Consider the following 58,865-nt stretch of genomic DNA (forward strand, 5'->3'; position numbering starts at 1 on the left):
ATAATGAGGGTTTTTATGTAGAGGGTTTCATATATGCTCAAGGCTATATTTCAAGTCAATGAGGGAAAACTGGATTATTCAATACAAACAGCACAGGGATAACTGGCTACCCATAATTTACCAGAGATTTAAAGATCTAAATGGAAAAAATGAAACAATAAAACTGTTAAAAAAAAAAACAAAAACAACTAGGGACTTGCCTGGTGGCTAAGACTCTGTACTTCCAGTGCAGGGGGAGTCTGACTCTTTGTGACCCCATGGACTGCAGCATGCCAGGCTTCCCTGTCCTTCATCTCCTGGAGCTTGCTCAGACTCATGTCCATTGAGTCAGTGATGCCATCCAACCATCTCATCCTCTGTCGTCCCGTTCTCCTGCCTTCAATCTTTCCCAGCGTCAGGGTCTTTTCTAATGAGTTGGCTCTTCTCATCTTATGCTCCAGCAATTCTAAAATATGTCACTTGTAAACGTCCTTTTCCTGTTTGAGGCTCCAATTTCAGATACCACATCGCATTGAGTTGCCATGTTTCCTTAGCATCTTCTAATATATGGCAAGAATCTCCGTCTCGCCTTGTTTCTCAGAACATTGATACTTTTGAAGAGTACTGATCAGGTATTAATATTTTGTGAAATGTTCTTCCATTTGGGTTTGCCTGATGTGTTCTCATGATTAGACTATAAGATTGTCCCCTTCTGTCACCTGCTACATTAAGCTTGAGGATGCTGGAGATGGTGGTTGGACTCTGTCGTGTCCAACTGTTTTTGACCCCATGGCCTGTAGCCCACCAGGCTCATCTGTCCATGGGATTTCCCAGGCAAGAAATACTGGCATGGGTTGCCATTTCCTTCTCCAGAGGATCTTCCCAACCCAGGGATCAAACCCATGTCTCCTGCATTGCAGGCATACTCTTTACCACTGAGCCACTGGGGAAGAACCCTTGAGGATGCTATGCTAATTAAAACAGGCCGGTCACAAGGGGACAGTCACACTGTATGATTCCACTTATGTGAGGTTCCTAGAGAAGTCGCTTTCACAGAGGCAGGAAGTAGAACACTGGTTGGCAAGGGCTGGGGTGGAAAAGGAGAATGGGAATTTGCTGTTTAATGGGTACAGAATTTTGGTTTTGCAAGATTAAAAGAACTCTGGAGATGGATGGTGGTGATGGTTGCACAGCAATGTGAACACGCTTAACACTAACGAACTGGATGCTTTAAAAAGGTTAACATGATAAATTCTGTTATGTGGATTATTTCACAATTTTAAAAAAAGAACAAGGATGGCAATGGATTAAAACACTTCAGATAAATCTCACTTTGGATAAAATGTTAGAGATGCCTAATTAGAGTTGTATATTGCATTTGATCATGGCAATAAAGACAAGTACCAGCATGGGATGCAGTGATTTGGGAACCTGCATACATGGACAGGTCAACTCATGTTATTCTGGAGTGAGTGGAGGCTCTGGCTTGTTAGGGTAGAGAAATCTGACTCTCTTCATTGGAAAGATTTTTAAACTTTTTATACTTAGAAGTCACTGTGATTCTTACTGTCTGTCAGGCTGGTTTTCTCATATGTGCTGGCAAGCCTCACTGGTGATTCAGTATTCAGTAGTGATTAATAAAGGCAAGAGTTAAATTCTAAATCTACATTCTAGCTATTATGACTTTAGGCAAATTGCATAATCTCTTCAAGTTTGTTTCCTCATCTGTAAAGTGGACTGTTGTGAAGATTCAATTATCTACAGTAAGAAAAACAATTAGTATAGCTCCTGGCGTATAGCTGCTATTCAATAAATTACTGTAATTATATATAGCACTGTAAACTACTTCCCTTTAGGACTCTTGTGACTTACAACTCCTATTGCTCTTTTATGATTATAAAAAATCATTCCCAGACACTTGATGTATACATCAAGGTCTCAATAAACATTTGCTAAATAAATGGATGATGTTGAACAAACATCATGTTGAACCAACAATTGGTTCAACAATTGGTCCATTATAACTCCCAGAATATTATCTGTCAATGTTAATCTCATTGTTAGTATAGTTGGGTTTGGTTTAAGTTGCTTTTGCTACTTTACAACTAGTTGAATGGCAGGATGAGGAAGTATCAACATTTTCTACCATTAGAAGGCCAATTTAATTAAATAAACATTTACTGAGGTCTTACTAGAAGGACAGCTACGATCCCTGCTCTTAAGATATTTCAGTGGAGGGTATATATTTGTACATGGTAAGTATAGTACAAGGTAGGATATGATCCATCCAAAGAGCTATAGGAGCACAAAGAAGAGGGACTAATGATCAGCGGACTGTGGGAAAGACCATCCACTGCCCACCCAATTCATCCCAGACAGTATGTCAAGGCTCCAGCCTGGTTCTCCACACACATATCTCGTATATGGATCAAGAGAGGGCAGCAGAGGCCACAGTAGCTGTGTGGTTGAGGCTTCAAGGATCCTGATTTCCCAACTCTCTTTCATGTTAAAATAAGTAATCTAGGGACTTTCTTGGTGGTCCAGGAGTTAAAACTCCATACTTCCACCACAGGGGGTTGTAGGTTCAACCCCTGGTTTGGGAACTAGGATCCTCATGCTGCATGGTACAGGCAAAAAATGTGCCTCCCCCCAAAAAAACTAATATATACCCCTGTCAAATGGCTCCTAATTTAAGGCCTAATCTTTTAAGATCTAAAAGACACACCCAGAATTACCCAAGTTACACTTTAAACCCTGTTTCACTTATTATCCCTAAGTCCCTATAAATTAAGTAGGGTATGTCCGTTTTACACGAGAAAACTATTTTACAAGTTTTCTCTAGCATGTACTGTGGTAGGGCCAGGATCAGAATGTGTGAGACACATTCAATGAACAGATTACCTTTGTTTTACAGAAGTGAAATTATACCAAATAGTTTTCTAAAATACAAGATTTATGCGCAGTTTGGAATTGTAGCTATTCTTTGAATATTCAAACTACTAAATGATTCAAAATGATTAGTATAAGATGGATATATTTTTTAAAATCCTTTAAAATTTACAATAACATTCATGTACCTGTTGAAACAACAAAGCCAAAAGAACCAGTGATCTAACTCTAGTTATTGCAGGTAAGTTCTTGGCATCATTGACAACAGAAGCTAATTATAGTAAAGAAATCAAAAGTGAAGCTGACACTGAGGTGAAGAAAACATGCATTGTTTCGGCGCTGCTTTTTCTGTGCATCCTTAAATTGAAACCAAATGTGGTTTTCAGTGAGGCTACCTCCCCCGCAGGTGGCGCTAGTGGTAAAGAACTCACCTGCCGTTGCAGGAGACATAAGAGAGGCGGGTTCAATACCCGGGTTGGGAAAATCCCCTGGAGGAGGGCACGGCATCCCACTCCAGTGTTCTTGCCTGAAGAATCCATGGACAGAGGTGCCTGGTGGGCTACGGTCCATGGGGTCACAAAGAATCGGACACGGCTGAAACGACTTAGCATGCTGGCAGGATGCTACCTTCAGTTCAACTATTTTTAATTTTCTAACGTCTGAAGTAGAGAAGACTGAAGTTAGCAAACAGGCATTATCTTAATTGTTTTTAAGTGCTTCAAAAACGGTGCTATGTTTCAGATGCTGTTAATTTAGTAACAGTAGACAAATCACAGTGAGGAAACAGGTCAAGAACCTGAGAAGGCTGAATGATAAAATTAAAACATTCAGCACAAGCTCTCTTGTTTAACAGCCTGTGTATGCCTGCCAAGCGTGGTGAGTGTTTATGGTTCACTGGACTGGACTGTATGCCAAACACTTCAAAGAACGTTCCAGAGAGATGGGCTAACTTATTGGAAGTTGAAAGGCTCAAATTCCACAGTTTGTTCTTATTTTTACTTTTAACTTAAAGTTTTTATTATGAAATATTTAGACATTTTATAGGATAACTAATCCAGTTTCCACAAGTCAATGACATAAATTTTTAAAAAGGAGAAAAGAAAAAAGGAGGGAGGAAAAAAGCAATGCCCTGGATTAAAAGAGACTTAAAAGATCTGAGATCGAAATACATGGTGTGGACCAACTATGAAAAGATATTTTTGAGACATCAGAGAAATTTGGTTATATTAATAGAATTGATACTAGATGTTAGCAGTAAATTTTCATGTTTATATTTTATGCTTTGTGGTATGTAGGAAATGTTTATATTTTAGAGCTAGAGAAGATATGTGAAGGGATAAAATTACGTATTTGGGATTTGCTTTTAATTACTTTTAAGGGAGAAGGAAATGGCAACCCACTCCAGTACTCTTGCCTGGAAAATTCCATGGACTGAGGAGCCTGGCGGGCTACAGTCCATGGGGTCACAAAGAGTCAGACACGACTGAGCGACTTCACTTCACTCACTTTAATTACTTCAACAAAGGATGAAAAAAGTGATAGATTAAGTAAATGTCAGCAAACTTAATATTCATTGAGTAATTCCCAAGGTAATGGGAATTTATTATACTCTTCCTTTTCATGAAGTTTAAATCTTTCAAAATAAAATGTTTTTTTAAAAAAACCCTCTAAACTTTAAAGTGGGAAAGGGAGTTTTGGTTATCAATCTCGACCTTCCAGACTTATGAAGAGTCTATGATAGTTATTTGCAAACTGCATAAACAGTTCTTTATAGATGAAGTTACTGTAAGTCTGTTTTATTTGCCATTGTGGTTTTTAAACTCTCTGACAAGAGGGAAAAATAATCTGAGGTCACAAAAACTTTCTTTGTCAAAGATGCCCTGAATGATACCCCTGTATCATGTCTGACTTTCTCTACTCACTCTCCACCTACCAGCTGGAGTTATATTTAAAACTGTAAATACAGGCATCTCAGTCTCTGCTGAAACCCTTCAGTGGATTCCAGTTCCTGGAGTGAAATCAAATGCTCATGGCTCACTAGGCCCATGGGAGCTAGTCCCCGTGTGTCTCTCCTGCCTCCTCTGGGCCACTCACCTGCACTCACTGTACTCCTGCCCCCTTGGCTTCCGTCAGCCCTCCCAATGGCCGAGGTCTGTCCCAGCCCATGACCTTCCCTGAGCTTGTCGTTCCTCTTGGAACATCCTCCCCAACCCATTGTTATCTCCCTAATGGAAACAGTTCTTTCCTCTTTTATCGATTTTCACAGTTGTTTAGGGTTTATAGTTCTGTCTCTTTACCCTACTCTTCTCCATGTGTATTCTGTTTACCACTGTATAGCCAATGACATTCCATTTTTGTTGAATTAGCTAAGAATCATCTTTACTAAGCTTCTAGTCCTGTAACTACCATACGAATCTTGAAATTTAGAGTTGGAATTTTGGAAAAAGGGAGTATGGTGACTATCATCTGAAAAGTTAACTGAAGCTTTGGAGGAATTAGGGTTGAGGGAGCAGGGGGAATTTGAGAGGAAAAATATCAGAGCAGAGCAAGTGATGAGTAGGTTGCAGAGTGAACCTTGCGCAGGGAAGATGATGCCACTGTGGTTCCTGGTGTGTTTGAATTCATGAACTCACATTTCCCTGTGATATTTCTGCTGTTCAGCCAGTGTCCTAACTTCCATCTTAGGTCTCTGCTGTGCACTGAAGCACAGCCCTCACTAATGGGAGGGATCAGGGGCTGGGATTCGGGCAATGACTAGAATCTCTCACTTCTGTGCCAAGGAGGAAGAGTTGGAAGAATACAGGCAAAGATACACAGCTCTAAAATCACAGGGAGATTTCAACCCACTTCTCTAAAAATTGACAGCTTTTGTACACATACAATTTGAACAAGACAGTTAAAAAATATGAGCCAGAGGGGCAAGATAGGGGTAGGGGATTAAGAGGTACAAACTATTAAGTATAAAATACATCAGCTCCAAGGAAATAGTGTACACCACAGGGAATATAGCCAATATTTTATAATAAATTTAAGTGGAGTATAATCCATACAAATATTGAATCACTATGTTATACACCTGAAACTAATATAATTTTATAAATCAATTATACTTCAATAATAAAAATATGAGCTAGTGGGCTTTATTTATAACTGTACAACCAAATGGCTATTTATTAAAATTTTAACACTTTATGGTGCTTATGCTGTGCTAGCCACTGTTTGTAAGTGGTTTCCAGCTATTGGATCATTTGAAGAATTAGAGGGTACACATTCTTTCTCGGGTTATATAGAACATTCATAAAAGTGATCAAGTTCTGGATTACAAAACAAGTCTCAAAATAACAAAAATTCATCTCTAGGTCTAATCATATATAGTAAAATGTTCCCTGACAAAGGTGAGGGAAGGCAAGGAGAGAGGAAAGGAGATGGGTGAGGAATAGGGAGCTCAGCTCTACCTAAATGTTTTATTTGAGAGAAAGCAAGCAAGGAAGGAGAGCTTCCCTGGTGGCTCGGATGGTAAAGAATCTGCTTGCAATGCAGGAGACTTGAGTTCAATCCTTGAATTGGGAAGATCCCCTGGAGAAGAAAATGGCAACCCACTTCAGTATTCTTGCTTGGAGAATTCCACAGACAGAGGAACTTGGAGGGATGGGGTTGCCAAGAGTTGGACATGACTGAGTGACTAACACACACACAAGGAAGGAAAAAGAGGGAGGGAGGGAAATTTATCTTAAATGGCTCAGAAAAAAAAAAAAAAAAAACAACTGCCAATCTAACATAGAAAGACAAGGATAAGCAAATGTGGTAGATATTAACACTTGGGAAACTGTGAAAGGTGCATGGGAATTCTTTGTAATATTCTTCTGGCTTTTCTAAAAGTCTGAAATTAAGTTAAAAAATTTTTAAAAAGTTATAGCAAGTATGGCTATGTCAGTTTATGGGTAAAGGAGTTTCACATGATATCTTTCTTACATGAATTTATAATTAAAAGATAAAAAGAAAACATTTAAACTGGGCATAGCGAATTATTTATAAGAGGAACCCCTCATGTCAGAAGAGACACTGATAGGCCAGGGCAGGCTGTCATCTACCCATAGAAGGCTGCCTTCGAGCCAATGAAACATGGTGCTCTTTGGGGCTCTGTGAGTCCAGAGCCCAGAGCTTGGTTCCCATTCTCCTTTGGAGTTGGTGGCTCAATGCAGGAAACCATCGAGCTGATGCTTAGGCCCTGACTCCACATCCCATTTATCTACAGTTGGCAGATTTTCTCTATGATAGGATAAACTTATTAAATATTTAAACATACCTAGCAACAGCAGCAGCAGGTGAGTCCTCTGGTGGTCCAACGGTTAAGAAAGTGAAAGTTTCAGTCACTCAGTTGTGTCTGACTCTTTGCCACCCATGGACTGTAAAAGCCATGGCATACCAGACTCCTCTGTCCATGGAATTCTCCAGGCAAGAATACTGGAGTGGGTTGCCATTCTCTTCTCCAGGGGATCTTCCTGACCCAGGGACTGGACCCAGGTCTCCCACATTGCAGGCAGATTCTTTACCATCCGAGCCACCAGAGAAGCCCCAATGCAGGGGATGAGGGTTAGATCCCTGGAGAAGTAAGATCCTACATGCTGCAGGGCCACTAAGCCCATGGGGCCACCACTAAGATCCTGCATGCCCCAACTAAGTTCCCATGCAGCCAAATAAATATTAATAAATAAGTATTTTTTAAAAAACCCACACCTAAAATCTACCTACCCATGATTCAGTTTCTGCTCATGTATGCCAACACTGTTCAGCTGGTATCTATAGGACGCTGCTGTAAACAAAGCACTGTACTTTATATAGTAGAAAAGTGTAAAAATAAACACAAGACTTGGCAGATGCTTGCCCCCCAAACCACAATCTGAGAGCAGAAGGAAATGTCCAAGTGTCTATGTGTGCCAGGGCTGTAGGGTCCACTTTCATTTTTGCTGGCTCATTGCATGTTCATACCCAATTCTGTGAAGCAGACTTCATTATTCCTGTTTTACAGATGAGGTTGCCCAGAGAAGTTATTAACTAGCCCCAAGTTGCACAACTACTAAGTGTCAAAGCCAGGAGTTTACCTCAGGTCTGTCTGACTCCAAAGTCCATGCATGCGCTTTCCACACTGCCATGTTTATAAAAGTCACAAAAACATAAATACTGTAAAATTTCATTTACTCCACACTCTTGGGCATGAGTCATGCTGGACAGATGAGTAGGTGAAAATTCATCCTCTAGGAAAAAGGGCATTGCTCCAGACCTTCCTGGTTAGAGCAGAGAATGCTCCAGGAGTCTCTGGGGAAGAGGCTTTTTCTCCCTGTCCTCTTTGTCCTCTTGGGCCTCAGTGGCATTTGAAGCCCAGCACATGGTGTGTGCACGCATGCTAAGTCATTTCAGTTGTGTCCGACTCTTTGTGACCCCATGGACTGTAGCCCACCAGGCTCCTCTCTCCATGGGATTCTCTAGGCAAGAATACTGGAGTGGGTTGCCATTCCCGTTTCCAGGGGATCTTCCTGACCCAGGGATGGAACATGAGTCTCTACATCTCCTGCATTGGCAGTTCTTTACCACTACTGCCACCTGGGAAGCCCCTTAACATATGGTAGCTTAGTGGTAAAGAGTCTGCCTGCAATGCAGGAGAAGCAGGAGGCTGGGGTTAGATCCCTGAGTCAGGAAGATACCCCTGGAGGAGGAAATGGCCATTCACTCCAGTATTCTTGCCTGGAGAATCCCATGGACAGAGGAACCTGGTGGGCTACAGTCCACGGGGTCACAAAGAGTTGGAGACGACTGAAGCGACTTAGCATACATCCACAAAGGTAGATTCACTGGGGGAAGGAGAATGGGGGTGGGATGAGGGGGACAATACTAAGGTTAAGTAACTTCCAAAGTTAGGAAGAAGGAGTTGCATATAGGAGGGTGTGATTTTTTTGTTTGTTTGCTGTTTAAGGTCAGTTATACTGCATTGAAACAGTAACTTATAAGTAAAAAGTGAGTATTTTCCCCCATCATTAGGACACTGATTAAGAATGAGAGTTAGCAGACAGACATTGAAGTCCAGCAACACTACTTTACTAGCTGTTCGAACTTCTGTGTTTTCTCATCTGTAAATGGGAATGACAATACCTATCATCTAGGGGTATTGTTAGGCTTAGGTGAGACAGTATGATTAAGGTGCTTGGTACAGCGCCATATGTATCACCAGGAAGCAATAAAATACTTTTATTTTTACAACATCACTGTAATGGCTGAAGAGTATCCTGTCTCATGGCTGTGCCAGGATTCATTCAACCAGTCCCACATTGTTAAACATTTGGACCATTTTCAATATTATCCATAATATAAACAACAGCAAAAATTTCCTATACATTATGGTAATTTCTTTAGGATTAAATTCTGTAAGTGATGTGGTAAAGCAAAGAATGTCAACCCTGTAAACTTGTGACACACATTATCACATTATCGATCAATATATAGTTTTACCAAGTTAGTCTTTTCTATGTTGAAAGTATCTAGTCAGCTCTTACCAATAGTAAATATCGTCTTAAAAAGAAATATGCTGATGTTGTAGCCCCCCCAAATCATACTGTTATTTTACTCATTAGATGTTTCAATCTCTTCCTTTGTTATATTATAAAGCTCTTGGGTTCTAAATTAATTAAAGTATGAAATTGGCAGTAAAATAGAAAAAAAAATGAAATGGGTAGAAATTTTAACGTAGCATATTACAGACATGGTGTTTTAAAGTCATTTATGAGGGGATGAATTACTCCAATGATGTTCAAAATACTCCCTGGAGCCTCCCAGATAGGGAGGGTGGGAACAGGTATAGGGAGTGTTGACAGTTGGAATAACTCTCATCCTTCCTCATTTCATCCACATTTAACTATTTTACATATTGAACTTATTGGTAAGTTGATCTGAAGGATTCTGGACCTGAAAACAAAACCAAAATCACACTTAATGCAAGGTTTGGGGACAACTGATATTCTGTAATATAAAATAAAGAGATAAATAAAATAAGGTGAATCTTTTGCCCACATCTTATACAAAACCACATTTTTTTTTTTTTTAGGAAAGGAAGAAGTAAAACTTTATTTGCAGATGACATAGGTATACAAAAAATCCTAAGAAAACCACTTAAAAACTTAAAACTAATAAATAAGTTCAGTGAGGTTACATGATACAAGATTAATATATAAAAATCGTATTGAATAATACAAACAATTAAATTAAGAAAACAATTCTATATACAAGAATATCAAAAAGAACAAAATACTTAGGAATGATTAACAAAGAAGTGCAAGACTTGTACATTGAAACTAGAAAACATCACTGAAAGGAATTAAATGCAAAGGCATCTGTCTTTCTGTGTTAGAATATTTAACATTGTTAAGATGGCTCCTGCTGCTAAGTCACTTCGGTCGTGTCCGACTCTGTGTGACCCCATGGACTGCAGCCTACCAGACTCCTCCATCCATGGGATTCTCCAGGCAAGAGTACTGGAGTGGGGTGCCATTGCCTTCTCCGGTTAAGATGGCAGTACTCCCCAAATTGACCTACAGACTCAACATAAACTTGATCAGAATCTTAGCAGCTTTTTTTTTCCCAGCAGAAATTGACCAGCTGATTCTAAAATTCATATGAAAATTCAAGGTACACAGAATAACCAGAATAATTTTTAAAAAGAAGAAATAGAATTGAAAATATATAAATAAACTCTTACATTTATGTTCAGTTGGTTTTCAACAAGAACACCAAAGCAATTCAATAATGCAAGAAAAATGTTTTTAGCAAGTTATGCTAGGGCAACTGGATATCCACATATGAAAGAATGAAGTTGGACCCTTACCTTTTGTGAGATACAAATGAACTCAAGACGCTTCATAGACCTACATGTAAATGTGGCAACTACAAAACCTTTAGGACTTCCCTGTAGCTCAAGTGGTAAAGAATCTGCCTATGATGCAGGAGACCAGGGTTCAATCCCTGGGTCAGGAAGATCCTCTGGAGAAGGGCTTGGGAATCCACTCCAGTATTCTTGCCTGGAGAATTCCATGGACAGAGAAGCCTGGTGGGCTACATATAGTCCGTGGGATCGCAAAGAGTCAGACTTGACCGAGTGGCTAACACACACACACACACACAAGCTTTAGAAGAAAACATAGCAGTTAATCTTTACAACCCTGCATTAGACAAAGTTTTTTATATATGACAACAAAAGCATAAACACCAAAAGAAAATACAGATGAATTAAATTTTATCAAAATCTAAAAACTTTTGTGCTGCAAATAGTACCATCCAGAAAATGAAAAGACAATTCACAGACTGGGAGGAAATATTTGCAAGTCATATGTTTAATAAGGGTTCAGTATTTGCATATATAAAGAACACTTACAACTCAACAACAAAAAGATAAACAACTCAATTAAAAATAGGCAAAGGGTTTGAATAGCTGTTTCTCTAAAGAAGATAAACAAATGGCCAACAAGCACTGGAAGATGCTCGATGTCACCAGTCATTAGAGAAACACAAATTAAAATCCAGATGAGAGACTACTTCATACCCACTAAGATGGCTATAATAAAAAAAAAGAAAATAATAACATTGGTGAGGACGTGGAGAAATAGAAACCTTTATACACTGCTGGTGGAAATGTGAAATAGTGCTGTCATTGGAAAACAGTTTGGTGGTTTCTCACAAAGTTAAACATAGGATTACCAATTTCATACCTTAGTATACACACAAAATGACTAAAACTAAACTCAAAGAAATGCTTGTACCAGGATTTTCATAGCAGCAGTCTTTGTGGCAATCAAAAGATCAATCAACTGATGAATTAATAAATAAAATGTTGTACAAGCATCATTTTATCACCCCAAAAGAAACCACATGTACATCAGCTGTCACTCCCCATTCCATTTCCCTAACCCCCACCTTGGCCTCTGGCAACCACTAATCTACTTTCTGTCTCTACAAATTTGCCTATTCTAGGCATTTCATATAAATGAAATCATACAACATGTGACTGGCTTCTTTCACTTAGCATAATGTTTTTCAAGGTTCACCCACATTACGGTATGAATTAATTTCTTTAATTGCAAAACCACATATTAACTAGAGTATAACGTTAAATGGAAAAAGCCTCCATATCCTAGCAGAAAATATGGGCAAGCAGTTGACTCTTTTTCAAGCACCCAGATAAAGGTAGACCATAATGAGAGGCGAACTCTGTCTGTGTTGGTTTTTCCTAAAGAGTGTGCCTCTGACACAGATTCAAACTGGTTTTGCAGCCAAAGAAGTGTAGAAACACTCCATGTCAATAATAGGGTCTGGGTGGCTTAGGCCATTACTTCTTTCACCATCCCCAAAACACCCTTGAAATATACACTCTGAAGAAAACAAACCAAAAAAAGTAAATAAATAAAACTGCAAAGAAAGTAAGTGTAACTTAGGATCTTGGGCTGCCAGCAGACTCTGGTCACTAAGCCCTTCTCTCCCTAGGCGTTCAGAGCTGTCAGCACTGCTCTCTGGAAAGAGTAACGTTGTCATCAGCTTAGAAAGGCTCTGAGAAGTTCTTCAGCAGAAAAAAGACAGTTTACTCAACCTTTCCTCAACGTATCTGACCGTAGAACCCTTCCCTGGACAATACCTACTAATAGCCATAGAATTTGGGGAGCACACCTTAGCAAATGCCAGACTATTTGAAAATAAATGTTCAAATGGGAAAATGCTGGCTGAGGTGTCCTGTCAGGGATATGCTATCCACTTAATCACTGTCTCCACGTTGAGATTTGCTGACATCTAGTGCCGATGCTTTAATTTAGGACATGCACGTAATTTCTTCAATATACTGCTGCTCACTGACATAAAAGCCCCCTCCTGCAGACTGCCTTGGATTTAACTTCTTGCCCATCACCATTATGATGCATTTATATCTTGGAATATTATGAATTTACATACATGATTCACTGGGCTAAAAATGTGTATTGGCTTATACTTTGGCTCTTCCCTTGCCTTTTAAAATATGTCTTATGAACTATACATACAAAAACTGTGTCAAGTACTTCTTGCTCTAACTTTTTGTTCATGAACGGCACGACTGTGTTTAGGGCATAGAGCTAGAAGGTTCGGAGAGAGGTCTGACGATTCTAGAAAAACTCAAAATTATTCCCGGAATGAAGATACAAGTTTTTATTTTAGTAAATTCTTGAACTTTCTTTTACCCTTCAGGTTCTAAATTGAGGGAAAAGAAAAAGAAAGAAGAGGAAACCGTAATATAACCACAGTGATGAGTATTCTCCTGCCCCAGGACAATGGTTACTCGGTCCATCCATTTAAAATTAATGTCAATGAAAATTGTAAAATGTTAGGTTTGTGAGTATAAGACTCAACTTATGATCCACATTATATGTGTCTCTGTATGTTTAATAATGGCAGTGCAAATGATACCTGTTTACACAAAATATTAATAACTTCCAAGATTTTTGCTGTTAGTTCAAGATAATCAGATTTCATATTTTCATAAGAATTCTGGTACAAAATCCTGGAATGTCAATTTCAATTGAGTATCACTTAATAACTCTGTAAAGCAGTCTTATTCACTATAGATAGGGTTAGTATTTTTGAGTGTTTGTAATCTGGATTATGGAGAAGGCAATGGCACTCCACTCCAGTACTCTTGCCTGGAAAATTGGACACGACTGAGCGACTTCACTTTCACTTTTCACTTTCGAGCATTGGAGAAGGAAATGGCAACCCACCCAGTGTTCTTGCCTAGAGAATCCCAGGGACAGGGGAGCCTGGTGAGCTACCGTCTATGGGGTCGCACAGAGTCGGACACAACTGAAGTGACTTAGCAGCAGTAGCAGCAATCTGGATTAAATAATATTTAATCTAATTTTGAGGTTTCCCAGTTGGCGCAGTGGTAAAGAATCTGTCTGTCAATGTAGGACCACAAGGGTTAGATCCCTGGGTCGGAAAGAGCCCCTGGAGAAGGAAATGGCAACCCACTCCAGTATTCTTGCCTGGGAAATCCCATGGACAGAGCAGCCTGGAGAGCTACAGTAAATGGGATCACACAGAGTTGGGCACAATTTAGAGACTACCCAACACAATTTAATTATTGCTGGGAACCAAAGAGCAATTTCTGTGTGTTTAACTGGTTCACTCACAGCTAAAGTTTTTTTGAATATAAGCACGTTTGTGTGTTTTGTGCAATTTCTGCTTCTAACTGGACTATGGCATTGACAGTTAACATGCTGGTTCTTTTGTTGAGGTTTCTCTGTGACGTATGATGACTCAACTCTCAAAATTACATGAAATCTGTATTCACACACTTTGTCAGGATGTCCTTTGGTGTTCATCGGATCCAAACAAAACCCTAACTCAGTGTGAACTCAGCACTCGAAATTTCATGTTTTAAAGTGCTCATCTAGAAAAATCATAATATTACTTAGTATTGAAATGATAACACAAATTTTTTTAAATTTTGTAGAGAATTTGTGGGTTTTCTATGAACACATACTTGGATCTCAGGCTGAGAAAGTGCCATGGATGATAACCATTCATTCATTCAACAGTATTTATTGAGGCTATTGTGTGCCTGGTACTGGGAATCCAACAATCAACAAACTGCCGGCCCTTATGAACAGGCTTACAGTCTGATGGGGAAAGAGGACAATAGACAAGTAATTATATAATTTCAGATAGTGATTCGTGCTGTAAAGAAAGTGCAAGGGATAATGGAATGGACAGTGACAAGGACAGAAGTGCTGTTGAAGAGAGGTGGCACGAATGGCATCTTTTTGGAGCTGACATTTGAGCAGATACCTAAATGAATATTGTCTGGGAAGGTTTAGAAGAAGAGCAAATGTAAAAGCCTTGAGATAGGAATGCACTTGGAGTGTTTGTTGAGGATCAATAAGATGGCCGGTTGGGCTTCCCAGGTGGCTCAGTGATAAAGAATCTGCCTGGGACACGACTGAGCAACTTCACTTTCACTTTTCACCTTCATGCATTGGAGAAGGAAATGGCAACCCACTCCAGTGTTCTTGCCTGGAGAATCCCAGGGATGGGGGAGCCTGGTGGGCTGCCGTCTATGGGGTTGCACAGAGTTGGACACGACTGAAGCAACTTAGCAGCAGCAGCAGCAGCAGCAGCCAACGCAGGAGACACGGGTTCGATCCCTGGGTTGGGAAGATCCCCTGGAGAAGGAAATGGCAACCCACTCCAGTATTTTTGCCTGGGAAATCCCATGGATAGAGGAGCCTGGCGGGTTACAGTCCATGGGGTCACAAATGAGTCAGACACTACTTAGTGACTAAACAACAACAAAAATGGCCAGTGTGGCTGAATCACAAGCCAGGGAAATAACGTCAGAGAAGTAGCCAGGGGTCAGATCACACAAGGTCTTATTATGTCGCAGTAATGACTTTGGGGGCTGCTGGGGAAAGAACTGGGATTGCAGAAGGCATGCTTGAGATAGACAAGAGGTAGAACTCCTGTCTCAGAAAATCTTTTGTTTTCCCCCTTCTAAAAATCAACTTTATTGATTTACATACAACAAAATGTCCCCATGTTAAGGGCACAATCAGATAAGTTTTGGCAAATGTATATATCCATGCCACCATTACCATAATCAAGATGAAGACTATTTACAGTATCCCCCAAAGTTCCCTTGTTCTCTTTTGCAGTCAGGGCTCATCCCCTGACCCCCACCAGAGCCAAGAACTCACTGGCCTTGGGGGACTCATTATTTTTAGTGTGGGCTTTAAGGACCTAGATCTGGGCTGCCCAATATGGTAGCCACTAGCCGAATGTGCAGATGGTGACTGCAGCCATGAAATTAAGATGCTTGCTCCTTAGAAGAAAAGTTATGACCAACCTAGATAGCATATTCAAAAGCAGAGACATTACTTTGCCAACAAAGGTCCGTCTAGTCAAGGCTATGGTTTTTCCTGTGGTCATGTATGGATGTGAGAGTTGGACTGTGAAGAAGGCTGAGCGCCGAAGAATTGATGCTTTTGAACTGTGGTGTTGGAGAAGACTCTTGAGAGTCCCTTGGACTGCAAGGAGATCCAACCAGTCCATTCTAAAGGAGATCAGCCCTGGGATTTCTTTGGAAGGAATGATGCTAAAGCTGAAACTCCAATACTTTAGCCACCTCATGTAAAGAGTTGACTCACTGGAAAAGACTCTGATGCTGGGAGGGATTGGGGGCAGGAGGAGAAGGGGATGACAGAGGACGAGATGTCTGGATGGCATCACTGACTCAATGGACGTGAGTCTGAGTGAACTCCGGGAGTTGGTGATGGACAGGGAGGCCTGGCGTGCTGTGATTCATGGGGTTGCAAAGAGTCAGACACAACTGAGCGACTGAACTGAACTGAACTGAGCCAAATGTGGCGACTTTAATGTAAATCGAATTAAATGAACAATTCAGCACCTCAGTTGCACTAGCCTTGTTTCAAGTACCTAATAGCCACATGTGGCTAGTGGCTGCCATATTGGACAGGACGGGTAGGGACTTTTCCATTACTGCAGACAGTTCTATTGGGCAATACTGAGACGAAACCCTGGTGGAATGTGACCTTCACCACACAGAGATAGGCCAAGCAGCCTGTAAGCTGAATAAGCTGTACATTTTGCATCACCCAGCTGTATGTTACTGTGTTTATTACCTTTTTTATAAGTAGTCAATAAAGCCATACTTGGGCTAGGGTGTTTAAGGGGAATGGTATGGTTGTGCTATGATAATGGTAACAGTAACAATGGAGTTGCTCACTACACAGAAATTCTTCCTGCATTACTAAGTTTAAGGGATGTCCTATTTTTATTAAGTGGAATGATTTCCCTTATGACTTCTAAGGCACAATCTTAAGTAAAATCAAACCTAAAAATCATAGTCTTACTAAGTCTATGTGTGTATGTGTGTGTGTGTGTGTGTGTTTTGGAAGGGAGTATTCAGATGCAAATATTCTGCAATAGAAACATTTGTTAAACCTAGTAGTGGTTTTTATATTATTTTTCTGTACATCCTTGAAAGCTTGAAATATTTTTTTAAAAGGAGGTGTTCATTTTAAATGTTGGACAAGAATAGTTAATGTTATTAAGGTTGTTCATGACGTGAATGAATACAGGTTAAGAACTGTGTGCGTGGTACTATATATAGCACAATGGTCAGAACAGCCTAAGGGTCAGTATAGCACAACAGTTGAGTGTACTCTGGAGCTAGACTACTTGGGTGTTAATTATGCTACTTATTGGGCTTCCCTGGTGGCTCAGACAGTAAAGAATCCACCTGCCAATGCAGGAGACCTGGGTTGATCCCTAGTTTGGGAAGGTCTCCTGAAGAAGGGAATGGCTATCCACTCCAGTATTCTTGCCCGAAGAATCCCATAGACAGAGGAGCCTGGTGGGCTAATCTGTGGGGTAACAAACAGTCGGACATGACTGAGCGACTAACACTTTCACTTTCATGGCACTTATTAGCAGTGAGACATTGAGCAAGTTACTGAACTTCTCTGTGCCTCAGTTTCTTCATCTGTAATATAAAAAAGATAACAGTAGTACCTGGCTCATAAGGATGCTGTAAGGATTAACTAAATAAATGTGGATAGCCTGGCGCACAGTAAACGCTCAGTGTTAATAGCTATTACGATAAGGCTGAGAATGATACAATTTTGGCTTCTTAAAAAAGGATATCCTCCCTCCATCTTTTATTTTTTTTAAGAAATAAAGGACTTGAACAGTCCATCAAAAATGTTAACAACTGAGAAATCTAATTGATAACAGACTTAATTTTCTTCCTTTAAACATTAATTTTTATTGGAGTAGAATTGCTTTACAATGTTGTGTTAGTTTCTACTGTACAGCAAAATGAATCAGATATACATATTCATCCTCTCCCTTTTGGACTTCCTTCCCATTCAGGTCCCCCACAGGGCATTACATAGAGTTCCCTGTAATTTTCTTCTTTTTTACTTATTTTCTAGACATTCTATGTCAAGTGATTCTTTTTGGACTTAAAACAATAGAAATCAAGACACAAAATCTTGGCTTTGAAACCTTCCCTCAAAGCGCCCTGCAGTCAGGTAACCAGTGATTTTCCAAGTGTGATCTTTGGACGAGTAGCATCAGCAGTACCAGAGAACTTGCTAGAAATGTAAATTCTCAAGCTCCAGCCCAGATGTATTCATTCTGGAGTAGAGCCCAGCAATTCATATGTTAGCTTTATATTCAATTCTGAAGCTTGCTAAAAGTTTGAGAATGACTGTGCTAAGGCAAAACATGTGGCTCTATACTTGACCTCTCTCATGTTCATAGTGGTAAGTACTGCCAATCACTCTTCCTCAAATACTCTGCAGCTCTTGTGTACAATGTCTACCCTTGGACATACTTTCTTTGTGAGCCTCTCGAGAACTACTGCTTCTCCGGATCCTCAGTGACTGCCCAGTGATAGAAAATGCAAATGCTTCCTGGAGCCAGGCAGGTAATTTGTCTCAAGAGGGCCTGGTGCATGACCTTAAAGAGTGAAATGCTGGCCACTGCCCAAACACGTCTACATTTTTTGCAAAGTTAAACTGCCTCTGGCCGAACAAAAACACATCTAAGCCAAGTTTGGCTCCTGGCCACCATTTGCACTCTCATGTCTTGGCGAATTCTCTCTCAAATCACTAAGCAGCTATGATACAGTGGAAAGACTGAGTGTGGAACAAGGAAGAAAACCTTGATTTGAAGCCCAGCTCTGCTAATTGCTAGCTGGGTGGTAATAACGAAAATAATGTTAACTTCTCAGCTTTAAATCTTCTCATCTGTATAATAAAGACAACCCTACTTACCTCATAGGACTGTTTTAAAAATTAAGATAATATACTTAAAACACCTGCCCCTATAATAAGTCCTCAGTAAATTTTTCATAGCACTTGCAGTTTTTTTTTTATTTTTGAAATATAATTGATTTGCAATATTGTGCCAATTTGCTGTACAGCAAAGTAAATCAGTTATCCTATTTTGATTATATTCTTTATTCTGCTTGTATTTATGAACAATTTAGTTTAGCCTGCTTATTCTCAATGGACGAGTTTGAGCAAACTCTGGGAGATGGTGAAGGGCAGGGAAGCCTGGTGTACTGCAGTTCATGGGGTTACAAAGAATCGGACATGATTTAGCAGCTGAACAACAATTCATTCTATTGGGGAAGCCCATGGCTCAGCAGTAAAGAATTCACCTGCCAGCGCAGGAGATACGGTTTGATCCTGGGGCCTGGAAGATCCTCTGGAGAAGCAAATAGCAACCCACTCCAGTATTCTTGCTTGGGAAGTCCCATGGACAGAGGAGCCTGGTGGGCTATAGTCCATGGGGTAACAAAGAGTTAGACACGACTTAGCAATTAAACAATAACATTCATTCTATTAGACTTTGAGTTCCTTTGGGATGTTTCTTTGGGACAGGGATTAACTTCTGCAATCTTCTCCTTTTAAGTTCCTATAATACCTACTTCAGTAATTAAGTCCCTCTCACATCCACCCCAAACTTCAACGAAAGCTTGTCAATGTCCAGGGTAGGTATCTGAAGTGACATATTCAATTCTCAGTAGAGATGTACCTTTCATAGACGAAAACATGAGGCCCACTTCTAATAAGCCCCAAAGTTATGCTTCCCTTCTTTTTTCCACATAAAAAAGAACAAACAATGATGATTGTTCCATTGTCAAGTGGAGGCCTCTTGCTCCTTACATTGACCAGGTTTGTTAAAAGCAATACAGGAAGTTTAGAAGTGCCATACTAGAAATTATGAAAAGAAAAAAAAAGAGGGTTTCAAAAAAAAAGAGGTTGACAATTCAGATATAAGTGATGCTGGTAGAAGAGGTGGGTATTAGAACAGCTAACATTAGATCCCAGCTCATTTTTCCCATCTGGAATACTGAGGCAAGAATAAGAACTATTATGCATCCTATAATGCAGGTTATTATGCAATTAAGATCATGGCATTAGGGGAAGTGGAAGGACACACGTGTATTGCCTGCACATAAGCAGGTTAGGGGCTTTCTGCACTCCTATGATTTTATGTTTTGTCCTAACAATCTTCTTCTTACTTTATAGGTATCCATGCCTAAGTGCCTGTAAAGAATTCACATATTGGATTTGGCCTGGTTAATATAATTTAATACACAACATATAATAATTTTAATATATTATTTATGTTAGCTTTCTTTGCATAAATGATGAACTTTTGCGTCTATGCTGCTGCTGCTGCTAAGTCACTTCAGTCGTGGCCAACTCTGTGCGACCCCATAGACGGCAGCCCACCAGGCTCCCCCGTCCCTGGGATTCTCCAGGTAAGAACACTGAACTGCGTTGCCATTTCCTTCTCCAATGCATGAAAGTGAAAAGTGAAAGTGAAGTCGCTCAGTCGTGTCCGACTCTTAGCAATCCCATGGACTGCAGCCCACCAGGCTCCTCCGTCCATGGGATTTTCCAGGCAAGAGTACTGGAGTGGGGTGCCATTGCCTTCTCCATTGCATCTATAGACTCATTAAATAAATGACTTTCAGGTTAAATGATCTCATTTTAGAATTGCTTGAAAATTTACCTTCTCTCCCTCCCATTAACTATGCTTTAATCCAGGGTATTTCTATTCTTTTCTTTCAAAATTATAACCCTTAAACACAGGACAACTATGATAACAAATGGGTTTAGATATCAAATTTAGTTTTGGAAGTTTGTTTCTAACTAATCTAGGTTCCATATGGATAAAGAAACACTGGACCAGTCCAATGGATTATGATTGATAAGCCAGTTTTCAGTAGGGAAGAAGTAGTTATTTTGTGAAGGCACAATTTAGAATGAAATATTCAGATGCAATTTTTAAAAATTTCGTTTCACATCAACAAGGAAAATGCGACTTGGTGATGCTGACATGAAAGTACAGGACAATGTTAGAACTGCACACTGGCATTATCTTTCTTGTTCACCTAGGCTTTCATCATGTTGTTGCTGTTTAGTTGCTAAGTCATGTCCGACTCCTTGTGACGCCATGAACTGCAGCAGGCCAGGCTTCCCTGGCCTCCACTATCTCCTGAAGTTTGCTCAAACTCACGTCCATTGAGTCAGTGATGATATCCAACCATCTCATCCTCTGTTGTCCCCTTTTCCTCTTGCCCTCAATCTTTCCTGGCATCAGGGTCTTTTCTAATGAGCTGGCTCTTTGCATCAGGTGGCCAAAGTATTGGAGCTTCAGCATTGGTCATAAGAAAAATATAATTTCACCACAGGTGTAACTTCTCTGTCACAGGAGAAAATAATTTCCATTTAAAAGGCATATCTAATTTCTCACCTTAGAACTAAAATTCAGTTCCAAGAACTTTTGTGTAGTGTACCACCAAACTACTGTTAAAATAGAAATAAACAGTTTCCTGCATGAATCAATTCTTTAAGAAAAACTTTATTGAAGATTATTCCCTTTAAGTTAAGTAACATTATCTCTCTTATACAGAGATACCATTATTTTTGCACAGGCCAGGTAGAATTGAGCAAGAAAATAATTAACATTTAAAGGATTTCTAAAAAGCATTTCTTTAGAAGAAAATTGTAGATAATAATTAGTGAAAGTCAGTACTAATACCTTTTAGGAATGTCTAGTTTATAGACAATTCATTTCAAAGCATCAAATTTTATTTATTCAGAAAAACCTAATGTGGTAAATATAGCCTTGGCAGCTACAGAAAACTCGAATGGGGTCATGGACTGTACTGATCTATCTGTTTTGTGCCAAATGTTTCAGAAGTTTTGAGGTGGTGCACTTATCTAAGGTTTCAGAAAGCAAGAGTTTCCAGAATGATAAGGGAAAGGGGCTGACTGTACAATATTCAAAAAAATACTAGCTTTCAATTAATATATGAATGTGTTTTCCATGAGGAGACAGTTTCCTAGCACATAGTAAACATCCTTACAGCCCCTTGAGTCACTAAGAGGAGATCCTGAGGCCTAACAAAAGGTCTGGGCTTAAAAGTTTCTTTTTTCTCTTATAAGAAGTGGTATAAAAAGCACTCTCTGGATCTGAGAGATCCTGGTGATTTGACTTTGGACAAGTAACTTAATTCCTTCTAGTCTGTTTCTGTAAATGGAGTCAACAATATCTGGCAGAGGAGTTACAGGAGTGTGGGTGGGATGATCTGTGTGATCATGTTATGTAAATTATAAAGCCATAAGTGACTAAAAGGTAGTTACTATTTTGTACAAGACTGGCCTAACCTTTCCTGCCTATGTCCCTTGTCTGTAAAATGGGTACAGACCAAGGTCTGAGAGCTCCTGAACTTGAGCAAGTCACTTCCTTTTCGGAAGTGTTTCCTAGCAAGGTTATTATAACATTATGAAGATCAAATGTTATCGTGTATGTAAATGCTATGACAAACATATACCAAGAACGTAATAAATGATAGCTGTTATTACTTTCTGAGGGTAAGGAGCAAACAAAACTACTTAAAAGACTTTGGATATGTACTTAAATTCTGTACACATACTAAGGTATTTTTATTTGCACTGTAAACTGCAAAGACGTACATGGAACGAGGAAACAAATGGCGTCTGTGCTTCCCAATGAGGGGGGGAGGGAATGCAGAAAAGGGGACTCAAGAGCCTCAGCGGCTTGTAATAGAGGCGGGAATGAGAAGGAGTGTGACAGAAAAAAAATTAAGTAACACTCCGAGAATCAATTCACTATTCTCCCCCTTTTTCTCTTATGACCTCCAGCCTTGATTAGACCATTTCACTCAACTTCCCAGCCCGCCATGTCGCTGGACATTTATTTACTGTACCTTCTTCACTGAGAGCCTTTCATTCCCCTCCCCTTCTAGGAGCCGTGAACTTCAGACCCTCTGCTTCCGACACCCATTCCCTTTAACTCTGTTTTTAACCAGGCTTCCCTGCATCCTTCCCTCCGCCTAAGGGGGAAGTGAGCTTGATGGCACCGCACGGCATCCTAGGAAATGTGGTCTCTCATACTCATTTTGCTTGGGCCTTAGAATGGGGACGACGACAAAAGAGATTGAGCTAGAACTACAACTTCCGGAAGGCAACGTGAGTGAGTCTCTTCCGGTCTGCCCCCGTTCCTATTGCTTTCCTCTTCCTCCTCTCTGCGGGCACCGAACCGCTTTGCCTCACGGTACTTGTAGTTCTTTGTGGACCAAAGCTCCTAGTACTTGATGGTCAGGCGAGAGGCTGAAAGACTCTAATTCCCAGAGGGCAGAGCGAAAGCTGCGCCTGCGCAGTCTCAGAGAGGGCGTGTATGTCTGTGTGTCTGAGGGAGAGAGAGCGAGAGTGAGTGAGTGTGAGTGCGGGGTAGGGTGGTGGCCGTTACGTTCGGGGCAACGGCTACGGCAGTGGAGAAGTAAGAAGAGAAACAACGTCCGGCGCTTCCGCCTTCGCTTAGGAGGAGGAGGAGCTGGTAGGGAAAGGAAAGTGATTCGCCCTGGGCCTGGACGAGACCGAGTCGGGCCGGCGGGGGTCTGGGCTATGAGCCTTTGAGGGTCGCTTGGGACGCGGAGCGAGACTCGAGAGCCGAGAGCTATGTCTCAGCCGCCGCCGCCGCCTCCGCTGCCGCCGCCGCCGCCTCCCCCAGAGGCTCCGCAGACTCCGCCGTCTCTGGCAGCGGCGGCGGCGGCGACTCCGGGGGGGCTTTCGAAGCGGAGAGACCGGAGAATCCTCTCTGGGAGCTGCCCGGATCCGAAGTGCCAGGCGCGTCTGTTCTTCCCGGCCTCCGGTTCCGTCAGCATCGAGTGTACCGAGTGCGGACAGCGGCACGAGCAGCAACAGCTGCTGGGGGTGGAGGAGGTGACCGACCCGGACGTAGTGCTTCACAACCTGCTGCGGAACGCGCTGCTCGGGGTGACGGGGGCACCCAAGAAGAACACAGAACTGGTAAAGGTGATGGGCCTTTCAAACTACCACTGCAAACTGCTGTCGCCCATATTAGCTCGCTACGGAATGGACAAACAGACCGGCCGGGCTAAGCTGCTCCGGGACATGAACCAGGGCGAGCTGTTCGATTGCGCTTTGCTGGGTGACCGCGCCTTCCTCATCGAACCGGAGCATGTCAACACGGTGGGCTATGGCAAGGACCGCTCCGGAAGCCTCCTGTATTTGCATGACACCCTCGAGGACATCAAGCGGGCCAATAAAAGTCAGGAATGCCTCATTCCCGTGCATGTGGACGGGGATGGGCACTGCCTGGTGCATGCTGTGTCCCGGGCCCTAGTGGGCCGAGAGCTCTTCTGGCATGCCTTGAGAGAGAATCTTAAACAGCACTTCCAGCAGCACCTGGCCCGGTATCAAGCGCTGTTCCATGACTTCATTGATGCTGCTGAGTGGGAGGACATTATCAACGAGTGTGACCCTCTGTTTGTACCGCCTGAGGGGGTTCCCTTGGGCCTGCGGAACATCCACATATTTGGCCTCGCCAATGTGCTTCATCGCCCTATTATTTTGTTAGATTCGCTCAGTGGCATGAGAAGCTCTGGTGATTATTCAGCCACCTTTCTGCCAGGGCTCATCCCTGCAGAGAAGTGCACCGGCAGAGATGGTCATTTGAACAAACCAATCTGTATCGCTTGGAGTAGCTCTGGTAGAAACCATTATATCCCCTTGGTAGGCATAAAAGGGGCTGCTTTGCCCAAACTGCCTATGAATTTGCTTCCTAAAGCATGGGGTGTGCCTCAGGACCTCATTAAGAAGTACATCAAACTTGAGGAGGATGGTGGTTGCGTTATTGGAGGAGACAGAAGTTTGCAGGATAAATACTTACTTCGGCTTGTTGCTGCTATGGAAGAAGTCTTTATGGACAAGCATGGTATCCATCCTAGTTTGGTGGCTGATGTCCATCAGTATTTCTACAGGAGGACCGGGGTGATAGGAGTTCAGCCTGAAGAAGTCACAGCAGCTGCTAAAAAAGCAGTAATGGATAATCGCCTTCACAAATGTTTGCTCTGTGGTGCCCTTTCTGAACTTCATGTTCCTCCAGAGTGGTTGGCTCCGGGAGGGAAACTGTATAACTTGGCAAAAAGTACTCATGGACAGCTGAGGCCTGACAAAAATTATAGCTTTCCCTTGAACAATTTGGTTTGCTCATATGATTCAGTGAGAGATGTCCTGGTACCAGACTACGGCTTGAGTAACCTGACAGCTTGTAATTGGTGCCATGGCACATCTGTGCGAAGAGTTAGAGGAGATGGATCTATTGTGTATTTGGATGGGGACAGAACTAATTCCAGGTCCACTGGTGGCAAATGTGGTTGTGGATTCAAACATTTTTGGGATGGGAAAGAGTATGACAATCTACCAGAAGCTTTTCCTATTACTTTGGAATGGGGTGGAAGAGTGGTCAGAGAAACAGTGTATTGGTTCCAGTATGAAAGCGATGCATCTTTGAATAGCAATGTGTATGATGTTGCGATGAAACTTGTTACCAAGCACTTTCCAGGTGAATTTGGGAGTGAAATCTTAGTTCAGAAAGTTGTCCACACTATATTGCATCAGACTGCCAAAAAGAATCCTGATGATTATACTCCTGTAAATATAGATGGTGCTCATGCCCAAAGATTTGGAGATGTACAAGGACAAGAGTCGGAGTCCCCGCTCCCAACTAAAATTATTCTTACTGGACAGAAAGCGAAAACTTTGCACAAGGAGGAGTTAAACATGAGTAAAACTGAAAGAACTATTCAACAGAATATTACGGAACAGGCTTCTGTAATGCAGAAACGGAAAACAGAGAAGTTAAAACAAGAACAGAAGGGGCAGCCCAGGACTGTTTCTCCCAGTACTGTTCGTGATGGCCCATCCTCTGCACCTGCCACCCCTACCAAGGCTCCCTATTCGCCAACCACTTCTAAGGAGAAAAAGATCCGAATCACAACTAATGATGGACGGCAGTCCATGGTTACACTTAAGCCTTCAACAACCTTTTTTGAACTTCAGGAAAGCATAGCCAGAGAATTCAACATTCCGCCATATTTACAGTGTATTCGATATGGCTTTCCTCCTAAAGAGTTAATGCCACCCCAGGCAGGAATGGAAAAGGAGCCAGTTCCTTTACAGCATGGTGACAGAATCACAATCGAGATTCTGAAAAGTAAAGCCGAAGGGGGTCAGTCTGCTGCTGCCCACTCGGCCCACACTGTGAAACCAGAAGACAGTGCTGTCACCGGCAGACTGTCATCTAAGGAGCTTCAGGAGCAAGCTGACAAAGAAATGTACTCCTTGTGTCTTTTAGCAACGTTAATGGGTAAGATTGGCTTAACTCAGATGGTGTTTCGTAACTGTGAGTGTAATATACTTTTTCTCATGTCTTTGTAGAAAAAAATCTGGTCAACGTAAAAACTCATTATATATTTTAGAAGAAAATTCTTTTCTTTCGTTTTTTGACAGTGGATAGATGGTAGTATGATTCTCTATTGAGTAAATCCTGGGAAAACATAACTAAGAAAGTGAAAGTAGTCCCTTACTGTCACCAGATTATTTAAGTGTAATGTATTGCTTGTCATTTTTTAAAAATCATAGTGTGATTTTTACATTTACAGCCTTTTTCATTTTTTACCCCTTTGGCTCTTTTGAGCATGTACACCTTGTCCCTTGTCATTTATTTTTAAATTTCATTTTCTTGTATGTCATGTGATTTCAGGACTTCCTGTTTGATGAATTGCAGATTCTGGGTTACATGCTCACTGCACTCCCACCTAATAATCTCTCATCCATTTCCTGTTCTCCCTTTCCCAGTCCATCAGCTTTTTCTTATTTGTACATCGGGATTTGTGTTTTAAATAATTTGCTCAGTGACTCTTTGCCATCAGTTATAATGAACTATTACATTATAACTCGTGGAAAACATAATAAACAGAGGTAGATGTTAATGGGATTCCTTAAGAAGCATTTCTTTTTAATAATTCAACACAAAGGAAAATATATTGTCACCCAAATAGGTGATTTAAAGCTTTAAATGATTTGGGAAATGATCCAATGGTGTACTTTTTACATTATTTTTCTTGGCTAATCTTTGTTTTTAAATTACTGTTAGTATGCTTTATTGAGGCTTAAAGTAGAAGTAAAACTGAAATATATTACATATTAGAGGAGCCTTATTTTTGCTGAGATGAGATCTTTCAAGTAAAAAAGTGATCTGGGTGTTTTTTGTCTTTTCTAAGAGAACTAAGTATCAGTGAATTGGGCCTTGACCTTCCAAAATGAAGATAATTTATTTCTGGCTTAAGTTTGGGGGCCTAGTTAATAGGGGATCTATTAATAGGGGATCTCTCTACGCAAATTTATAACAATATTGCTGACTTTATTTTGTCAGACGTAATTATTGAATTGGGGGATATGTCAAGAAATGTACTTACTAGGGGCACTTTACGTTTTTCTGTCTTTTAAGAGTTTTTAGTTTATTGGAGACCGTGTGGAGTAAAGGAAAGTAAAGGAAAGAGAGTAAAGATTGTGATTTCTGGAGTCAGAAAGTCCTACAATTTGAATTCTGGCTTCAGTACTTGTTAACTTAGTGGTTTTAGGCAAGCTGCTTAACTGCTCAGGTCTTCAGTTGCCTCCTGTACACAGGATTACCTCTTGTAGTTGATACTTAGGTAACAGTTGTGTACTCCCAGAACTCTGTAAATTAAATAATACCAGCACAGAATGGGTAAACTTAGATGTATGCATGTTTTAAAAAAACCGTAATCTCCAGGTCAGAGACTGGTCAGGAAAAGAGGTCTTTCTCAGTAGAAGAGGATGTGGCTCATGTCCAGCCTTGGATGCTCAGCACCTTGTATAGTGCCCGGCAGGTAGTAGGCAGTTTGGAAGGTTTTTTGATTGAATTAAATAGATGACATTAACATAGCTAAAGAAAGGCTGTGTCAGCAGAAATGGAATGGATGGTCAGCATTGAACATTGAAAAACAGTTGAAAAGCAGAATTTGGCACTGTTTATACAGTGCTGTACAAAGGAGAAAGATGTGTCAACTGGGGCTCATGAAAATTCTGGTAACTGAAAGGTAATCTCTGTTGAGGGGCAGGACTATTTGATCAGTCCTTACCCTGGCCTGGCTGAAAAATCTGTATTCCTTTACCGATTCCATAGTCATCAAGCTTCTAGTCTAATCACTCATTTAGCTTCCTGATGTAAGTATTGATGTGGAGGTGACAGTGAGGTGAGGCTTGTATTCATTTGGAGGTTATGTTCTCCATGGAGATTAAAAATGCAGTGGCACCGGTGAGATTATGATCAGTAGTCTAAAATTCTGGTCAGCATAATAATATATTACTATTTCATAATGAAAATTAGTAAAATATAATTCTTGTTTACGATTAGTCACTTTTTGAGTTTGAATTGAGGTTTCTGGACCTTAATGTCTGAGTACTGGACTGTGGACCGCAAGGAATTGACCAAGATGATGTCTTCTTGTTAATGATCTCTTCTCTTTCCACCTTTGGCATTTATGTTGCTGACCTTAAAAACCCACACATTTCATAAACTCTCCCACTTCTACTCCTGACATAGAATTTAAGCAGAGTGCTTTGCTAATTTTATGGTGGTGTCACTTGACTTTCTGCTTTAAAGTACGAAAACAGTGCCTGGCCCATATATTAGTCCCTCTGTAAGCGTTAGTTTTCTACCTCTAATTCTCTCATAACTGTATTTGAATTATGTAGAAGATACTCTCTTTATTTGGTCATGCTGTGGGACTTGTGGAATCTTAGTTCCCCAACCAGGGATTGAACTTATGCCCTCTACAGTGGAAGCACGGAGTCCTAACCACATTACTGCCAGGGAATTCCTGGGAAGATTTTCTTAAAAGTGCTAGTTTGTAAAAAATCTCAATATGGGGATAGCTAAGTAAGTACGCACAACCTTATGTGAATGAGTGCCGGGAACTCTTGATGTTTAGATTGGAGAGAGCTGGAAAATGGGAAATGACAGGGTTTACTAAGAAAATTGTAAATTTCAAAGTGCAGAAATTGTGAATTACCATGTGTTAGTTTAGCAAATAGCTCATCAAGTTTTCTGCTGTTCGAATAGCTGGCTCCTTCTCATTTAGGTAAGGCTTTGATACCACTTTCTTAAAAGAGGTTTCCTCCTGACCACCTTACCCAAGGGTAAGGGTTTCAGAGACCTTTGCTAAGCCACTCCAAGTAGGTTCCCTCTGTTATGGCACCCTGTTCATTTCCCTCATAGCACCTGTTACAAGTTTTCCTGATTTTATATGTTGGTTTACTTACTACCCTATCACCTAGTACTGGCCCTCCACTTTCTAGGTGCTAAGTACATGCTTGTTGAATGAATGAATGCAGATCCTTTCAGCAAAATGTCTGCTATGAGCGAGACTGTGCTGTAGATACAAAGATAAATCAGACATGATCCTTGCCTTCCATAAATTTACTTGTAGGGTCTCAACTGAGGACTTCCCATACTTTTGTAGCTTTCATTTATAATTTTTATATATAAAGAAAAAGGAAGCTGGAGACCTGTTGATGAAAGCCATAAAGATATAAATGTGTGTATGTATGTATAATGATTGTGTATCCTTATTAAATAGGCTGACTTCTTGATAGCCAGAGACATGTGGTTTTTCTATTGTTTTTTTAAGTAGGATATTTATTAAATAGAATTTATATTTCTTGTTTGTATCAAGACAGTGAGTGCATCAATCTTTTGCTCAGTTCATGGAACTTGTCACTTTGAATCTAATGATGTTAGTTAAAAATGAAATAACAGTGTTCTTACCTGTAATATTTCACAGATTTTAATCTTCTTTATCCAGACCACTTGGACGTTATTAAACAATTTTTACACTGTTCTCTTCATTATTTATACAATATGTGAGTAACTCTAACTCTGGCTTTGCAAAGGCCAGCTTTTTGTGGTAGATATGACAGACAGTACATCATCCACTGTAAAGACTAGGCTAATTTCTTTTTTCTTAGTATTATATTCCACAAAACTTTTCATTAATTTTCTTTTTCAAGAGATAAAGAGATTTGTGAAAAACAGTTGGTCAGTTTTATACATATGTTGTCAGAGTTGCTTTGATGGAATTAAGCTACTTGTTATATTTACTCCACTTTACTGCGAAGGTTAGCATCCTTTCAGGAGTTGAGAAACTACTTTCTATCTTCCTGAAAGAATGGCATGAGTTTTTAATATACAAGTTTAAATTACACAGCTTTTTTTTTTTACACAGTTTTTCATAATTTCATAGTACTTCTTGATGTTGTAGTTGCCTTGGGTATTTTCAGAATTGCACCTGGTATTTAGACACTTATTTTTAAGATGACTTGGAGTCTGAATATCATTATTGCTTCTTGAATTTTTTCTTCAAATATTGGGTGAAGGACACTTTCAAATCTAGATAGTACTTAATGCATCTATTATGCTTAACATACTATCAGATAACTTTTCTAATTGATTTATAAACATCATATTTCTAATGGGGGAACAGTTATAAAATTGAATAAAAGGAATGTATATAGATGTATCTTAAGGTAAATATGTATATTATAAATGGTGATTTTTATAATATACTTTGAAGATTAAGTTAAACATGATTCTGTTTCTTTTTTTCTTCATATTTTTTCAATTATAATATTACTTTTAAAAATTCAAAGAACTCAAGTATGTAGGGAGTAGAATACAGTAGTTCTCTTAAACACTTGTACTCCCCAGAGACTCAGACTCTGTATGTTTGTGTACACACTTCCACACAGTTAGGTTTGTGTGCATGTATGTGTGTGATAAATATAGCTTTTAATGCTGATGATTACACTGAGAAGACGATAAGGGATTGAGTACAAGGAGAGAAATAAGCATACCTTTCTTAGAAATGATTTTGACAGTTAGTAAAGTAGATGGTGGCTCAGGTGGTAAAGCATCTGCTTACAATGCGAGAGACCCAGGTTTGATCCCTGGGTCAGAAAGATCCCCTGGAGAAGGAAATGGTAACCCCCTCCAGTATTCTTGCCTGGAAAATCCCATGGATGGAGGAACCTGGTGGGCTACAGTCCATGGGGCTGCAAAGAGTGGGACAGGACTGAGCAACTTCACTTCCACTTTTCTTTCAAGGTAGATACAATTTTAGATGGCAGAATCTGGAGGAAGGGTAGAGAGATGGCAACAACTTTTTCAGCTAATGAACACCTTTAGAATTTTTTCTAGTAGAAACAGCCCCATGTTCCTAGTTTAAATGTATATTTTGGTCAGTTTACTTTATGGTAATAGGTATTTGAGTTCAGAATTAACTTAGATATTTGGGGAGGGGGGACTCTAAATAGTATTTCAAAATTGATTTTGTTTTTCTTTTTATAATAACTATATTTCACATATATGTTAGATTTTAAAATCTTACTTGCTTTATAAATTGCCAAGTAGAAACTTCAAATTGCCTTTTTAAATATCTAAAGTTAGAAAATTGGAATGATGACCTTTTAAACTCACTTTTAGCCTCATTATTTTGTTGTTAGTGATTAACTGATTTTTTTCTAAAATCTAGAAAAAATCATTTAAAAATAATTTAACATATTTTTAAAATTTTATTTCTTTTTTTAAAGAGGAAGAAAATTAGACAACCAAAGGGAAAATCATCCATACTATCACTGCCATATATAATAACTGTTGTCAGGTAGGAGAATTAAAGATTATTAGGAAAGATTTGAGGAAGACAGCGTATGAACAGAGGTTTTCTATGGTTGTGTTATAGACTTTTTTGTACAGTTATGCACAGTATGTTCAATGTAAGTATTTTACTGTTGTACTATGAAGAAGCAGCTGAATTAAAATAAAATAAGTGGAGGCTATCAGAAGAATGTGAATTAACATTTGGTAGATGCTTTACCAGACTAGTCCTCTTCTCTAAGAATTTGCATTCCAGTGAAATAGTAGAAAGTAATTCTACCTGCCCCCCGCTTTTTTTTTAAAATTACTCTTTTAGCAGTTTTCAAATACAGTATTATTAACTATGGTCACCATGATATACGTTACATTACTGTGATTTATTTATTTTTTAACTCCAAATTTGTACCTAAAAGTCTTTAGCTTTGTTTTTGCTATGATTTTATTAAATTCATGAAGAGGTATACAGATAGTACCATTAGTTAACATTTTATCCATATAGCATTATAGAACAGTTGTCATTATAGTGCTTAAGCTAAGTTTTTTCATGGACTCCTCTCAGGCATTATTAATACTATTTATTCATTACATGAATTCTAAGTGCTCCTGTCTCTGCAGCATTGTGCCAGGCCCTGAAAGTAGAAAGTCGAATGGGCCACTGACCTTTTCCTGACTCTGAAAAGCTTCTGATATAGAAAGGGAAACAGAAAAGTTAACTGAGTCAACCTGCCTTGTGATCAAGGGCTGTGGTGTTCATAACATAGGAGCAGCAAGAAAGGAACTTCCCTACCCACCACTGAAGAATCCTACAGGAAGTGACACCTAAGTTGAGTTTTAAAGAATGCATAGCTATTATTGGCCTTTGGGGAAATACAGCAGTTTAGTGGTTTGCTTTGTAGAAATCAAGATTTAATGAGAGATGTGAGGGAGAGTGAGGACAAGGAATCTTAGGCTGACTTATATGCCATGAAAAGGAACTAGACCTTTTGCCTTATTATATGGGGGAACCATTAAAGGTTTCTGAAGGCTGTGTGGAGGAGGGACTTGGGGAGAAGATTAGAGTGGAAACCAAGGATGAGGCAGTGGCAGCCCTTCAGGCAGGAGACAGGCCTAAACCAGGGTAGTTCTAGAAGGGATGCGAACTGTCTGTGACTGATGGGAGACTTATGCTGTGTCACAGTTCCTGCTTTCTGATCTCTGATCCCTTTCCTTGGTTCTTACAAACATGACTTCAGTGGAAGTGTATATATTAACACCAAAGGAAATAATTTGCCTTTTTTTTTTCTTCCAATCAGTCGTTGATGCTGTGGGTTTCTATAAGGAGAGTGTTGATGGTTATGCCAAATTTGTTCTAACATGATTTGACCTTTAGTAGCGGTTTAGTTCTGAGAAGGCAATGGCGACCCACTCCAGTACTCTTCCCTGGCAAATCCCATGAACCAAGGAGCCTGGTAGGCTGCAGTCCATGGGGTCGCTAGGAGTCGGACATGACGAGGCAACTTCACTTTCACTTTTCACTTTCATGCATTGGAGAAGGAAATGGCAACCCACTCCAGTGTCCTTGCCTGGAGAATCCCAGGGACGGAGGAGCCCAGTGGGCTGCCGTCTATGGGGTAGCCCAGAGTTGGACACGACTGAAGTGACTTAGCAGCAGCAACGGTTTAGTAACTGTGGAAAGAGTATAAGCTGTAGAATGTACCCAGGATTCAAATCCAGGCTTTGCCACTTAATGGCTATTTGATCTTGGGAGAATGATTTACATTCTCTTAGCTTGTCTCTTCTGTGAAATAGGGCTCAGTTGTGAGGAGAAAATGAAGCCATGTGAGGTGCCTGCTCAGAGCTGAGTGGTGGTGGTGGTTTAGTCGCTAAGTCGTGTCCGACTCTTGTGCCCCCATGGACTGTAGCCCACCAGGCTTCTCGGTCAGTGGAATTTTCCAGGCAAGAATACTGAAGCAGGTTGCCATTTCCTCCTCCAGGGGATCTTCCTGACGCAGGGATTGAACCAGCAGCTCCTGAGGCTCCTGCATTTCAGGGAGATTCTTTACTACTTGAGCCATCTGGGAGGAATTTAGATGGTATCTGCCCTTTCCTTAAAGCAATAGAGTATGCATACTGACTGGGGCCATATAGTCTGAAGGGGGTGAAACTTGGTTCTTGGGGGAGGGTAAAATAAATCTTACTCTATTTAATGAAACAAGTGTAAGATATATACGTAATACATAACCAGATAAACAGTGTGTCTGTAGTATTCAGATGTCATTAGGAAGGCAGATTAGGAAAATAATGTCTAAAAAGAATCCTTAGGGACATGACGAAAACACAGGGTTGATAAGCACTTCAGTAGAATTCTTTCTTTTTAGAGTTCTGCCTGCTAAGTAAGGAATCATTGGGTTTATAAAGTAGTATTAAGACACATCATTTTTCTTACTAGTATTTGGGTGGTCAGTTCTGAGCAGTTTATTATTTTGGCACCTGTTTAGTTTCCGACCCTGGGTCGGGAAGATCCCCTGGAGAAGGAAATGACAACCCACTCCAGTACTCTTGCCTGGAAAAATCCCTGGACAGAGGAGCCTTGTAGGCTACAGTCCATGGGGTCGCAAAGAGTTGGACATGACTCTGAGCGACTCATGAGCGACTTCACTTCACTTCTAGATTCGGACCAAATAATTAAGTGCTACCATATAATTTTTGATACGTTTTGATATTCTAGAATATTTGACAATTGATATCCTAGAGTATTTTATAAAATACTAAGTACATTTAAGATAATGTTGATAATAACTAAATGAAAGGTTACCACCGGAGAAGTAATCCAAGTAAAGTTCAATGATAAATTCAGCAGTCAGAACTTCTGACAGAGTTGTTAACATTCTGTATTTGGGGTTTCTTATTAATATTCAAAATTTTAAATTAAACTTCTGTGTTCACCCTTAAATATTGCCATATTCCGGTTGCACTGTATCATTAGTGAATGAAGTGTTTATGTGTAAGTAAATGTTCTAATTAACTGAAACGCTAAGTGGCTGAGGCTTTTTATATATTTTAGGCTTTGTTGTACACTTTAAACTTTATACTTTCACCAACTCCCTTGCAGATTCATATTCCTGTTTATGAATGTGGAAAGGGGTTAGAGCTCTGAGAGATTGTAGGTACAGAATGCTTAACTCACATTATCATAACCTCCATTCAAAGCTCAGATCCAACAGTATTGTCTTCTAGTAGAAATCAACTTTATAAAGTCTTGAGTATAAAAGCAGTACATATACCTTATCAAATTAGAAAATAATGAAACCACACACACAGAAAAACCATATTCCACAAACCAAAATAACTTTTATGTTCCTTCCATTCTTTGTTAACTTCCTGGATAGTGGTTATCATTCTTAACTTTTTATTTGAAACTTCTTATTGATAATAGGCACTTCAAAGGGTGTTCTTGAAAAATATGTTTCTGTGAAATGGTGGTTTGCTTGTGGCTATTTTGTGGGCTTCTGATATTTATTCTAAATCTCATCATTCCCCCCCAGCAAATTTCTGTTTTAAAAAGTCAACTTTGGAACAACAAAATACATTAATTACTTATCTTCAGTCTGCCTATTTACTTTACTCCCTAGCCCTTTCCATCTGCTTTTATTAGTTTTTACATAAATATAGAATATATTTTTATATTCTACTTTAAAAACATAAATATCTTTCAGTAACCATTTCTGTCGTTCTAGTCCATAGTTGCGTACTAGTTTACTTTAAACTGGATTGAGTCTTCATGTATATTTTGTTTAATATGCCCAGTATTGACTCATGCAGTTTTAAAGTCATTTTTGAATCAGTTCCTGTGTTTAAAAACTGGGAGAATTGACATTAGAAATTTGGATTTCTGGCTTCTCTTAAAATGCCATTTGTTCTTGAACCATTGGACCTATATTCTTCTGTGACAGCACTTGGCAATGGCTGTCGCATTTAGAGGGGCCATAGTCCCTCATTCCACATTGCTCCCTAAATGGTATATTATACTAGACTGCATTGCTTATTTAGAATATCTGCCTTACAATCTCTGTTTGAGGCTCATCCATATTAAAGCAAGCCTGGGTTGAACTCTCTGGTTTTCTGCTAATACTGTATCTTTTTATTTTACAGGAGAAGATGTATGGTCTTATGCAAAAGGTCTTCCTCACATGTTCCAGCAGGGTGGCGTATTCTACAATATTATGAAGAAAACCATGGGTATAGTTGCTTTCTGACTTTATTCTTGGATAATATCTCCACTCAAGCTATTATAAGGTTTTAAGAAAGTTCAGATAATATTCTTCTAAAATGATTTCCAATGTTACGGTATATATTCTTCTGTATCAGTCTGCCTAGTTAGAATGAATTATTATCCTGATATGATCAACTATGTTTTCTGCTATAATATTACTAAAAAATCTCCTATCACTTTCTTTTTCATATTTTCTCATTTAAATTGTAGAATTAGAGGCCAGTTTATTTATAGTGCTAGTGTCCATCCCAGAATCAGATAATGCAGCATTTTGTTGTTGTTGTTGTGTTGGACTGTGATACTATATACCTCAGTATTTTCTGAAGTCTAGGAAATAATTCACTTTACATTTAACTTCTTTTCACATTGTGTATGTATTGTTTATAAAGATATGTGCAAGTGTGTAACTTATCTTCAGAGTTTTAAGGTGTTAAGAGAGAGATTGCTAGTGTGTATGTTTAGACACCATACGTTTTTTCAAAGATTTAATGTGAATGCTTTTGGCTTCTGACTTTTATCAGTCTGGCTTTCTCACTTTGTTACCTACCTGACCTCTTTAGACCAAGTGCATAATCTCTATTTTATGTTTTTTCTTTCTCATGTACTTTTTTTTCCTTGTTAAAAAAACAAAACCCAATTTGGCTGTTGTAGAAATGTTCACACATATAAAAGTAGTAAGAATAATGTAATGAACCCCTATTTACCTACCACCCAGGTTCAGTAATTATCAGTACATTTTTATCCATCCCCTCTCAAATGGACTGTTTTAGAATAAATCTCAGACATAATTTCATCTGTAAGACTTCAGTATGTATTTCTAAAAGTAAGAACTCATTTTTTTTTTAACCTTAATACCATTATCACATCTAAAAGATATGAACAATAGTTTTTAAAATATCACCAGGCAGTATTTAAATTTCCTTGATTTTTGATTGTTTGAAAAAAAATGTTTTTTTTCTTTTGATTTATTGAATCAGGGACCAGAAAATGGCCAGTTGGCTTGCTTCTTTCCTCCCTCGCTCCCTCCCTTTCTTTGACAAGATAATTGAAACATAATTTGCATATAATAAAATTCATCCTTTTTAGGTATATGGGCATGTGAATTTTGACAAACATATGCAGTCATATAATCACTACTACACTTAATATATAGAATATTTCCACCATTCCAAAAAGTTGCCTTGTGCCCTTCTAATTAATCCCTTACCTCTATCCCTAGCCCTGACAGCCACTGATTTGATTTCTGTCCCTATTTGTTTTCCTTTTTCATATCACCATATAAATAGGGCCATATAGTTTAATCTTTTGTGTCTGGCTTTTTGATTGAACATGGGGGTTGGCAGGCTACTGCCTGTGGGCTATTTCAGGCTCACTGCCTGTTGTATATAAAGTTTATTAAAACACAGCCACTCTTATGCTTACATAGGACTGCTTTCACAGTGCACTGGCAGAGTTGAATAGTTGTGACAAAGACTATATGGTCTACAAAACCTAAAATATTTATCATCTTGCCTCTTTACAAAAAATTTTTGTTAATTTCAATTTTTAATGTAATGCTTGAGATCCATCTGTCTGGGTGCATGTATTAATAGGTTATTCATTTTTGTTTGTTTTTTTATTGCTGAGTAGTATTCCACTGTGTGTATATATCACATTTTAAAAATCCTATGACCAGTTGAAGGACATTTAGTTTGTTTTTAGTTTTGGGCTTCTGTGAAGAAAGCCACTAAAAACATTTGTGTACAGGTCTTTGTGTGAACAGATGTTTTCAGTTTTCTTTGATAAATACTAAATACCTAGGAGTGGGATTGCTGAGTCATGTGGTAAGTATATGCTCATCTTTATAAGAAATTTCCAGATCATTTTCCAAAGTGACTGGGTCATTTTGTATTCCTTCAGCACTTGGTAGTATTAGTGTTTATTTTTAAAACTATTCTAAAAGATTTATATTATTCTCTCATAATGGTTTTAATTTGCATTTCTCTAATAACTGATGATACTGAGCATCTTTTTGTGTACTTATTTGTACTGTGCTGTGCTTAGTCACTCTGTCATGTCCCACTCTTTGCAACCCCATGGGGATTATTCTCCAGGCAAGAATACTGGAGTAGGTTGCCATGCCGTCCTTCAGGGGATCTTCCAAACCCAGGTCTTCCACATTGCAGGTGGATTCTTTACTGTCTGAGCCACCAGGGAAGCCTGTGCTTATTTGCATCTTGTTATTTTTTGGCCTATTTTAAAATTGGTTTAAAATTTTTTTTAATTGAGTTTTGAGAGTTCTTTAGATATTCTGGGCACACATCATTTATCAGATAAGTATTTTGGATATATTTTCTCCCAGTTTATAACCTGTCTTTTCATTCTTTCAGCATTATCTTTTGAATATCAAAGGTTTATAATTTTGATAACCAATTTAACAGTCTTTTGTGATTCATACTTTTTGTGTCCTATCCAAGAGTCTTTGCCTAATCCAAAGTCACAGAAATTTTCTTCTGTATTTTCTTATCTAAGTTTTATAGTTTTAATTTATATGTAGGTATATGATCCATTTTGAATTGATTTTTTTAATATGTTGTAAGGTATGAGATGAGGTTCATTTTGTGTGTGTGTGTGTGTGTACATATCCAGTAGTTGCTCCAGCACCATTTATTGGAAAAGGTATACTTTATACATTGAATTATTGGAGGCTTGTATTCAAAAATCAATCGACCATGAATTAGACACTTGAAAAATCAATTGACCATGAATTAGACACTTGAAAAAGGTGAATTATATACAGCATATAATCAGTAAAGTTACTTTTAAAGCAATCAGTTGACCTTATTCATGTGAGTCTATTTCTACGATCTCTTTTCTATTTTGTTGATCTGTATGTCTCTCCTTCCACCAATACCACAGTCTTGATTACTGTATTTTGGGTTGAGAATGGATATTCTTGCCTTGTTTCTGGTCTAAGGGGGAAAGCATTCAAACCTGTAGGTGAAATGCCCTGATAAGTTTATTGATGATTTTATAGTATTGTAAATGGATGTTGAATATTATCGGATGCTCTTTCCCTGCATCTGTTGAAATAATATTTTAAGGCTTTTCTCTTTAGTTTGGTGGTAGTGTGAATTACATTGATTTATTTTTGAATGTTGAACCAACATCACATTCTGGATTCCAACTGCTAGTATTTTGTTGAGTGTTTTTGTGAGCATATTCATGAGGCATACTGGTATGTGGTTTTCTTGTCAGTTCAGTTCAGTTGCTCAGTTGTGTCCAACTCTTTGCAACCCCATGGACTGCAGCACGCCAGGCTTCCCTGTCCATCACCAGCTCCTGGGGCTTGCTTAAACTCAAGTCCATCGAGTTGGTGATGCCATCTAACCATCTCGTTTTCTTATTTTCTTGTAATGACTGTTTAATCAGGGTAATTTTGGCTTCAGAAAATAGAGTTGGGAAGTGTTATAGCTTTGATATTATTTTTTTCTTAAATGGTAGAATTCACCAGTGAAGCCATCTGTTCTTGGAATTTTCTTTATAGGATAGTTTTTAACTGTGAATTTAATTTTTTTAATAAAGTGCTCTTAAGGTTAATCCCTTTCTTGAGTAAGCTTTGTTAGTTTTGCCTGTAAGAAATCTGTCCATTTCATCTAAGTTAGTAGTCTTATTGGCATGAAGTTGTTTATAATACTGCCTTACTGTCTTTTTAATGTCTGTAAGGCCTATAGCTCTGTCATTTCTGATATTGGCAGTTTCTGCCTTTCTTCTTTTGCTGACCAGTCCAGCTAGTGATTTATCAGTTTATTGATCTTTTCAAAGAAACAACTTTGGTTTCATAGGTTTTCTCTGTATTTTCCTGATTTCATTTTCATTGATTTCTGCTGTTATGTATACCTTTTCCTTCCTTATGCTTGCTTTGGATTTAATTTGTACTTCCAAGCTTATTTAGATAGAAGCTTAGATTATTGATTATAAAATTTTTTTTCTACTATAAGCATTTAAAGCATTTTTTTTCTGCTATAAGCATTTAAAGCTATAGATTTCTCTTTCAGCATCCCCCTGCCTCCCCGCTTTTTTTCTGGCATCCTTTTCTTTTTAACTTTTCATCTGTCACTTCTTTCTACCTTTTGAAATATATTGATACCAGTTCATGTTTTTTTTAAGTTATTATTTAATTGTAACTGATCATAAGGCCCCCAGTAATTGGGGTCCTTATGCAGTGTCTTTCACAGAACTGAAAATAACTTCCCTCAGTTGGTTTTTGTGTAGGAGGGTTGTGGTGGGTGGTATAAGGATGATTATTCTCTTGATGGTTTTCTAAATAGTTTTTTGTTTTCAGTTTGAAATTATTTTTAAAATGTTAGCTGTGATGCTAAGACAATTTAATGAGGGAAAGAATAGTTTTATCAATAAATGGTGCTGAGACAGCTGAATATCCACATGTAAAGTAATGAAGTTTGACCTCTGCCTCACACCAAATACAAAATTAACTCAAAATGTGTAAAAAACTTGAGTATAAGTGCTAAAATTAGAAAGCTCTTAGAAGACAGAGGCATAAAACATCTTGCTTTTGGATTAGGCAAAATCTTAGATATGACACCAAAAATACAAGCAACAAAAGAAAAAAGTAGATAAAAAGCAAAGTTTTGTGCTGCAAAGAACACCAACAGGAAAGTGAAATAACCCACAGAGTGAGAGAAGATTTTGAATATTGTCTATCAGGTAATAGATTTGTATCCAAAATATAAAGAACTGAGCAGTAAAAAGACAGACAACCTGATTAAAAATGGGCAAAGACTCTGAATAGACATTATTCAGAGAAAATATATAAATGGCCAATAAGCACATGAACTGATGCTCAACATCATTAACCATAGGGAATTGCAAATCAAAGACACAATGAGCTAGTACTTTACACTCACTAGTAAGGCTGTGGACAAAAAGACAGATAATAAGATCTATTGGCAAGGAAATTGTGGTGAAAATGTAAAATGGTATAGTTGCTTGGGGAGAAAGTCTGGCAGTTTCTTCAAAAGATTTAAGATGGAGTTACTGTACAACCCAGCAATTCACTTTCACATGTGTACCAGAAAGAAATGAACACTGTCCACACAAAACTGGTACACAAATGTTTGTAATAGCATTATTCATAATAGTCAGAAGTGGAAAGCATGCAAATGTCTATCGGCTGATGACTAGATGAGTAAAATGTGGCATATATATACAATGAAATATTACTTGGCAATAGAAAGAATGAAGTATTGGTACAGTCTACATGGATGAACCTTAAAAATATGCTACATGAAACAAGCCAGAAACAAAAGGCCGTATACTGTATTATTTCACTTACACGAAAAGTCATATAAATGACAGAATAGGCCCACCTAGAGAACATACCAGTGGTTGCCTGGAGCCAGGAACGGGATGGGGGAAGGAAATGGGAGGCACTGCTAATGCGCTCAGGGTTTCTTTCTGGGATGATGAAAATATTCTAAAAGTGACTGTGGTGATGGTTACACAACTCTGAATATACTGAAAAAAAAAACATTCAACTGTACACTGCTGCTGCTGCTAAGTCGCTTCAGTCGTGTCCGACTCTGTGCGACCCCATAGACGGCAGCCCACCAGGCTCCTCCGTCTCTGGGATTCTCCAGGCAAGAACACTGGAGTGGGTTGCCATTTCCTTCTTCAATGCATGAAAGTGAAAAGTGAAAGTGAAGTCGCTCAGTCATGTCCGACTCTTAGCGACCCCTAAGACCTCTTAGGACTGCAGCCTACCAGGCTCCTCCATCCATGGGATTTTCCAGGCAAGAGTACTGGAGTGGGGTGCCATTGCCTTCTCCGCAACTGTACACTTAAAAATGGGTGAATTGTGTGTGGGTTAGATGTCAGCAGACTCATTATATTTTTCAAATCTTACCTGTGGTGGTTATTCTTATTAGGAGATAGTTTAGAGCTCTGGAGTAAGAACATCTAACGTCAAATTTTGGCTCTACTGCTTAGTCCAGTGTGATTTCTAAGCCTCAGTGTCTTTGTTTGTATAGTAGGTGTGATAATCTTTGGATTGTTACTAGGATAAAATGAGGTTGTGCACATAAAGCAGTTAGCCAACGGCCTGGTACCTAATAATTACTTAGCTAATCCCAGTTGTAATTTGCAGAATTATTTTTTGACCATCACATAGCCATTTGAAATGGGCCACCATCAGAAAATTATTTTACCTTTCAAATATAATTTCATCTGATATTTGTGGTAAAATGTTATCTGTATTTTTAGGACAGATTCATTTGGCAGATCATTTTCCTCATCCCGTGAACAAAGACTCAAAAGTGTAACATGCCCCCTCCTCACCCCCTACACATACACCCCCTACCCTCCAAAAACTAGAAAAGAGCATAATTTTCTTACTTTCAAATCCACTCTTAACAGATAGATGGTTATATTTATGTTTGAACAGACATATTGCCTAATATAACAAATCAGCTTTTAATATTCCTGGTGTTTATGTTTGGAAAGGTGTTTTTAAATTAATTTGCTTAAACCATAGTAAGTTTCCTTAAAGATGTTTATACAGAGATAAATGCAGAGATGAATGGCAAATTTAGTTTTAATACTTTTTTAGGTATCTAACCTTACAATGTTTAGTGCTTTGTTTGGATTTTATAAAAATGCAATTATGCTGTGTACATTCTCTCTGTGACTTTCTCTTATGCAGCTCTTTTTTCAGATTCATTCAAATTCATGGGCTCAACTAGTTTGTTCATTTTCACTGCTGCACAGTATTCTATTATCATTTTAATATAATTCATCCATTGTTCTGATTCACTTTACGTAGTCTCCAGTTTTTTGATGTAAGAAAGAATGTAGCTATAAATATACATGTCTGTTGGTATATATGTCCAGTGGAAATGTGGATATTATATATATATATATAGAAATTTTAATATACCTTGATTCTTAAAATTCAGAGGACTGTGTAAGTTATGTACAGCTTAAATGATTATGTTTAATCACAACACAGTATTTGCATTGATTTTTTGATATATATTTTAAAGTTTTTAAACAGTTTAAGAAGGCTAGAAATATAAAAATGGGGAACATGACGTAAAACTGCTAAATATTCCTCTTATACATTTTTGGGCATGATTGTAATTACAGTACTTTCCTTTTTTACCATCATGCATGTTTTATTGTCTATCTGAGGCATCATAGGTTACTTATTTATATCAGTATTAGTAGCTGCATATTACTTTTGTTAGGTAGATAGACTGCAGTTCTCTTAACCCCTCTCTTCTTGTTGAAAGCTTAGATTGTTTCCATTGTTTCATTGTTAAGTAATACTGTGATAAATGTGTTGGTGCTATGATTCTCTCCAGGAATAGCCAAGGGAAAGCTTCACAGTAGAAACCTGGAAGCAATTACAAAACCTTTTGATCTAAGAGAAATTAAAACTGTTGACTGCCTGATGTATATTATATTAGGCACTGTGGTATGTGCTTTGCATGAGTTATATAATCCTCAAGTAATTAGTGAATTAACTACTGTCAGAGGAAAACAACAGAATGGGAAAGACTAGAGATCTCTTCAAGAAAATTAGAGATACCAAGGGAACATTTCATGCAAAGATGGGCTCGATAAAGGACAGAAATGCTATGGACCTAACAGAAGCAGAAGATATTAAGAAGAGGTGGCAAGAATATACAGAAGAACTGTACAAAAAAGATCTTCCCGACCAAGATAATCATGATGGTGTGATCACTCGCCTAGAGCCAGACATCCTGGAGTGTGAAGTCAAGTGGGCCTTAGAAAGCATCACTATGAACAAAGCTAGTGGAGGTGATGGAATTCCAGTTGAGCTATTCCAAATCCTGAAAGATGATGCTGTGAAAGTGCTGCACTCAATATGCCAGCAAATTTGGAAAACTCAGCAGTGGCCACAGGACTGGAAAAGGTCAGTTTTCATTCCAATCCCAAAGAAAGGCAATGCCAAAGAATGCTCAAACTACTGCACAATTGCACTCATCTCGCACGCTAGTAAAGTAATGCTCAAAATTCTCCAAGCCAGGCTTCAGCAGTACATGAACCATGAACTTCCAGATGTTCACGCTGATTTTAGAAAAGGCAGAGGAACCAGAGATCAAATTGCCAGCATCTGCTGGATCATGGAAAAAAGCAAGAGAGTTCCAGAAAACCATCTATTTCTGCTTTATTGACTATGGCAAAGCCTTTGACTGTGTGGATCACAATAAACTGTGGAAAATTCTTCAAGAGATGGGCATACCAGACCACCTGACCTGCCTCTTGAGAAACCTATATGCAGGTCAGGAAGCAACAGTTAGAACTGGACATGGAACAACAGACTGGTTGCAAATAGGCAAAGGAGTACGTCAAGGCTGTATATTGTCACCCTGCTTATTTAACTTATATGCAGAGTATATCATGAGAAACGCTGGGCTGGAAGAAGCACAAGCTGGAATCAAGATTGCCAGGAGAAATATCAATAACCTCAGATATGCAGATGACACCGCCCTTATAGCAGAAAGTGAAGAGGAACTAAAGAGCCTCTTGATGAAGGTGAAAGAGGAGAGTGAAGAAGTTGACTTAAAGCTCAACATTCAGAAAACGAAGATCATGGCATCTGGTCCCATCACTTCATGGGAAATAGATGGGGAAACAGTGTCAGACTTTATTTTGGGGGGCTCCAAAATCAGTGCAGATGGTGACTGCAGCCATGAAATTAAAAGACACTTACTCCTTGGAAGGAAAGTTATGACCAACCTAGACAGCATATTAAAAAGCAGAGACATTACTTTGCCAACAAAATTCCATCTAGTCAAGGCCATGGTTTTTCCAGTGGTCATGTATGGCTGTGAGAGTTGGACTGTGAAGAAAGGTGAGCGCTGAAGAATTGATGCTTTTGAACTGTGGTGTTGGAGAAGACTCTTGAGAGTCCCTTGGACTACAAGGAGATCCAACCAGTCCATTCTAAAGGAGATCAGCCCTGGGTTTTCTTTGGAAGGAATGATGCTAAAGCTGAAACTCTAATACTTTGGCCACCTCATGCGAAGAGTTGACTCACTGGAAAAGACTCTGATGCTGGGGAGGATTGAGGGCAGGAGGAGAAGGGGACCACACAGGATGAGATGGCTGGATGGCATCACCGACTCGATGGACGTGAGTCTGAGTGAACTCTGGGAGTTGGTGATGGACAGGGAGGCCTGGCGTGCTGCGATTCATGGGGTCGAAAAGAGTCGGACACGACTGAGCAACTGAACTGAAGTACTGTCATTGTTACACTTACCTGATTGTGTTATAATTATCTATTTATATCCATCTCCTAAGAATTATATTTTATTTTTTAATCTTCGGGTCTACTTTAGTTCCTGGCACATAGTGAGACTCAGTAGCTGTTCTCTGTTGAAATAACTGTGTAAAACCTTTGCCCCGGGGAATCCCTGGCCTTACCATTTCAAAGTCTGTCTTCTTTGCTACCTTTGTTTCCTAGGCCATGGTTTACAGATCTCTGAGGTAGGGGATTGGTAGAAGGTAAAACTCATTTCAGGGTTGTACTCTGAAAGGTACGATTTAGACATCTCTGATTTTAAAGTTTGTCCATCTATTTTTGTCAGTTCTTTCTGCCAAAAATGTTGTACTGCTAAGAGGAAATCCGCGTTGGATCTTTAACTTACCGCCAAAATGAATGTTTATTTGAACTTACTCTCATTCTGTAGCTTTTTTCAGAAAGGAAGAAACTATTCTTAATACTTCTAAGACTACCTAATGCCCACAAAGCATTCCAGATATCACTCATCCTTCCCCTCTCTGAATTTCCATAGTACTTGCTAACAGTCCTTCATTTTAAACTAGTTTGCTTTTGGCTTTATATTTTGCTATAAACATACCCATATGTTATTATAAATTCTCTTTCATTTTTTTAAACATAGAAAAATCTATGGTTTCATAAAATTTGAAAAGTCTGATTTTTGCATATTTGGAGTAAACTTACAGTGTACAAACTTAACATGTAAAAAGATATTGGATAGCTTAAAACACACATGCAGTTTTTTTATGCCCAGGCTGGAAAAAGTGTAAACATTTGAAGTACCACTTAGTGAGACCAAACTCTTCAGCTGGAAAATGAAGGGAAGCCTGCTTTAAAGTTCTTACCCTCTACTGCTGCATCAGTTGACTATGAGAAAGCATATCACACTGGGCCATTTGAGGTGTATTGACAACTCACTCTTATTTTGGTGGTTCTCATCTGCCAGAGAAGAATAAGAGTTGTAACATGAATACAAAGAAGATATTATTAATTTATTGTGACCAGATGTCAGTTCTTGCAGTTATACTTAAGTCTTTGCAATTATACTTAAGCCTTAATGTTAACTTTCCTAAATGTGCCCCCATATTGACTACTTTAATTATGGAATATCTTATTTTGAAAGTTCATACTTTTTATATTTGTGAAAAACACATATATACACACAGTTTTTATCCTGGTATTCTGTAATTTAATAAAATTACTATGATTTTTAATTCAGTATTATGCAACATGTGTATGTATACAACACTTTGCCCTTACAGGAATTTTTAAAGTTTATAATTTGAATTTTATTAAATGAAAGTCCATTTTCTTACTGCTTTACTCTAAGCAAATGCTTTACTAACACTAGTGCTAGTTTTTTTTTTTTTAATTAAACTCAGCTGTTTGTTTCAAGACTAACTTTCCTAACTTTGTAATAGGTTAATGATATATATATTTCAAACCCTCTGGGGAACTACTTTAAGGTTTATGGTGGTATTTCTTTTTTTTTTTGTAATGTATTAAATTATGTTAATAAGTATAATAAATTATTTGCTAATTAATTTTGTTTTGACAGCTGTTACCTGTAAATTATTATTGGAGGTTTACTCTTTCAATTATAATTGTCTTTACTCCACCTTTAAAGTAAGATTTTAATGTGTTAAATTCTTTTTCCTTTCTTAAGGTATGGCTGATGGCAAGCATTGTACTTTCCCACATCTGCCTGGCAAAACCTTTGTCTATAATGCTTCTGAAGATAGACTGGAGTTGTGTGTGGACGCTGCAGGACATTTTCCCATCGGTCCTGATGTTGAAGATTTAGTTAAAGAGGCTGTAAGTCAGGTTCGAGCAGAGGCTACTACAAGAAGTAGGGAATCAAGCCCCTCACATGGGTTATTAAAACTAGGTAGTGGTGGAGTAGTGAAAAAGAAATCTGAGCAACTTCACAATGTAACGGCCTTTCAGGGGAAAGGGCATTCTCTAGGAACTGCATCCAGTACCCCACATCTTGACCCAAGAGCCAGGGAGACTCCAGTTGTAAGGAAGCATACGACAGGGACAGACTTTAGTAGTAGTTCCATTAAAACAGAGCCTTCTGTATTCACTGCTGCTCCTAGTAACAGTGAGCTTATTCGAATAGCTCCTGGAGTAGTTACAACGAGAGACAGCAGGCAGCTTGATCCTGATATGGTTGAGGCCCAGCGGAAAAAATTGCAGGAAATGGTGTCTTCTATTCAGGCGTCGATGGACAAGCACTTGCGGGATCAAAGTACAGAGCAGTCACCATCTGATCCTCCTCAAAGGAAAGTGGAAGCTGTGAGTTCTTCTGTGAAGTCTGGGAGTCTTCAGACTGGCTCACCTGAATCTTTTTCTCCAACTGGTGACACTGAAAATCTGAATATAGAAACAGCCGATGGCTGTGTGGCAGAGGCACTGGAAGCAGCATTTGCTGAAAGGTCAGAAGCACAAAAGGGAAGTTCCGTGGAGGAGCCCGAAGAGATGGATAGTCAAGATGCTGAGATGACAAACACAACTGAGCCAATGGATCACTCTTGATTTAATTAGAGGCTAATAAAGGCAGAATGTTTATTGTGAATATGTAATATTTGTTGGCTGGGCCACATAACTTGATTAGTCATTACAAAATCTTGTACGTATATAATTCAAAGATTATATCTAGTTATTCAGTGCATGATAGCAAGTGTGTGATTGGCAATAGCTTTTAATATACTGCTGCCCAGGCTGGCTCTGAATTCCTGTAAAATAGTTATTAGATCTGCTAAAATGAGTTACTTCCATATATGTGGTTCATTGGAAGTTCTTTGTAATTTTAATTCCATGAAAGTCTTAATGTTGCAAACATGAAGATTCTCTTGCTATATCTGTTTGATTTCTCAAAAGGCTAGAACTGGGGGAAGATAAGATTTTGCTAATGTTGATGTCATCAGGATAACCATTCCACATACTTACTAGCGTGTCAAAGGATTTATGTAAATTTGAAGGTTATCTGAACTAAATTGTATCTTGAAATTCATAAAGGATATGTTAGACACTGGGATCCTGACATTTCTGTGAACGTAAACACATTCATAGAGATATGTATTCTTCGTGAAAATATCTTGAGAATATAGTGTAATGATATATAACATTTTGCTGATTTGAGCAAGCTTGGGGTAAAGTATCTATTCTAGAATGATAAAGTCAATGTGATTCAGTAATGTTGCTGTCTGAGCCAACACAGCCAATTGTGTGCTCTGGTGTTGATAATATGTTACCATTATTTTGAATCCTGGCCTGGTCAAGTACCACCAAATTTTTGTTCTTTAATCTTGCAGAAAAGTTGATTGCAAAGTGTGGTAGAAAAATAATTAAAAAAATAATGGTAGCAGTAGTTAATCTCTAATTTTCAGAGTTTGTCAGATTCACAGAGAATTTATAAATAAGAATTTATCTTTATGAATGGGTTACATTGTTCTACAATTTTGATCAATGGTATTTAAGTTTGTATATGCTAAATGTCTTTGAGCCCCTCTGAACCAAAAATGTTTCCTTTTTTTTTTCTTAGAATCCATTATATTTTCTTCATTTGTTAGCTTCACTTGGATTTGGATGCAAACTTCACTGCATCATACCCTGATCAACTGGGCATTTGCTTAAATAGTGTATTCATCAAACCTTTAGTGCCTGTTTCCTCAAGAAGCAGCTTTCATGTTTACTCCTTAAAGAATGTTTATCCTGAGATTGGCATCACACTATTTTAACCTATTCTGCAAATCTGTATTCTGAAATGTACACGTTAATCCATCTTTTTCCTCTGTTCACTGAAATTAAGTTGAATTTGAATGGATGAAAGACAAAATGTATGTTAATACAATCTCTTATCTAGAGCATTCAAAGCCTGGCTGTCTCTGTTTGCTCGTGTGATAGATGCAGGACCGTTTGCATTTTAAGAAAATGTACATCAGAAAGTATGTTATCGGGTGTTTAAAAATCTCAGCAAATTGACTCATAAGGAATATAGACAGTACTTGTGTTTCCAAATAAGGGAGGTTTTGGTTTCTTTCTATGAAAGTGTCTCTGCCTGAATCACTTATTAAACAAACTACTCCGTTTTGAATAGGGAAAGAATGGAAACCTTAGACATTTTGCAGGTGATATCTGAGCAAGATACACATTTGGGTTTTATCACATTATCACCTGTTTAAAATCACATTTTATCTCCATTCTTCTAAATTTACTTTCAAATACCTTTCTCTATGTCTATAAATAGAAGGAAATTTTAGAACTTTTATATTGTGTATTAGTTTTACAGTAAGAACTGTGGCTCCCAAATAGTATTTCCCATTTAGTTAATTCAGGTGACTTCTCTGTATTAAATTTAAAAATTACAGATATCACTAACCACTATAATTATTTTTGGCTTTTTCAGCCACTGAACACCCCCCCCCCCTTTTTTTTAGTTTAAATACAGGAAAACTTTCACAAACAAATGCATTGCTTCCAGGTAAACGATATAATCACCTTTTCTTTAACAAATATTTTCTTCACCTGTGGCTCAGTATGTTTGATAACTGACAAATACATTTCATAGCTTAAAGTAAAAACATCAGCTACACATTTTATCTCCCTATTAAGTCTCCCTTTAGTCAAGTTAGAATGTACCTGTGGATAGTAGAAGGCAGGCTCAATCTCTGACAACAGTATTAATTTCTCTTGCTACGGCAGTGCTGTTTAGAAGCTGGTTTAGGTGTGAATATTTTAATAATAGTTTGGGTTCTCCCTTGATAAAGAATAAAAGGCTTGATGCTGAGAATGGTCAGGTTTCTTGACATTATTTTAAATCAACTGAAATACGGTTGCAGGAATTAATGGATTTGAGAAGTGGGCCAGGAATCTTCACAAAAAAGTCTTAGAATTTCTTTAAGTTCTAGACTATCATTATTTGTCCTTCCATATGGTTACCATCATCAAATACATAAATTACAGGAATGATTTTTAGAACTACCTTTTGTGATTGCCACAACTTTGAGTCTAAACTGGGGATCATAAATTAGTTAAAATATTTTCTTAGCTCTCCATTAAACATAATAACTCTAATTCAGTCCTATAGTTAAATTACATTTGCAGTGTTTAACTGAAAGTTGAAGCGTAGTTAGTCATACCAAGATTGCATTGATGACCCGCGGTCCAGGTAGAGTTGAAGATGATGTGTCTCTAGAATACTGGTGTTAGAAACTGGTTGAAATCGAAGAAAACAAGATACTGTCAAATATTATGAGCTAGAATATAATGAACACCCAGGGAAGGGCTACTCAGGAACTAAAGAGCAAGTCTAAGGCCCATTTCCCCTCCTTTCACTGTATTTAAGGTATTTTATTGGAAAAGTTAAGCTAAAGATCTGAGACATTTAGCAAGTGCTATTGACTGAAATTTGCTTTAAATCTTCTGATGAGTTTTAGTTTGGTTTTTTGCAATCAAGTCTACTGCTTGCAATTAAGATGTCAATCTGAAATGCATCTATGGTTCCTAGCCACACAGGTCCTCGTTGCCATTATTTTTAAGAATCTAACTTTATTGGAAATTAGCAAACTTTTGCATATGATCTATTACCTCAGGGAAGATCACTTGCTAGCAACTCACTACTAATGACAGGTTTTTGAGAATTGTACTGACATCACTTGTTAGCTACTAAATGCAGAATTTATAACAGTATTATTTTATGTAGTTAACTACTAACTGGCTGCTAGTGAACATTTCTCTAAAAAATTTAGACCTCACTAATAACTAACCTTTAGGTATGAAATAAACTTGTAATTTCTGTCTTTAAGCTTTGGTCAATACAGTGACAATATAAAATGTTTATTTCAGAATATCAGTACCATTTTATTTTTCAACAAGAATTTTAATTGGGTCCATACATAAAATACCACAGAGCAGACTTTTAAGATTCATGGTTCTCAGAACAAAGTTTCCATATTAAGATTTTCATAAAAGCTTTTGCAGAACTGAATTAAACTCCATTCATCATTTAATATGACTTTAAAATCACCTTTTATAAGAGTAACAGATACATACTCTAAGCTGGGGTATAGATATATCCTACATGTCAAGGTTATCATGTAATTTAACAAAATCGCACAACCTCAGGCTCTTCACAATATAATTTTTCAAACCAGAAGTATTCATTTGAAAACACCACAGTAGAATGTTTACTTAACAAAAGGGGAGCTATATTACCAATGTAAGATTTATAGTTAATTGTAAGTTCTGCCATTCTTAATAATTCTTTGAGATGCTAAGTGTTTCAATTCATATTTAATGATACTTAAATCGTGGGAATTTTAACATTTGTTCCAAAATAGCAGAAATTGTAAAAATTGTGAATTATTGGAGAAAATGCCATTACTTGTATATCTGACATTTAATTTTTTTAAATTATGGAATCTACATGCTTTTGTAGTATAATATTAATACGATGATTATTCTCTTGTAAAAGAAAAGGAAAACTAGTAAAAAGTTTTAGTTGATGTTATGTGCTTGTGAGTATCAATTACTTAGTATTTGAAATTTTAAGGTATTGCATACTTTTCTTTAGAATGCACAAGTCCCTTCCTGAGCTTTTATGCCTGTGGTAGAGCAGTAAAAGCCTGAAAAGGTTGTCAGTATTTTTAGGTTCATTTGACTTTGAGAATTAGTGCCAAGAGCTGGAGGATCTGCTTTTTGGAGGGAAATGTTATTTAGAATATGTAAAAATAAGTGTAATAGTGTAAATATTTAGAAAAAATTAAGTAGCAAGTGCTTTAACTGCTGAATAAAATAGTATAGATGTTCTACCATCCCTAAGGCACTGGCTGTTATCCATTATTTTCTGATTTTGTGATTGCTGTATATATTACACTTGAGTAATAATTGGTGATAGTGTATCATATCTATATAGAGTTCTACAACACACCTCACTGTACAGTATTTGAAAATTTTATATCAGTAATAAAACTGTAAGTTAATACATACTGATTTCCCCCTCAACTTCTCCATATTAACCTTTTATTCTTTAGTTTCCTGGAATCATACCTAATTATTAAAATGCATGAAAATATAGTTCAGTTTTATAAAGGAATTCTTAGTATAATAAAGTTTTTTTTTTTAAAAACTTCCTTCAGTGGAATATTATATAGAGACAGTGGTTTCTCCCCTTAATGCAGATTTCAGTGCAAATGAAATGGATCTAATTAGAAAAGAGCAAGCCAAGTTTCCTTAGACATATTACATAATTAGGTCATGTGATGCTTACTGAATCACATGATTAACAAATCACATGATTTAACAAATCACATTTGTTAAAGATGTTCTAGTAGAGAACTTGTTTTTGTGTTTTTTAATGCTATAGATAATGAAGGAAAATATAGAACATAGTATTAAATAACACTTGTATAGCTTAATAATCAACACAACTGATATTTTAAAGTTGAAGGTATATGCTTAATGTCCATTTTGTTAGACTGCTAACTTAGTAGTCAGTGAATAGCCTTATAGATCTGAGCCCTGGCATCTCTTTACTGTGTGACCCTTGTGCTTCAGTTTCATCTCTGGGATGATGATAATAACACCTGCTTCTGGAGTTTTTGTGAGGATAAAACCAGTGAACACATATCAGATGATTAGAACAGTGCTTGACATACTAAGGGCTTCCCTGGTGGCTCAGCTGGTGAAGAGTCTGCCTGCAATGTGGGAGACCTGGGTTTGATCCCTGGGTTGGGAAGATTCTCTGGAGAAGGAAATGGCCACCCACTTCAGTATTCTGGCCTGGAGAATTCCAAGGACTGTATAGTCCATGGGGTTGCAGAGTTGGGCACAACTGAGTGACTTTCACTGGTGTAACTATTACTGTTATTTACTCATCAATGTAACGAGCTCAGTTGCCATTTAAATGGGATAAATCATACCTAGGGCTTCCCTGATGGCTCAGACAGTAAAGAGTCTGCCTGCAATTCGGGAGACCCAAGTTTGATCCCTGGGTTGGGAAGATCTGGAGAAGGAAATGGCAACCCACCCCAGTACTCTTGTCTGGAAAATGCCATGGACAGCAGAGCCTGGTAGGCTACAGTCCATGGGGTCACAAAAGAGTCGGACATGACTGAGTGAATTCACTTTCGGGGCATAACATTATGTTAAGCTTTTCTTTATTTGTGGTATATAATTAATGAGCTAAAAACTGAATGGTTATGCGTTTCAGTTTTTAGGCAAGAGCTTTATGACCACACGCAACATTGGAAATCTGAACTGACAGTCTTGTGCTCTGTGACTAATACATTCTGACCTAAGGCCAGTCGTGGAGCCTCTGAAGACCTCCATTCTACTACAAGCTGTTAACAGTTGTTACTGTCTTGTTCTGGTGACTGTGTCATCGTGGTCTCACTCGCTGGCGGCATATGCTGATGACACAAATGACATGGGTATGAGCCCATCCCTTCCAAAGTTTCAAGCAAAAGGGAGTAACGACGTCAAATCCTGTAGAAAGTTCAGGCAAAACAGATTTCTTTCTTCAAGTGTCCATTGGTTTTAATAGGGGTTGGTGACTTTTACAGCCACAATTTCAATGGTGTGATGGTGGTAAAGGTTAGATTGTGAAAAGACTTAAGACTAATTGGGTAGTCGAGACACGTTTTAAGAAATATGAGCTTCCCTCCCCGCCATAAAATGTTTGAAAGGAAAGAACAAAAATACTGCAGATACAAGAGGAATATGAATGGATTTCAGATAATATTTAGATAAATATTTTCAACCCTCCTGGAGCCAGTATCCCCCTTTTATAATAATATATTCTAGTCCTTATATCCTACTGAAATAAAATTCAGATAATTTTAAAAGCCAATTGAGTGCTCTACCTATGAGAAACAAGAGATTTATAATAAAACCTCTCTGAAGCACAACTAATCCAACTGATACATATGTAGACAATAGCTGCAAATAGATACCGGTGGGCTGTATTAGTGTCTTAAAATCTTGAGTGTCTTAATACCTTCACTGGTGTGATTTTCTAAAACAGGCAAACAACTCTTAAGTCTGAATAAAGTAAAATACAGTCTTGCCCTGGTTTACATAGTAGTTGCGCTTCTGGGTATAGTCGGTGTATTTTAAAAGAGTGCAAAATCCCCCCATACTTTGAATACTTGGGTTTATAAGTAAAAAGGAGTTGGTTCCAGGCTTAAATAATTATCAGGTTTTTCACTTAACTGCCTGTTTGAACTTTGACCGGAACTCAACATAGTTTTTCCTTGTTCACTCTCATTTTTCTGTTTCTAGGCCTGGCAGTCACAACTTTCAATCACCACAGACTTCCCAAAATTTTCTAAATTGACTTCCCTTTGGGAAGTACCCTCTCCCTTATCTTGGATTCCTAACTTTGGTTTAAAATCCTCAGCTAGTAGGCTCATTTGCTGTAAGTCAGGGCTAAAATTTACACACTGTGAAAGATTACTTTTTGAAGAGAAAGCAACATTTTTATTATGCCAGGTCAAAAATGTTGAAAATTTCAGAGCAGGTAGTTTCCTATTTCTCTTATTTTATTACTGCTGCTGTAACAAATCACCACAAATTTAGTGGCTTAAAACAATACAAACTTAGTATTCTAAGGTTCTAGAGATCAGAGGTACAGACAGCATGTCCCTGGACTAAGATCAAGGTGTTAGCAGGGCTGTGTTCCTTTCCGGAGCCTCGAGGAGAATCCGTTTCCCTGACTTCCTACTTCCTAGAAGCTGTTTGCATTCCTGGGCTCATGACCCTTTTCTTCATTTTTAAAGCTAACAGTGTAACATCTTCCATTTCTCAGACTCTTCTGCTTACATCCTCCACTCTTAAAGGACATTTGTGATTACACTAGGTCCATGTAGATATTCCAAACTGTCAAGATCTTTAATTATATCTGCAAAGTCTCTTTTGCCATTAAGGTAATATGCTCACAGGTTCTGGGAGTTAGGAAGTGGACATATTTGGGGGGTTCAGTTCAGTCACTCAGTCGTGTCTGACTCTTTGCGACCCCATCGACCACAGCATGCCAGGCCTCCCTGTCCATCACCAACTCCCGGAGTCCACCCAAACCCATGTCCATCAAGTCGGTGATGCCATCCAACCATTTCCCTCTCTGTTGTCCCCTTCTCCTCCTGCCCTCAATCTTTCCCAGCATCAGGGTCTTTTCAAATGAGTCAGCTCTTCGCATCAGGTGGCCAAAGTATTGGGAGTTTCAACTTCAACATCGGTCCTTCCAATGAACACCCAGGACTGATATCCTTTAGGATGGACTGGTTGGATCTCCTTGCAGTCCAAGGGACTCTCAAGAGTCTTCTCCAACACCACAGTCCAAAAGCATCAATTCTTTGGCGGGGGGCGAGGAAGGGTAGGGGGGGCATTATTCTATCTACCAGAAAAGGATAGAAGCAAGGAAGACAGAGTTGAAACTGGGATACTTTAAAATGTTTTTTTTCTTATAGTATTTCTTTCTTGCAGTTCAACCACCCTTATTTTTTGCCTTTAAAAGCCAAACTAAGAATTCTCTAGCTGCTTATGTTAGTATGGTTTCTATTTGTAACTTCCATTAAATTTAAAATAGCACCCTAAATATACAGTAGAGATTTGTAATGTAAATGTAAAGTGGGGAGATAGACGTTGTACAGAATACATTTACATATTAAAAACAGATTTATTTTTAAAAATATTTATTTGGTTGCACCAGGTCTTAAGTTGCTGTACATGGATTCTTAGTTGGGGCATATGGGATCTAGTTCCCTGAGCAGAGATCAAACCTAGGCCCCTGCATTGGGAATACATAGACTTAGCCACTGGACCACCAGGGAAGCTCCCTCAAAATAGAGTTCAAAACCTGATTTGGTTTTCATATTGAATACATAATATATGGTTTCATTATTCTGCCAAAGCTTGCTTATTTAGCATTATCAATACTGGAACAAGTTTTATATACCATATGTGTTCTATTTCTTTCTAGGATTTTCAGCAATTTTTAGAGTTTATCATCAACTAATTTTTTCTAATTAAAAAAGAAACCTGGAATTTATGATTAAAAACAAAGTCAAATCATACAAAAGTACATGTGGTAAAAAGTTAAAGCCTGTTCTGTTCCTGTTTCATTCCTCTCTGCAAAATAAAACACTGTTCAACAGTTTGGAGTGATTTCCATAGAGCTGCACAGATTGCCTTCTAGACTATTAGACACATCTTCACATATACACTCCCCTGAGTTTTTGTTTATGTAAATGACGTCATCCTAATTATACAGTTCTGCTGCTATTTCTGTGCACTATACCACACTGTCTCTACACCTACACTATACTTATAGTTGAATGCCCATAGATACTAAGGTAGTAGAGTGATTTAGAGTTTGGGCTCTAATTTAAATCTTGGTTCTGTCAAGGTATGCCCCTGGACAAATTAACCTTTTGGTACCCAATTTTCCTTATTTATAAAGTGGATGAAAATAACAGTAACTATCTCATAGGGTTGTTACGATTATAGCAGTTGTGGATGTTACCTAAGACTAATGCATGTGAAGCACCAAGGAGGGCCTAGTAGTGTAATAGCCATTTAATGGCACTGCCTTAATATTACACTATTTTTTACTGGCCATACTTTTTTTTTTTTTACTGCTGACAAACCATTTAAACTAGTCTAAAAATGTGAATGCTTCCAAACTGGGGTTCTAATGGAATATACTACTATTAGCATTGAAGCCCATCTTTTTTGCTTGTATTGAATTATATTTCTAAAGCTAAATTTTTGTCAAAGGCTGTGCACACATTTATGGCTTTTGCTCTGTACTGCTTTCCAAAAGGATTACACCAGTTTTAATACATCAAAGAATTATTCAAACTTTGTTGGCAGGATTTAGAAAAATTTTGCTACCTCAGTAGTCATAAAATGGTATTTCAAATCTGGTTTAATTTGTACATTTTGCATCCTGGTAAGCATATTTACTTATGTACTTAATTTATATTTTTCCATTCATTTTGCAGTTATATTGCACATCTGAGTACATCACTATTCTAGGGGCTGGACAAGCTAACAATAGTTAGACAAAAATCTAATCATGGAAATGGTTGATACAGCTCTATTGAAACTACAGTGTATTAGGTACTATATTAAACCAGCATAAGCTTTTCACACTAACACTGGCAAATCTTTGGGGTACTTGGCCTTTCTAGGATAAGAAGCTGGTACAGTCATGTGAAAGATAAGCATGGTGTACCTTCTGCTTATTTATTTACTATTAGCAATAGTGAGGCGATTTATTTAAAGATTTGGAGTGAGAAAGTAAATCAGTACATAATTAAAACTCATTTTTATAGTTACAAATGAGTTTTTAAAACTAAGACAGTTTTCAAGGAAATTTCCAGCACTCGTCCCCAGCCTTCGCCCGTGTGGTATTTTCCCCTATACTTCCGTGGAAAGACTTGGGAAGCATTTACAGACTATTCAAAACGAACTCCTGGGGTGCTGAGGAGTACATGTGTGACAATGTTCCTTGTGTTTTCAGCTTTTGGTGATTACAAATAAAGCCACTGTAAACATCTGTTTTCCAAAGTGGCTGTTTCATTTGCGTTCCTATCAGCAATGTATGAAAGTTATATTTGCTCGGCCTCTTCATTTCCACCAACACTAGTACAGCATTCCCCCTCCCATTCTAACAGCTGTTCAATGGTACCTCCTGAGCTTTTACTTTGCATTTCTCTAATGATTAATGATGTGGAGCACCTCTCCATGCTACTTATTTGCCATTTGTATATCTTTTTTGGTGAAGTGTCTGCCCTAATTTCCCATTTTTTATTGCTTTTCTCATTATTGAGTTTTGAGAAGTAAATTTATTAAAGATATGTTTTGATTAAAAAAAAAAAAAAAACAAGTCACAGGTTATGGTATCTTTAAGTGAAGTGAAGTGAAGTCGCTCAGTCGTGTCCGACTCTTTGCGACCCCGTGGACTGTAGCCCGCCAGGCTCCTCTGTCCATGGGATTCTCCAGGCAAGAATATTGGAGTGGGTTACCATTTCGTTCTCCAGGGGATCTTCCCGACCCAGGGATCGAACCCGGGTCTCCCCACATTGGAGGCAGACTCTTTGAGTATGTGTACTCAAATACTGTGAATCACTTGAAGCCCCCATTTTGTTTTTTTGTAACTAATTTACATGAATCTGCAATGTTACCTTTCTGAGGAATTATATTTTTCTCTATCTCTAAAATGAAAAGAATTCGCTTTGCTGTCAAAATCTAAAATAACTCTCTTCAAGCTCTAAAATAGTATTCTGTATAAAACCGACTACAGCCTAAAATATAGCAGAAACTCTGTTTCTTGTTAGGATGTAAATAAGCGGAGTAATGCATGGCCCAGGAGTAAAGAAAACATTGTTTTCAAAAGACATTACTTTCTAAATTAGGTTTTCTTTTTTAAATGAACTAGCGACATACTAAGGAATGATTTGAAAGAAAGGCTGTTTTACCTTACCAGAATCCATACTTTGAGAAAAAGGAACTATAAAAAGCCAGGTGTTTTTAAGTTTTGAAAGTAGTGCATGCAAGCTCTTCTTAGTACACATTTGCACCTGCATCTCTGATTTGCAAAAACTGATGCGTAAATTTTCAAAATAGCAAAATATAAGTCTGTTACAATATTAACATGTGGTTTCGTGCTCTATGCAGTAGAGCATGTTACCTTGCAATTTGCATCCTTTACCATTTCTAATCGTTACTGTAGTTAATCTACTTTCATGCTGCTTGAAC

The 58,865-nt window shown here is 38.3% G+C and overlaps 1 protein-coding gene across 1 annotated transcript; it reads left to right on the forward strand.

The window, feature by feature from the left end:
- The first annotated feature begins 23,181 nt into the window (after positions 1-23,181).
- Positions 23,182-51,610, forward strand: VCPIP1 (valosin containing protein interacting protein 1). The gene is made up of 3 exons (XM_014477354.2): positions 23,182-26,172; positions 35,674-35,760; positions 46,768-51,610. Exons 1-3 carry the CDS (start codon positions 23,460-23,462, stop codon positions 47,637-47,639), a joined length of 3,672 nt encoding a protein of 1,223 aa, XP_014332840.2. The 5' UTR covers positions 23,182-23,459; the 3' UTR covers positions 47,640-51,610.
- Positions 51,611-58,865: the final 7,255 nt, after the last annotated feature.

The sequence above is a fragment of the Bos mutus genome, chromosome 14 (assembly GCF_027580195.1).
Source record: "Bos mutus isolate GX-2022 chromosome 14, NWIPB_WYAK_1.1, whole genome shotgun sequence".
In the NCBI taxonomy this organism is placed as follows: Eukaryota; Metazoa; Chordata; class Mammalia; order Artiodactyla; family Bovidae; genus Bos; species Bos mutus.

Excerpts from the sequence above, each read along its gene's own strand:
- VCPIP1 (XM_014477354.2), top strand. The coding sequence starts at position 23,460 with ATGTCTCAGCCGCCGCCGCCGCCTCCGCTGCCGCCGCCGCCGCCTCCC. Across the intron at positions 26,173-35,673 it reads TCTTTTAGCAACGTTAATGG|GAGAAGATGTATGGTCTTAT; the intron begins GTAAGATTGGCT and ends TTTATTTTACAG. Across the intron at positions 35,761-46,767 it reads TATTATGAAGAAAACCATGG|GTATGGCTGATGGCAAGCAT; the intron begins GTATAGTTGCTT and ends TCCTTTCTTAAG.